General features: G+C 34.0%; 1 pseudogene; it reads right to left on the bottom strand.

Annotated features, from left to right (window-relative positions):
• Positions 1–31977: 31977 nt before the first annotated feature.
• On the bottom strand, positions 31978–52517 carry LOC131808405 (large ribosomal subunit protein uL11-like; annotated as a pseudogene).
• Positions 52518–72089: the final 19572 nt, after the last annotated feature.

The following is a 72089-nucleotide window of genomic DNA, read 5'->3' as shown; positions in this document are numbered from 1 at the left end:
AAAACAAGCATAGGGAAAAAAAGAGGGAGAGGCAAACCAAGAAACAGGCTCTTAACTACAAAAAACAAACTGATGGTTACTAGATAAGAAGTGGGTGAATGAATTAAAGAGGGCATTTGAGATGATGAGCAATGGGTATTGTATAGAAATACTTAATCACTAAATTGTACACCTGAAGCTAATATTACACTGTATGCCAACTAAAAATAAATAAATAAATAATAAAATAAAATAATAAAATAAAATAATAAAATCAAAATCAGTAAAAATATCTGTAAAAATTATAAACAATATGGAAATTAAGCCACTCACTTTTAAACAACTCATTAATTGAAGAAAATCACAATGACATGTAGAAAATATTTCAAACTGAATGAGATTTTAAAATGTCATATTAAAATATGCATGGTGTGTATTTCTTCTATGTACTTATCACCATTTAAAATATCATCAATTTTATTTATTGTCTTAACTTTTTCATTGGCTGTCTCTTTTCCTTGAGAGTAATATTCTTCAATGCAGTTTTTTTTTTTTTTTTTCTATTTTGTTCACTGCAGAGGCTAGGACATTGATACAGAATTGGTGTTTAGAAAATATTTCTTGACTAATGAAAGAATACTGAGACCCTTGATTATTATGTCACATGCTCAATTTCACAGATTTAATTGGATTTTATTTCCTTTATTTCATTGTTCAGATGAATGAGAATTAATAAAGAGCATTTATTGTCTACTTTGATCAGGCGCTGGTCTAAGCTCTTTGTATGCATATTTTAGTTTTTTTACTGAAAATAACTTAATGTGAGAGGTACTATTATTATTCAAAAGCAAAAACACTGGTAGAGTTTATAAATTGTTCAAAGTAAAGAAACCAAGAATTATGGAACCAGCAATCCATCACAGGTCATTTGACTTCAGAGTTCATGTACTTTCCTATGTTATTTATCTATTATTGTGTAGCAAATGAAACCTAAACTCAGCACTTTATTGTTTCACAGTCTGTCTGAGTCAGGAATTCAGATACCACACAGAGATGCATATGATTCAGGATCTCTTATGAGGCTACAATCAAGGTCTCGGCCAGTATTGTTATTATCTCAGGGCTTCATTGGGGAAAATTGACTTCAAAGGTCATTCAGTTAGCTGTTCGCTACTTTCAGACTGTCACTGGCCTTTGGCCAGAAACATCAGCTCCTTGGCACATAAGCCTCACAAAAGGGCTATTTATACCATGCTAGCATGTGTCTTTCAGAGTAAGGGGCTCAGAGAGAGAGAAGGAATGAGACAGAGTTTATTGGAAAGGGTCACAATCCTTTTGTAATTAATCTCTGAAGTGACATCACTTTTGCTACATTCTATTCATTGGAAGTGAGTCACTTGGTCTAGTCCATACTCCAGGAGGGGATCTCACAAGGGGATGAATTCTAAGATGTGATGCTTATTTGGGAACCACTTAGAGGCTATTTACCTCAATTACCATTCTGGGTGGATAGATGTATTATTGAATCAATGAGTGAGTAAATGAATGAACAAATGAAAAAACATTTGCAAAACCAGTGGAACAATGTCACATGTATCAAGGTGCATTCCTAAAGTAATGTTTAAAGTTTACTTATGAGTACATATGGAGCTTGAGTCCTGAATTCCTCGTAAGAGTTGCAAGGGTGTGTTTTTTGTTGCCTGTAGATAAAACAAAGCTCATCACGTTATTGATCACTTAGCTCTTAAGGCCTGTGGACCTCTAGGTATCTTCTTGTGAATACATTTTAAGTGATTGAAAGTCAACTAATTGAAAACAGTTCATGTATGGGATTCTCATGGCAACAGATTCTAAGAGTTTTTTGGTTTTGTTTTGTTTTAAAGAAGGGGTGGGTAAAGATAAAGGGAGAGAGAAAATCTTAAGTAGGCTCCACTCCCAGTGTGGCCAGCAGGGGCCTCAATCTCACAACCCTGAAATCATGACCTGAGCCAAAATTAAGAGTTGGTTACTTAACTGACTGAACCACTGAGGTGCCCCTAAGAGTTTTTTTATCCTAAATGTGTTATTGGTTCTAAATTATTTGTCATTAATTTGATCAAATAATCTCTTATTTCCAAATGATGAGGCAGTAATCTTTTTACAACTATGTTTATGTTAATTACAAGGTAGATGCAGCAATGAAAACCTACTATAGAGAGATTTAATCTCAGTGGGAGGAATATTTTCACTGTTAACTCCCAGGCAGTAATCTGCACCTTTACCTTTATATCCAGGCTTCAAGGAGCTCCTTAGCTACCTAATGATTAGGTATTTTTGAACAGAAATTTTTCCCAGTAGTTATTTGAATGACTCAAATTCAATTTTCATCATTGAAGGAACTTAAAATTTCTCCACTACTATCTTAATAAATACCTGTTTTTAAATTTTAATTATATTTTTAGTATGGAGGAAAGAATGGAAGAAGTCTGTAGTGTATGCATGCAGTAGACTGAATGTTTATGTCCCTTGTAAATTCATATGCTGAAACGTAATCCTCAATGTGATGGTATGCAATTTAGTAGGTGATTAGGTCATGAGAGCAGGGGTCCCCATGAATGGGATTAGTGCCCTTACAAAAGTGACTGTGGAGAATTCCTTTATTCCTTTTGCTTTGTGAGGACAAAGAAGGAACATGTCTGTCTGTGAATCAGGAAAAGGGCTCATACCAGATACCAAATCTGTCAGCTCCTTGATCTTTGTCTTTCTGGCCCCCAGAACTGTGAGAAATAAATTTCTGTTGTTTATAACCCACACAGTATATAGTGAACTGTTATAGCAGCCTGAATGGACAAAAACAATGTGTCATTAAAGAAAATTGCAAAAATATGATTTATCCTCACCCTTCTGAAGAGTAATTAGCATAAATCAAGGTTTGCAGGACTAGAATGAAAGGAAAAACACAGATTATATTGTAATTCATCTTCCTGAGACCACAGAAAAGACTAATTAGCAGTATGTAGAAAACACAGCAGTGTTAGCCTGAGAGATAAGAATTGACTATAAAATATATTAAAATTAGCTCACTTTTATACAGATGGATTGTTGGCATATGAAGACAACCATGGTGAAGGTTTTGTATAGATAATGGAAGGACTAAGATACAAGGCCAGTAACAAGCCCAGTGGAAATAATTTTGAAGATACCAAATTTCAGGTTGACTGAAATAAGTTTTTTCCTTGAGTCCCTGGTGATAAGCTTATATATTTAAGAAATTCTGATTCTCCTCAAACATCACTTTTAAAATATTATATGCTATAAAACAATGGAGTTTTACAGAGAAAGATATATTTGATCATAAGAACAAAGTATTTGATAGTTGTTATATTGTGATTCAAATGTAAAGGTTTCAAAAACTTTCTCAGACATGCCAATGTCTGAGAATATGATCTCTTTCTGAATTATAAAACTGTAATAAATATGTACAAACAATGACAAAGAAAGATACATCCCACTTGGAAGTGGATCATAATGAATAACTCATTAAGGGGAAAGTCATAACACTGAAGCATTTAATAACAAATTATTAAGTTTGATCTTACACTGAGAGAGCTTGGAGTAGACATGCAAAGCCATTTCCTAAAAAGAAGTTTGTGATTATAAAATTCTAGTGAGTTTGGCATAAGAAAAATAGCTCTGAGGCAAAGTGAAATTATTAATTTGTGTGTGTAATTTCCCTTTCAACCAATATAAAACTGAAAGGCAAGTTCTGTGATTCTTCCTCCTATGCTATAGTAGAGTTGAAAAATTGACAATTGGAAGTAATGAGGCTTTTATGAACCTTTAGGCACACTGAGATCATGTGGTGTGTCCCAAATTACAAAGTCCAGGTAGAATTTTTTAATAATTTTAGGAAAGAATGTTTCCTTTGTTTGGAAAGGGCAGAGAGATCAGTGGGACTTGAGAACAAAGTGTGGTGTGAGGACATTCACCATATTTACTAGCAATGCCCCTGAAAAGTGGGAAGACATCAGGAGGGATGAGTGATTTTGTGTCTAGGGAGGTGTATACATTTAGGAAGTTGCCTCAGGAAAGATACAGAGAAGAGATGGACAAGAGGTCAAGTGGGGATTTGCACCTGAGCAAAGAGTGCAAGAGATAAACCTTATAAACCAAGAAAGAAAAGTCTGTATTAGTTATCTATTACTGCTTGACAAATTATCCCAAATGTTTGCATCTTAAAGCAATAAGCATTTATTACATCACAGTTTCTGTGGGTCAGGAATGTAGGCATGGCTTAGTTGAGTGCATTTTGGCTCAAGATCTCTCCTGAATTTTTTGTCAAGTTGTCAGATGGAGCTGTGGTCATATCTGAAGGCTTGTCTCAAACAGATGATGGAGGGAACTTCTAAGCTCCCTCCTGTGGGTTTCGGGAAGCCTTGGTATCACCACCCTGTGCATTACTCCACAGGACTACTTCATGTCATGGAAGCTGGTTTCCCCCAGAATGATCCATTAAAAACAGAGTGTGTGAGAGAAATTACTGAAGGTAGTAACCACCATCTTTTTATAACAATTTTGAAAGTGAAATATTTCTTTAGAATTCTTTAGAAGCAAGTCAAAGGTCTAGTCCACACTTATGGGGAAGGAGGGAGTACCTAAGGATATGGATAATGGGATGTGGAGCTCATCAGGGGCTGTCTTCGAGCGTACCTATTGTGGAGTACTTTTAACATTTCCCAGGTACTTTACTAGTGAAATAGCAACTAGGATGGACATTTCTATTTGTCCATAAAGATGGAAGATTGTAGACCCATGCGATTTAGAGGAAAGAAGAAAATGTTATTTCTTTAACATTGTAGTTTTGGGGCTACCATTCACAACATTACAAAAAAAGGCATCAGTGTCAATGGTTATCAGTAAGGCCTCAACTATCTTCAGTGGTTTGGGCAAGCTTAAGAGAACCAACAAAAGATGGTGAAGCTGCAAGAATCAGGAAAAATATAAAGCCATTTATATCTCATCTCTAAAAAGGCAAAGGGATGACACAGTGACGTGACAACTAAGGAAAAGTGGTAGATGGGGGACAGAAGAAATGCTGCAGAATTTGTTAAGTTAGCTTGGAAAGACCATGGGAAAGAGGTTCCCATGGCCTACATCAGACCTCATTCCCTCCACAGTTGTGCACTTGCCTTTCAATGGTAAGGCAGCCTAAGTAAGGGAGTCAAAAGGGACCATCTTCTCATGGAAAAGAATAGACATCAAAGCTGGAGACAGCATCTGTATGGGAAAATTAATAATAACCAGTATGGCATATTATTAGGCCATTTAGTTTCTATTATTGTAATTTGTTTAAATCAATGGTTCTTTATGTGCGGTACAGAGGACATAAAGAAGATATTATTTCATTTTACTATTCTCTCCCTCACTTTCTCACTCCCTCCCACTCTCCCTATCTGTTTTCTCTCTCTACCTTACTACATATAAAGTAAGTGGAGTTTTTTAGAGACTAGGCAATATGTGATATCACAACACACTGAAAGCAAAAGTAGACATGAGAATCCATCTGTCTTACATTAAACAGGCAAACAGGCATTAAAGAAACTGAAAAATAATGTCAGTTTCTGTCACCCTACCATGGATGTTGCCAATGAACAGGATGGTTTTTCAAATATAACATCCAGCATGAAATCAAAGATAACCAAACACAGGAGACAAAACAACATGAATGAAAATGATTACAAACAACTAACAACAGAACAGACCTAGAGTTAATTCAGCTAGCAGAATTATTCCAGGCATTAAAATTACTGTGGAGATAGAAATGAAAACATAAACATATCATTGAATAATTTGAATTTTAAATTGGCATTTCCTGTGTGAAAAATAAACAGAAAACATAGTGGAAAGATTTGAGAATACACATGCTAAAAAAAGGATTAATCCCACAGATAAGTCAGAATAAAATATACATAATCAAGCATGGTGACATGAAAATATAGAAATTATACTGGAAAGGGTAGGAAACAATGAAAAATCTGACACATATAATTAGGGGATGAAGAAAGGAGACAAGAACAGGGATGGTGTTTCCACTAGGCATTAAATTATCCAATTGCAAGACAACAATGAACTCAAAGCATAAAAAGCAGAAAGCGATTCATAGCCCAACAACAGAAGAATTGTAGATACCTGGAGTTAACGAGAGAAACTTTAAGAACAGTCAGCAGAATAAACATAGCACTTTTCAAAGAAAGAGTCTTTGGATTCAGAGCTATCTTTTGAAAGTGAGGGTGGCAGTCAGAAGACAGTGAAATATCTTCGATGTACTAAAAGGAAATAATTTCTAATCTATAATCTCATATGCAGTGAATCTTTTTTCACAAAATTGATATTTCACACTATTGAAATTTAAGTAACTCACCAATAGAAAACCCACAGTCAAGGTTATTTTTTAAGCAGAAGTAAAATGATACTAGGTGATATTTTAGAGGTTAATGAAATAATGAGGAATAGCAAAATAGTATATATATGGGTAAGTTAAAATGAGTATCTACTATATAAAACAACAGTAATAATAATAATATAATAATAATGATAGTTTGGGCAGTCAGAACATACATTAAATTTATTAGAAAATTAGAAGTTGGAAGGGAGGATAAATTATGATTTTTGGATGTCCTTCCTTTATAATCAGTTAGCAGAAAATATCAATATTATAATTTAAGAAGTAAAGAAAGCAGAAAATATCAATATTATAGTTTAAGAAGTAGAGAAAGTCATGCTTTCTTATTATTTACTAAATAAATTATTTATTTAGTAAATATTTAGTAAATAAGTTATTTACTAAATATCTTATTATTTACTAAATAAACAATCCTATTTAGATTAATAGCAAAAAAAAAAAAAAAAGCTGGTCAGCTATGTTAACAGGCAATTCAAAAATGAAAACTGAAAATGGTCAATAAAGTTAAAGATTTAAAAATTGAATGGATATTGCATGGTTTAATTAAACTTCAGAATTTTTTTTCTTTTTTCTAAGTAAGGTCATGTGAATTTCATGAAAGAGGGTCTCCCAGACAACCCTTATAGAAGTTTAAACTTTTAGCAACACATATCAGAAATCTTAAAACTAATCACATATTTATACTCAGTAATGTCCCTTTTAGGAATCCACCCTGAAGAAGCAAGAGGTTAATAAATGCAAGGAATTCTGTATGAGAATGTTCCTTAACTTACTATGTTCTAATTTTGAAACAACTCTAAATGTAGATATTATTCAACTATAGAGAATAGATTTAATTTATTATATCGATAGAATATAACTTCAAGGCAGGATGCATTTTTAAGGAATAATTAATTATTGTTGTAAATCCTAATATATAATCTATTGAATGGTCAGAACACAAAAATGAAATAAATGATTTTCAATTTTATAACAAATATACATGTAGATATCTTAATAAAAATTCACAAGAAATAAAATGATAAAATATTCCCAAAGTTAGATACAGATACATAATGACGTTTCCTTGGATGTTAGATTTATAACAAATTTTGTCTTCATCTTACCTGCATTTTCCACATTTTATAATTGAAAACATATAGTACATTATACAAAGAATGTTCATTGACAATTATGATACATTTTCAAAACAAAATGGTGCTCTAGCTTACTAAATCAGTGGTGTGTTGGAAATGTCTTCTACTGGCCGGCAAGACCCATCTGTGCACCTTTCCCTAACTATATGCTCACAAATGTCATGTTGGTTGCTTGAAATTGACCATAGTGAATGTTTACACTGGGGTTATCTGAAAATGCTGCAAATCTGGCTTTTTTATCACAGAAAGCTAGTTGTTAAACATTTACAATCATACCACAGTGCTAAGAAAAACCAAATAAAGGTATTTCAAACAGTATATTTAGTGAACATAATTCTCCTGAAAGAGATAATTAGATGTCCATATATTTATTTCTTCAAAAATAATAACATTCAAATTTATTAGCAGCTAGCAAACATATTCTTTTCATGACTTTTATTTTCTTATTCTTGTCATTTTCCTTGCCATTTAAGACAGTTTATTATTTTTATTTATTCTTAAGTCATTTTTGTTTAATGTTTACTCTCACGTAGTTATGCAAAGACCCTAGCAAGATTCACACCTTCAGCCATCAATATTTATGAAGTAAACAGGTCCTAGAGCAATAACTATACATTTGGTTGCACATAATAACATCATAAAATGAGAGATATATAAATATAACACATATTAATAAAACCACATCTTGCTGGGAGAAACTTGGGCTTTTTAAATCACAGGTGCTAATGAGACCTTACCTGCTGAGAAGAGAGAAACTGAACATTTTAGGTAGATACATGGGTACAAGAGACACTGTCAGCTTTGTACCAATGTTAGCCAATCTAATCCATGAAGATTAAAAAATCATACAGAAAAAAAATGCTATAATACTTGCCACTTTTAATATGGTTTAAAAACATCTGTGTAGATTTCTGTCTTCATTTGGTAGCTCCTTATAAAAAAGAAAGCTTAGTTTTTCGAATTGTAAATAATTAGTCCTACAATTCATGGTTACTCAAAATGTAGTCCATGGATGTGTACCATCAGTATCACCTACACTTGTTAGAAATGTAGCTCCAGACCTAATAAAGTTAAATCTGCACTTTAACAAGATGCCTATGAAATGCATATAGAAGTTTGAGAAGCAGCATTTTAATCCATTCTCATTGACCTCTTAACAGAGAAGTCCTTTTTTCTTGTTTTAACATCAAATATGTCTAGTTAGTATAAATCAACTATTTTAGGGCGCCTGGGTGGCTCAGCGGGTTAAGCCGCTACCTTCGGCTCAGGTCATGATCTCAGGGTCCTGGGATCGAGTCCCGCATCGGGTTCTCTGCTCAGCAGGGAGCCTGCTTCCCTCTCTCTCTCTCTCTGCCTGCCTCTCCATCTACTTGTAATTTCTCTCTGTCAAATAAATAAATAAAATCTTTAAAAAAAAAAAAAAAAATCAACTATTTTAGTTGAGTATAATTTATGTTACATTATTTGGGTTTTTTTTTTTTTTTAGATTTTTATTTATTTGTTTGAGAGAGAGTACAAGCAGCAGGAAAGGGAGAGAGACAAGCAAACTCCCTGCTGAGCAGGGTGCCTGACATGGGGCTGGATGCCAGGTCCCTGAGATCATGTCCTGACGCAAAGTCAGACACTTAACCAACTGAGACAGCCAGGTGCCTTGTGGTTCTTTTTTATATGACTATAAACTTGTAAGGAAGTATATATGTAGCATATGTTGCATGTAATGCTATTATGAAGCTATTTGTGAAAATAGAAAAGATCCATGTCCTTAAGGGTCAGATTTTATTTGTATTATAGTACTAATGCTACCTAGGCATCACTTTCTCTCTCACAGTTTTTTTGGTTTATAAATTATAAGGACACTTATATAATTATAATTATAAGGACTGGTTCAAACTTGGGGAAGTTAGATGAATTTGTAGGTAAAAGCAACTGGCATATATTAGTTAATAGATACGTGTGCATTCAACATGAATTTTCTCCAGATATATGAACTGGTCCTTATAATTTTTAAGCCAAAAAACTATGAGAGAAAGAGATACTGTGAGAATGGCTAAAATTAACAACACAGGAAACAAAGGATATTAATAAGGATAGAGAAAGGGGAACCCTCTTACACTGTTACTGGGAATGCAAACTGGTGCAGCCACTCTGGAAGAGTATGGAGGTCCCTCTACAAGTGAAAAATAGAACTACCTTATGACCCAGCAATTGCATTGTTACGTAGTTACCCAAAGGATATAAAAATACTGACTTGAGGGCACATGGGTGGCTCAATTGATTGAGCAACTGCCTTAGCTCAGGTGATCCTGGAGTTCCATGATCTAGTCCCACATCAGGCTCCCTGCTTGGTGGAGAGTCCACGTCTCTCTCTCTGCCCCTCACCCTCATGCTCATGCTCTTTCTCTCTCTCTCTCTCAAATAAATAAAATGTTTAAAAAAAAATACTGATTTGAAGGTATATATGCACCCCAATATTTATAGTAGCATTATCAGCAATAGCCAAATTATGGACGGAGTCCAAATGTCTATCGACTGATGAATGGATAAAGAAGAGGTGTTATATATATATATATATATATATATATATATATATATATATATATATACACACACACACACACACACACACACACAGGAATATTACTCAGCCACCAAAAAGAATGAAATCTTGTCATTTGCAATGACATGAACGGAGCTAGAGAATATTATGCTAAGCAAAATAGTCAGCAAAAGATAAATGCCACATGATTTCACACATATGTGGAATTTAAGAAGCAAAACAGGTTAACTAGGGGAAAAAATAAGAGAGGCAGACCAGAAAACAGACTCTTAACTGTAGAGAACAAACTAAGGGTTACTAGAGGGGAGAATGGGGGGTAACAGGTTAAACGGGTGAAGTGTATTGAGGAAGGCACTTGTGATAAGCACTGGGTGTTGTATGTAAGTAATGAATCACTAGACTCTATACCTGAAGCTAATGTTATATCATATGTTAACTAACTTATTTATTTATTTTATTATTATACATTATATTATTATTATATATAATTATTATATAATATATAAATAATATTTATTACTTTATTATGTTATTGGCTTATTTATTTATTTTAAAGATTTTATTTGTTTATTTGACAGAGAGTACACGTACACAAGCAGAGGAATAGTGGCCATCAGAAGGAGAAGTAGGCTTTCTGCTAAGCATGGAGCTGGATATGGGGCTGGATCCCAAGACCCTGGGATCATGACCTGAGATGAAGGCAGATGCTTCGCCGACTGAGCCACCCAGTCACCCCAACTAACTTGAATTTAAACAAAAACTTGATAAAGAAAGAAAAAAAAAATGTGTTCATTCAAATCCATTAGTATCTAAATTTGTAATGTCTGAAATATCTGCCCTTCTTAATTCTCTAAGTCAACACGTCAGATGCATATAATTTATTTTAAACATCAAGAATCTGAGGCACTATAGAAAAGTTAATTAAAATCACTATATAAGTGATGAATCACTGAATTCTACTCCTGAAACCAATATTGCGCTGTATGTTAACTCACTAGAATTTAAGTAAAAATTTTTAAAAATGAAAAACACGTTATAAATATTGAGTTGTTTCACCCATACACTAAACAAAAATCTTATTCTACTAGACTTGATACTAAGAATGCTCATTTTGTCAGCTCACATTGGTAGTCTGAGATTCCATAAGGAATCTTGCTAGATCTTAAGTTGCTTTGAATGGGATCTAAGGAGAGATTGCTATATATCTTGAATCTAATTTCAAGCAAATGACTGTAGTGTAATCCCATTATTTTTATGACCTTAAAAATATCAGTATCAGGAGTTATTGGATCTGGTATGTAAATAATCTTGCAGGAAAGAAGGTCTTATGAATTCTTTCTATGTTCCTAAATAATCTGTCTGTAGGCTCTTGGGAATGGCATAAATTCCATAGGTCTTGATTGAGTCTCATACACTCTAAAAGTAGAGAATAATTCCTTTTAGTCTTTATTAACTTTAAGCCATCTTTAACAATGTCCATCTCTGGGATATCTGCGTGGCTCAGTCAGTTAATTGTCTGCCTTGGGCTAAGGTCATGAATCCAGGGTCCTGGGATCCAGCCCCACATCCAGCTCCTTGCTTGGCAGGGAGCCCGTTTCTCCCTCTGCCTGCTGCTCCCTTTGCTCTTTCTCTCTCTCAGACAAATAAATAAAATCTTAAAAAACAAAACAAAACCAAAATAATCTCCAGGTATCTCAGACCTGATAAATCAAATATCATGCATTCATATGTAGAAATAACTGTGAAAGTGTAGACTAGTATTTGTTGACAAAACAACTTATTTATATATTTCATATGTTCCATCTGGAAGAAAACAAATCAAAAGTGTCAAGCTCTGATGAAAATGTGGATGATTATTTTTCACTTTTTACTTTATTTTCCAATAAATTATTAAAAACAAATATGTCATCATGGACCAATCTCACAAAAGGTTATTTATTTTTTTAAAAGATTTTATTTATTTATTTGACAGAGAGAGAGATTACAAGTAGGCAGAGAGGCAGGCAGGGAGAGAAGGGGAAGCAGGCCCCCTGCTGAGCAGAGAGCCTGATGTGGGGCTCAATCCCAGGACCCTGAGATCATGACCTGAGCTGAAGGCAGAGACTTAACCCATGGAGCCACCCAGGCACCCATAAAAGGTTATTTTTAAAATAAATCTCAAATTCAAGCTTAGAATTCCTTGAAAGTTTTGTGTAAAATATCACCATAATTTTAATATGTTTATATATATTTTTCTGTGCTGAGCATAGGAAATGTTATTTTTTCCACTAGTTAATAAAAGATAATAGTTACTTCAAAGCATTAGGAGTTAATTCAGCCTTCCATTTTAATATGAATAAAAAACTTAATCCATCAATATTTCTGTGGAAGAAATGGCATTGTATTCTCTAAGAGGAAAAAAAATGTTCCTTTTTTTTGTTGGAGTTCATCTCTTCGAACATCAATAACTTAGTTATGTTTGCCAATAGAAAAATAATGAAACAATAAATCAAAGTAATGATTAATACACTGTATAAAAGTCAGTTTAAGTTTTCACAAATGTGGTTTTCTTAAACATAGGTTCAGAAGTTAACAAAATACATAATTGAACAGAAAATAAAAGTGAATATTAAAATTCAATCATCACTTTATTCAATATTTTCTATAAGTGACATGTCTAACGATATTTTCCCCTGATTTGCACAACTTACACAACAGTAATTGATTTGAGCATTTAAAAAGGGTTTTTCATTTTTAAATAACTTCCGTAAAGCAAACCACATTACTTGAACAGAAGTACCAAATCACTAGAAGTATATTTGTATAGTCATGAGTTTCCCCAATTTCATGTAAATTATACAAAAAGTACATAGTTTAAGATTTATTCTTACTTTACAGTTGTATAATTTTCCAATGTTTACAGGGTCATGCACTTACTATCTCTGATAGATCTCAAACTCAGACCTCTTCTGTCAAGTATCATGCATGCTGCTATATATCATCATTTCTTTCTTAGTCTTAATCTTCCTTCTGTGAACTTTCAGACATTCTAACATAATTTACCATTTAATGGCATAGCTAGCCATTTTAATGAATTGATTGCCTGTGTGATTCCCATTGGACTTACAGTGGCAAAAAAACCCAATTGGCATGGCTATTATTTTCCGTATGAGAAATAAGAATGACAACAATTAGACAGAGGTAATATTAAACACAAAGGCACCATATTATTAGTTCTCCTTCTTTAAAAAAATTTAGATCATACTTTAGTACTCATGGGACAATTTTATTAACAGTACAAAGAATAAATGCTGCAATAAAACTAGTACAAGACTATTCAATCACACAATTTTCATCCTTTAAATATGTGGACTGAGTGCTAACCATGTGCACAGCATTGTGATTCTCAGTATGCGGGCTATCAGGAATAATACTGTTATATCTCACAGAATATTCACAGGGAAGATAAGACCAAAAGCAATTATAATGATGAAGATTTTAAAATTTTAGTATAATAAAAAAGACATAAAATTAGCATGATGGGCATTTGGAAGGGAAGGAAAGTTTTTCCCCTATGGAGAAGGGATAAAAATTATAATAATAAAACATCTCTTAAATGTGCAGGAAGGCTTCCCACAAGAAGAGGAAATGAAAGTTGGTTTTAAAGAAGAGATAAGATATAAGAAATCTCACTGTTATATAATGAATCCAGTGACTTTTGCATTAGTTTGTCAGGAGCTACTACAGCTTTTTTAACCAGGGGATAGAAGTATTTGTTACATGGCTTTATTTTTACATTCTGAATTCTAGGTCTTATATATCCCACTTTTGATGTTTGTCAGGTAAGCGCTCATAGCAACTCCATGTTGTGCAATTAATTAGAAATCCTAATGTAAAGGGAACAAAATATGGCTTTCTCAGAAATGAAATGCACTTCTGACATGATGAGGAACAGTTCAGTACATGAGGTTAAGTCTGATATTAACTTTTTCACAGAGCAGGTTAACTGGGTTAATTGTCAAGACTGTGAGTGACACTTTCATTTAAAGTGAATTGTAACAGCACTTTCTGAGGCAAGAGAGATCTCAAGTGATTCAAATCTACAATCAAGCAAAGTCATAAAATAAGTGATTTTAAAAATAGTGATTCATAAGAATACAGTTTGAGTTCACAAACATTACCTATTTTAAACTTTATTTGCTAACTGAGAGGTGGTCAAGAAAAGACAGTTAAATTTAGCTAAGTTTTTTTAGAGTCAGAAAAATCCAAATAAATGTTTGATGTTATCTCATGCAACCAATGGAAGGTCACAAATATCATTATAAGAAATAGCATGTTTTGTGGAACATAAAGAAAACAGTATGCTGGTTACAGAATTATATATTAATTTTCCAATGCTGCTTGTTTCTTTGCCCTTTTCGCCCAGACAATGCCAGAACACATTTATGTTCATTTGACTTTAGAAATTCCTCAATGAAAACACTTGAGAAATTCTAAGTCCATATTGTCATCAACAATTAAATAATAAATCATTTTACTAAATATCACAAATAATTATTGCTATTAAACAATCACAAGAGAGTTTATTAGAAATGAGTTTTGGCATGCCATTTGCATAACCATACAAAAATAAATGGTGGTCAAGACCTAATCTAACTTTTTGCATATTAAAATTACTTAGTTCTGTTATTACCAAGAATTAGGTTCTTAGCAGTCTCTCAAAGGAAATAAGATGATTCAAATAATAAGGACACAAATGAGAATGTAGCTAGGGTAACCTAAAGTTATACTCTTTTTTTTAAAAGATTTTATTTATTTGACAGAGAGAGAGAAATCACAAGTAGACAGAGCAGCAGGCAGAAAGGGAGAGGGGAGGAAGCAGGCTCCTTGCGGAGCAGAGAGCCCTATGCAGGGCTGGATCCCAGGACCTTGGGATCATGACCTGAGCCCAAGGCAGAGGCTTTAACCCACTGAGCCACCCAGGCGTCCCAAGTTATACTCTTTATTCAGCTGTAAATTCACTGAGGGGAAGAATTGTATTTTAGAACTTCTTGTATCCTAGAAAATTATTCTCTAATTATTGTCATGGATTATATATTTAATATTTGGTGCACCTAATTAATTATCTAATTAAGAAAGAGTAAGAAAAGTCTAATATTAAGCTAGGTACTAGAGGTAGCAGGATTCAAATGAGATAGAGAAAAGAAAAAGGGGCCTTTACCTTTACCTTGGTTAAACCAACAAAATTTAAGGCATATATTAAAAAAAAAAAATCAGAGTGAGAAATTGGTCAAAAGAAAACATCCTTCCATTTTTGTGGCAATGGATATTATTACTGGTATTTCTTATAAGAATCGGGATTTCATTCTTAATAGTTTTCCTTAATCCATATTTCTTACACTTCATAGATATTTTAGTTTTCACATGGTTGGTTTTTTTCTTTCCTATTATACAAGGTTCATTGTAACAAACACAAAAAGAAGAAAATAAAAAGTCATCAATCAGATAAAGCCACAGTTAATCTTGTGTTAATAACCTCCAGATTTTCATGTTAGTATGAAATATCAGTGTTCACACGTACTCACACAAACCTGTACACACACACACATACACACACATCCCTTATGGGAGAACACTTTTCCGATTTTCTAGCTATTTTTATACTTCCATGTATATTAGTGAACATGACCTATTCCATCACATTTTAAGGGTCTTATAGCTCTCCACATTACGGAAGTAATGTGACTATAAATTAAAAAAAATTTTTTTTAAATATAATTCAGTGTGTTTGAGAGAGAGAGAGACAGGAGAGAAGAGGGGAAGGGCAGAGAATCTTTAACCAGGCTTCATGCTCAGAGCAGGAACCCACTGGGGATTGGATGTGGGGCTCCGTCTCAGGTCCCTGAGATCATGATCTGAGCCAAAATCAAGAGTCAGATGCTTAACTGCTAAGCCATCCAGATGCCTGGAAGCAATACGAATTTAAATGTAGATTAACATCTAATATGGTTTCAATTTTTACTTCTGTGAACACAGGTTCTTTGAAAATTTTGTTACACTTTTATTATTTATTGAATAAATTCACCAAAAAGGAATGGTTTAGTCTAGAAATACTTTTATCTAGTCTTTTTTTTTTTTTTTTTTTTTTTAAGGAAGTAAGCTCTGTGCCCAACATGGGGCTTGAATTCACAACCTCAAGATCAGGAGCTGTGTGCTCTATGGACTGAGGCAGCCAGCCAGGCATGCTGTCAAGAAACACATTTAAAAAAAAAAATTTAAATTTATTTTCAGTGTAACAGTATTCATTGTTTTTGCACCACACCCAGTGCTCCATGCAATCCGTGCCCTCTCCAATACCCACCACCTGGTTCCCCCAACCTCCCACCCCCTGCCCCTTCCAAACCCTCAGATTATTTTTCAGAGGCCATAGTCTCTCATGGTTCACCTCCCCTTCCAATTTACCTCAACTCCCTTCTCCTCTCTAACTCCCCTTGTCGTCCATGCTATTTGTTATGCTCCACAAATAAGTGAAATCATATAATTGACTCTCTCTGCTTGACTTATTTCACTCAGCATAATCTCCTCCAGTCCCATCCATGTTGCAACAAAAGTTGGGTATTAATCCTTTCTGATGGAGGCATAATACTCCACAGTGTATATGGACCACATCTTCCTTATCCATTCGTCCATTGAAGGGCATCTTGGTTCTTTCCACAGTTTGGCGACCGTGGCCATTGGTGCTATAAACATTGGGGTACAGATGGCCCTTCTTTTCACTACATCTGTATCTTTGGGGTAAATACCCAAAAGTGCAATGGTAGGGTCATAGGGAAGCTCTATTTTTAATTTCTTGAGGAATCTCCACACTGTTTTCCAAAGTGGCTGCACCAACTTGCATTCCCACCAACAGTGGAAGAGTGTTCCTCTTTCTCCACATCCTCTCCAACATATGTTGTTTCCTGTCTTGCTAATTTTGGCCATTCTAACTGTGTAAGGTGGTATCTCAATGTGGTTTTAATTTGAATCTCCCTGATGGCTAGTGATGATAAACATTTTTCATGTGTCTGATAGCCATTTGTATGTTTTCTTTGGAGAAGTGTCTGTTCATTTCTTCTGCCCATTTTTTGGTATGATTGTCTGTTTTGTGTGTGTTGAGTTTGAGGAGTTCTTTATAGATCCTGGATATCAACCTTTTGTCTGTACTGTCATTTGCAAATATCTTCTCCCATTCCGTGGGTTGCCTCTTTGTTTTGTTGACTGTAAGAAACACATTTTTAAAACACTATTTCTAGGGGTGCCTGGGTGGCTCAGTTGGTTAAGCATCTGCCTTTGGCTCAGGTCATGATCCTGGAGGGGGTCCTCAGATTAAGCCCTGTTGTGGAGTCCTGGAATCAATTGTAGGAGGCAAATTCCTCCCTGCTCAGTGGGGAGTCTGCCTCTGCCCCTTCCAGAAAACAACAACAACAAAACCCAATTACTTGAAAAGTAGACATCTGAAAGGATTATCAGTTTTTATTCCATTTAAATATATATGACAGTATCCACATCAGTTCATTTCAGTAAGCAATGAATATTGCAACCTATTTTTAGTTTTGATTATTAAACAGAAAATATGATATCTAGTCATTTTAAAAATTCCATTAAATTGATAACTTACCAAAGTGCAATACTTCTTTAAATGCTTATTAGTCATTTATATGATTTCTTTAATAAATTATCTTAAGTGTGCTTATTCCATTATTCTACTAGTTAAGATTTTATTGATTTACAAGCACTTGTAATGAAATAGTAATACTGACCTTTTATCTGTCTTATATATTGCAAATATTTCTGAAATTCTTTCTTACTTTTTAATAATTGCTACATATTTAAATATGTCCCACAGTTGTCATCACCTTGTATCATTAGCTCTTCCCTAGCCAAAATTTCTATATATCCTCACATACTGCACTCTAATGTTTTAATAATTCTATTACGTTAAATATTTACTCATCAGTAAATATAAATATGTTTCTCTTCTTTCAATAACCATAACACTTATCTTTGTTTTCTTATCTAATTGAAGCCTCTAGAAATTCCAGAAAAAATGTTAAGCCATCTTTATGCTTGCAAGAATTGTGATCCTAATTTAAATATTAATAAGAATGCCTCATCATTAAGTGAATTCAATGCTTGTGTGAAGCATGCATATGTTTATACAAATGTTTATATAAATTTTATCAGATGCTTTTAAATTACAACCCAGAAAATAATTAAAATTTCTCTCTCTACTATTTATAGCATTAATTGAATTAAATTTTCTACAAATTAAAATGTTCATAAAATAAATCCATCTTAAGAAGAGTTAATTAAATACTTAATGTAAAACTAATTCAATTGTCTAGTTGCATATGTGCACTACCCCAACTTTTTTCTCATGATATTGTTGCTTTCTGTACCATCATATTATAGAATAAAGGTAATTGAAATGCAATAAGATGCTTTATATGTTCCAGGAAACATTAAATATCAGAAATTAGCTAATACTAAAATATTTGAATAAAAGAAGTTCTTACATAACTAAGCCTTGGTATTTTGGGAAAAGAAAATCTCTTTAAATGTATTTTTAAAAATTTCTTCTGAAGTTAATGGTATTATTCAATATTTTTGTATATTGTTAGACTCTCTATTTTCCTAGCGAACTATCCAGTTGAGTGTTCTTAGCTTAAGTTGAACACAACAGTCTTTGATTTTAAAATAATAATTCTAATGTTTCTGAATGTTTGTGCTATGTACATTCCATTTTTTTGATTAGAAATTTAAAGAGTTGTAGCTTATCAGTATTTTAAAATAAATAGCTTTAAAAACTTTAAAAAAGAGCTTTAAAGGATAACATAAATACCATAAAATTCACCCATTATAAGCTTTAAACTGGTTTTCAGTAACTTTATGGAATTATACAATGATAACCATAATCTAGCTTTAGAATATTTCCATCATCCACAAATTTCCCTGATTCTTGCCTTTTCTAGAAATTTCATATGAACAATATCATCCAGTGTGTAATCCATTATGTATGGCTTCACATACTGTTGAATGAATGAATCACATAAATTAAATATATTTCAACATTTATGTATGTACTGATGTATTCCTAAGTCTTAGTATTTATTCTTCCTATTATTCATAGGACCCTTATTTCCTTATTGGAAAAAATCCTCATTGCCTACAAACCCTATCAGATGAGACAACTAATCATGGATTTTTATTCTTGAGGATTTTTTTGTCTTTTGTTTTGTATCAAATACTTTTTCTTTTCTTTTTTTTTTTTTTTAAGTCAGAGTTAACTTGGAGAAAGCAGAAACAACCCTAGTGTCTTTAAGTCAGGAAATGATTAATACAGAACATTAGTTTTTATACAATCTTTAGAAGAGTTGGAGAAATACTCTGTAAATGGAATTTCTGGGAACAACTTTTAGATTAACATTGCCAATCCAGCCTAATAAAGATGGTGTCAGCTCTGTACAAATTACAAAGATGAGAAATAAGGAAGCTACTTCTGGAACTATTGGCCCCAGAACACACAATTTTATCTGTGATGTAGACATCAAAAATCTGTTACTATCATAAGTGAATGAACCACCATTTAGATCCAAGGAGGATATTATTGTCTGACTTCTGCTACCCAATAATTCCTCAATTATGCTGGAGAAGAGAGACATCAGAAGCAGACAAGGCAAAGCCTCCTCTTTAAATCACACCCAAAATCCTGCTGTAAGAATGTCCAGGAAAAAAAAAATTTTTTTAGCTGGCCTGCTGCTTTAGTACAGATGGACACTAGGAGGAGGATAGAACAGGTGCTGACCTATGCAACTATATACCTCATTCTGGGTATTTCTAGGTAGACCTATGATAGAATTAATTTTTATATCAACTCAGGGAGACCCATGGATCTGAGCATATAGACCATTTAGCAGCTCCAGATTTCTATTACCATTGTTGTGACTGCTGCTATTATTGCTTTCTTTCCTTTGCCTCTCCACTCACTTGTTAAATACCTTAATTCTGCTTCAGAATAACTGTGAGTCAATTCATTTACCTCTCCTATTGCCTAATAAATGATTACTGAGATACAAATAAACCCAAGGCATCACTGAAGCACTTGGAAGGATGCTATTGAAGAATAAGGACATTTGAGAAGTTTCTTGATCTAAAAGAAATGCCATTAAGTTAACAGCTGATAAAACTGCAATCCCATACAGCATACACATTACAGTGAGTTTTCCCAACATAATAGCCAATTTCAGTTTGTCTGCTTCAGAAAAAGCCCAGAGTGAGGGAAAGTCATGGAGCAGCCAGAAGGGTAATTAATTACACAGTTTGGGGAAATTGCCTCCTCCTTTTAAGCTTGTGACTTTTGAACTCAGATAAAATCCAGAAAATTTTCTGTTCTTGTAATGAGGATAAAACATCACAATCTTCCACTGATGAGAGACAAACACAGGAATACCTGTAGGTGATTTCCGGCTTCGTGAATGGATGCAAATTAAAGCTCTCCCTGGAGATCTATGCGGTAGTGTTTACATCAGCACAGTTCCTTACTGCTCCAAACTGGAAATAGCCTAAAAGCCCATGATCCGGGAATTAATGGATAAATACAGGGTGATAAACTCATAAAATGGATCATTATGCAGCAACGTAAATAAACGAAATGATGCAACATGGAATAACATGAATGAATATTGGAAACATTCAGGGAAAGGTGGCATACAGTCACCCACACTACATGATTTCATTTACTTTAAGTTCAAAGAACAAACCTAAGTGGTGATGTTTAAATGTTTAGGGATGCCTCTTTCTTTCTTTCTTTCTTTCTCTCTTTCTCTCCTTTTTTTTTTTTTAATTTCGGAGGAGAAATCATGTGGGCGTCAAAGGGCCTTCCTCCTAGACTCCTTAAGGAGCTCTGTTCCGCAACATCTGTAATGCAATCCTCAATGCTTCCGCAGTCCTCAAAACCATTCTCCCGCAACTGGAACCCCAATGCTGAAAGTATCTTAACAAAGGTGCCGTGTTAGGTACCTGCATACATTGTGACCCAAACGGGACCCAAACGCGAACCTCCCGGGAGCCAGACTGAGGGCATGAATGGCGCATGCGCGGGCTGCAAGTTTACAGCCTTCGGGGAGTCTGAAGAGTGTGGGGGGCTTCGCAGGCTTCTGAGGGGGAACCCTGGGTGGCTTTTCTACCTCTGCCGAGGTCCGAGGTCCAAGGCTGCAGCACCCCAGCATCCCGTTCGGCTAGGCTCCCCATCCTGGATGCTGCTATCCTTTGGGCCATCGTTTAGGTTTGTTCTTTAAAATGAATATAAATTAGTGTATATTCCTGTATTTGACCATGAATTAATGTAACGTAGGAATAGTAATTACTTTGGTTTGGATAGAGTGGAGTGAGGTTTAGAGAAAGCCTGAGGGGCACTTGTGGGTTCTGTTTCTTAACCTGAACGGTGACATAAATATTCACGTTGTAGTAATTCATAGGACGGTGCTGTTGGTTTTGTGCATTTTTTGTTTAGGTGTCTTACTTTACATTAGAAACACAGAGATTTTTAACTATTGACGTGAAGCCTCTTCAAAACAGAAGGCCGGCTTCTTCCCCCGCCCCCTCCCCGCACAGGTTTAAAATGGCCTGACTTCACATCCTTACGATGCTAGCCAGGGCTTCCACAATTAGCATCAGCAGTCTGTGACTTTCATTATACGTATGAAAAATCATAACCCAGTTACATGTCTGTGTTATATGTATATCCAAGAAATAAGATTATAAAGCTTTTGATGAACATCAACGGAATTGGGACTATCATCAAGGCAAGAAAGAAGAGAAAAAAAAATTAAAGGAAAAGAAAAGGGGCACCTGGGTGGCTCAGTCGGTTATGTGTCTGCTGGCTCAGATCAGGATCTTTGCTTAGTCGGGAGTCTGCTTCTCCCTCTTCCTCTGTGATCTCTCTCACTCTCTCTGAAATAAATATCTTAAAAAAAAAAAAAAAAAAGGAAAAGAAAATCATCTTTGAATTAGTAGCCTTAGGAAGAAAAAACCCAAGGGATTCTGTGCATTTGAAACAAAAGAACCAATAGTGAGAGACAAAGACAGGGAAGGAGAGAGAGAGAGAGGAGGACTCTCTTTAAAACGGCAAGCTCATTATGTAAATGTTAAGTAGTATTTAGGATAGGGATTGAGAAATACAGGAGGAAAAATATAGTTACCATGTTAATCATATGAAAAATCTGAGGCGTTCCCACATAAAATAGTCCAATACAATGAAAAGATAAAATTTATGAAAGAAAAATTGAGTGTTTTCAATATCCATATCCACTTACTAGTTATTAGAAAATCCAAAGGGAGAGAGAAGAGACAAGACACATGCACAAGTACAGAAGTATAATTGAAGAAAATAGGTCAAAATTTCAGAAAAAATCATGGAAAGGGACCAAGTGTCTTTCAAAATGTTCATTAATGTGAGACAAGCACATTAATATACTCAAGTAAATACTGAAGTCAAAGATAAGTAGAAGTACTATTGTCCTACAACTTGACAAAAAAGGAAAATATTTATAGAGGAATTATGTCGTGGTCGTTTTCGGACTATTCATTTGAGATACACGATGCTGAAAGCAGTGGATCACTACCTTCAAATTCCAAGAATAAATATTTGAACTTAGCATCCTTTGGTTGGGCAAACTTTGATCAAAAGATAGGCAAAATAAATATATTCTTGACAAGGGGGGGTTCATAGAATAAGTATACCATACATCTTCTCTGGGGGAAAAAAAAAAAAAAACGGTCCTTAAATCTAAGGAAAGAGAAGACATGAATAAAGAAAATGAGAATCCATTAAGCACAAAACATGTAATTATGTCTAAATACTAAATAATTGCATATGATTCAGCTGGAAAATTTAAAGCAAATGTAAATAAGAATTCCAAAAATAGAGGAATCATAATGTTTGAATGAATGAATTTTCTTTTTTTCTCCCTAAAATATGTAAACAGAAGAAAGAAAAATGGTTAAAGGAATTTTAATAAAAATAGTGAACAAGGATATTTTAGACAAAAGCAGGATCTATCATATTAATATTAAAAAATGCACATAATAATATCAAACTAAAATTGTAATTATATTTTAATAAGATTAAAGATACAATCAGACAAGATTAACTATAGAAACCTCTATGTACCCTAAAGTATTATGATAAACTATTAGATATAAAAGGAAAATGAATAATTTCAGTGGACACATTTAGCAAACCCCCCTTTTGAAATAGGTAGGTCAAATCAACAAAACAAAGTCAGAATACCTATAGAAGTTAAGAAAGGTATAAGCATATCTGGACTTACTTAAATGTATTTAGAGTTTTGTGATTGAATCTGGCAATGAAGTAATGTATTTAGCATATATTTAGCATATATTATTGTATTTTGCTTACTTAAGACTGATTCTTGTTTCATATTATTCTGATATTGATCTGAACATTTCTGAGACAGTATCAAGTTGATTTAAATATAACTTTTAGAGTGGTTTCATATTGGCCAATGCAAATTCACCATTATTATTTTTCTCAATACAAACGTTATAGTTAGCCTTGCATGGTTCTCATATAGTCGAATTCCAAAGGTGATCAAATTGGGGATAATGACTGGGATATTTTTAACCTTTACAAATGAAAATAAGGAAATGTTTTTGATGATAATATTGAGTTTTCCCATCATCTATATAACTTGTATTCTGCCTCTCACTAAACTTTGTAATTCGCTTCTTGGTTTTTTCCCTATATTATGGAGGAGTTTCTGTCTCAGCTGCAGTCTGGAGCTTCCTCTACTCAGTGCCATTAAATACCATCCTTTCATCTGCCTCTTCTTTCCTAGAAGCACCCTGTCCATTATTGCTCACCTCCACTGTTCTTGTTGCTCTTTTGAGTCATTTCCTTTCGTATTTCTTTACAGAAAATTAAAGTGTTCATCAGAAGGAGTCAAGGCATGAGTCTAGTTCCCCATCTTGAATTAAAAGCTACTAAGTGTGTTTAATTTGTATTTTGCATTAGGAATCCAGTCACAGGAATCTTTTTGGTAGGAAAGTAAGGCCAGCAAACTCAAGTCAATTTTTGTCTGGGTATATGTGTTTGGAACTGTAAGCGGGAACATGATTAGTTACTATATAAAGAATATAAAGTGTTTTGCATAGATTTCTTTTACTAACTGTTTTCATTCAAATCATGTGATTTTGAGATGCATACAAAAGCTAACAAAAAATTGGATTTAAGGGGCGCCTGGGTGGCTCAGTGGGTTAAAGCTTCTGCATTGGCTCAGGTCATGATCCCAGGGTCCTGGGATTGAGCCCTGCATCGGGCTCTCTGCTCAGCAGGGAGCCTGCTTCCTCATCTCTCTCTGCCTGCTTCTCTGCCTACTTGTGGTCTCTGTCTGTCAAATAAATAAATAAAATCTTTTAAAAAATTGGATTTGAAATTATTCTTTCTAGCCAATATTGTCAAGAATGATTATAAAAATCTGAGAATGTTTCTTTCCAATAAAGGTAAAATTTATTTAGAAAATTCCCTATTACCAATTACCTAGTAATTGACCAAATGATCACAAATATTTTTAGTTTTAATGCTATAATTGTACATCATTTTAACTTTACTTATCAAAGATTCTAAGATTCTTAAGAAACATCTATTATTTACTTAAGGAGAAAAATAATAGTCTCACTTAAGCAGATATCTCAACTTCTTCTACTTATTTCAGTAATTTAAACAGTTTTGGAAAAGGAGAGTCTGAAGTAGAGAGAGCTTAAAAATAATTAGCTGGTCAGTACTTGCATAGGATATAAAAACAGATCAGTCTCACTAAAAGCCTGCAGACAATTCATCTTTGTTCCATTTCACAAGCCGGTGAGAAGATCTAGAGTTTACCAGAACAATGCAGTTGGTCAAAGTTGGGATTCTAGTGCAGAAGTACTCTGGATTTTCCTAAGTTAGAAATAACAATTAATTTTCATGTACATGAAAATTGACCTAGGTTAAAGGATATCTTATAAAAGTTATTTATTTATGGACATAATATTCAATTATTTATTTTAATGCATCGATATCCTAAAGATTTGGGAAAATTGTTTCAATGAACCCTCTTGTACTGATGGATTTGTAAAGAAAAGGCATTATTTTAACTGACTCTTCCTCTTGACTTTGTGGTTGTTACTTATTAATATAAATATGATACAAGGTGGAATAATTTGATTGGTCCAGTTTATTGGGGAATGCTACAGAGTTCTTTGTGCTGAGAAAAATCAGAAACCTTTTGAGTGGCTGCTGCCTGACACTGTCTCCACACAGACTGCACTTCTATTTTCTGGCCTGTCTATGTCTTTGTCTTTGTCTATGTCTGTGTCTGGCCTGTGTTCTTTCCCGGTCTAAAAATATTCCATCTCCTGCAGAATATTTACAAGCCTTGATAGACTACATGTTTCCCATACTTGTTTGTGTTATTGCTTCTACATTATAGAATACATTATTACCACTCCCTAGTTCCAGCCAAATTCATCTCTCTCTGAAGGCTTTCCTGGTCATTGCTAGTCTTTCTTTCAGTTCTCAGAAGTTTACTTGCATTTTTCTTCTGCAACCCTTATTAGATGCAATTCATACTACCTTATATTTTGTATTTCCATTGAATCATAGCTTTCCAGGCAAAAAATCTAAAAAAGAGAGAGAGAGGGAGAGACTGTGATTTGTACTTTCATTCCATCATGATACCTAGCAAAATTCTTTTGCTCATAAAATACGAAACAAAATCCCAAAACGTACCTTAGTAACATTTAGAAAAAGGATTTCGCATTTACTGTGTCACCCTGAATTTGGCTTACTTTTTAACTTCCGATATAGTTACGGCTTTAAACAAGTCACATATACAAATGTCATTTATAATGTATATTTATATATCTGCAAAAATAAAATAGGTAATATAGAATATAATATATTAGATTATATGTATAATCTATATATAAGGTACTTTGTATCTAATGTATAGTATTGTATGGATAATAGTAATTAAATTTGATAAATTCTTTTATTTATCCATACAACTATTTATTCATTGATCTATTCAATTAATGTCTATTGATTTTATACTTTATGTATTATAGGAAAGTGGAAATATCTGGGTAAAGACTCAGAATCAATCAAGAGTCTTGGAACCTTCATGAAAATAAAAATATTTCAGAATGTCTGCAGTGTAGTACGTGAAGGATGCCGAGGTATGCTGGAGAAAAATCTTTGTAAGCCATGTTAAGGTATTTAGATATTATTCAGAAAGAGGTCATCATTGAACAGTCCAGATTGGAGGTATTTTTATGATTAAATTGAAAGTATGGCATTTTGATTCTGCCTTGATTCCACTCTCAGCCCTGCCACTAGGATTTATTAATTTGTGGCAAGGAATCTCTATGCTTCTTTTGCTCCTTTTAAAATTGGGGTAGTATTAATACCTATCTTACAGAATCAGATGGAGGCTAAAATGAGTTAATATCTAATGCTTAGAAAAGTACCTAGCACATAGTCAGTGCTAATAAATGTTGAATATTTTTATTCTTCTTTGAAATACTTATTTTTACTGAAGATTGGAGAGTAGGAGACTTAGGAAACCCAGAGAGAGAGAAGGATCAACTAAAATCATGTTACAGTGAATGAAACAAAAAAATGTTGGTAGATTCTGATTCCACCATGAATATCACATCACTTCCACTCAATTGGAAGTTGAATCTGTCTCTGGTCACTTTAATTTCCTATGCAATGCTAGAACAGGCAACAAAGAGGAGCCCTGTGCTGCCTGGTGGATTTGATTTTCACTCTTAAGGGCAAAAATTATCACTCTATCAAAAAGAAGGCAGAAAGGACTGTTAGTGGGACCCTATAAACCCCTGAGATACTTCCTAACAGTATCATATCTAGTAGTAAAAGTTACTGGAGGTCTATAGTAAAATAGTATCACCAAGTATTCAGATCTCTAAAGACTGAAGATTCACTTATCTATACCAGATAAAGAATCCCAGTGAAAAAATTCCCTGAATGGGAAGGAAATATAAAATGCATAGTAGAGGAAGGAAATCATAAAGCCCAATAATGGCTCCATGAATAATTGCAGGAATATGGACTGAAGAATTTACCTCCATGAGTTTCCTTTCTCTATCATGTGTATAAATAAATACATATGTGTGTATATATGTGTATATACACATACACCATAATTCATCTAAAACATATTAAACATGGTTTCATATTTATATTATAATTATGCGTTATAAATATGTCTTTAAATTTTTTCCTCTTATATTTTTCTGTGATTTTATTTAAGCATTGTAGTCATAGTTAAAATTACAGTTCACTTTTTAATTACAAAATATCAAGTAAATATAGTCATTTTATAAGGGAGTGAACAACACTCAAGTGATTTAGGACTTTGAGATGGATGCAGTAACTGTTGAGACCTCCAATTGCTCCGTTTTTCAAAGGCGGTGAGAGAATTATTTGTCTGAAGGTTAGTAACAATTTACTGGAAAGTGTTGGTGGTGGAAGTAATGGTGTTTGGAGGCCTGTTTTTGGAAAAAGAGGTATTTTGTATGGCATAATCAAATCGTGGACTCCAGGAAAGACACATGATTTGAGTCCATTTTGAACAATTGCTATGTCTTTTTAAAATTTGTTAATATGAGTTTACCTTACCTAGATAGGGCTAACCGAATGTTCATCCTCACTCAAATTCTCCTGCAACACTGGTTCAACCTGTACATGAGTTCTGTCAATCTGGCATGCATTTTTAAGGCTTGGGTTCAAAGCAATGTGAGTGATAATTGAGAATTGATTTTGAGAAGTGTTAGCCATGATGCTTGGCAGTTGTTTAAGTCTAACATATGGAAAAGAGAAGGTTGACATCAGATTTGCACTTTGTAAATATTGTTTAGGCTGCAATTTGAATGAAAGATTGGAGGAGGGGGTGGAGAAGAGTACATGAAAATGGGGCATTTAGAAAAATTATTGGGGTAAGCTAGTCAAGAGACGGTGGTGATTTGCACTTGGGTTGGGATGATGACTGCACAGAAGCATGCTGACTGGATAGGTACTTGCAGATAAAGTTGGAAAAGCTTCTTTGTGAAAATATAGGAATGATGAAGGAGAGGGACTTAGAAATGCTTAATTCAAAGCATAGGATTAACTAGATGGATGTCACGTGGAGTGATCATATGCTGTGAGCACATTTTACAATGCATTTTTTAAAATAGTATGTTGGCATGATTATTTCTGCTATGAATAAAAAATATGTAAGAAACCCTTATAAAAATAATCCATTGACAAAAGTAGAGAAAAGATGGTCAAAATATGCTGAGATTCTCCCCACCCCAAAACCAACAATATAGTTTTTGTCTACAAACTCTTCATTGTGATAGATTCCTTTGAACCAAGATTTCCTTAAGAATTGCTTTTATAGAGGTGCCTGGGTGGCTCAGTCAGTTTTGCAACTGCCTTTGGCTCAGGTCCTGATCCTAGAGTCCCTGCTCGGGAGTCTACTTCTCCCACTGACCTCTCTCCTCTCATGCTGTCTCTCTCATTCTCTCTCTTTCAAATAAATAAATAAAATCTTTTTAAAAAATTGCTTTTATACCTGGAGGCATGTGCAAATAGAAATAAAATACTATATATCAGTTGTTCCTCTGAACTTTTTCATGGGTAATTTTTGTCCTTGAATGAATTGCTTTCCTCTGAAATGAATTATTTTCAAGTAAAATGTTAATTTTACAATTAATAAATTAGCTAATTAACCATATTTTTCAATGTCAGTAAGAATGCAGGTTTCTCTTCTCAACCTGATAGGCATAAACTAATTATAAAGAGAGAATATTAGAGTGGGTTTTGGCTCAGGAAAAGTCAACTCATCTACTCTCCTTATGAATTTAAAAATTACTAATGTTTATTTCTCTAATTTTTGACAAGTTTTTTCATGATTCAATGTATGGAAAATTTTTTTTTTGTTTGTAGAGAAGATGAATGTGGCTTTAACAGAGTACTCTGATTTCCATAGTACTTTGCTTTTAAACTTTTTTTTGTCAGAGAGAGTGAGCACAGGCAGACAGAGTGGCAAGCAGAGGCAGAGGGAGAAGCAGGCTTCCTTCTGAGCAAGGAGCCCAATGTGGGACTAGATCCCAGGACGCTGGGATCATGACCTGAGCTGGAGGCAGCCGCTTAACCAACTGAGCCACCCAGGCGTCCCATATAGTACTCTGCTTTTACATGATCTCCTGTGAAGTGATTTTATTAACTGTGTGCTAAAATAAACTAAATATAAGAGAAAATTCAAGTTGTAAAATAGAGATTTCTCCACAAAATAGAGCATTAACTATTCACACAAAATATGTGTATCCATGCTTAAATCTGAAGATTGATATTGGTTATCAAACACAAATATTATTATCAGCATCATCAGGATCATTACCAAAAATATCAGTGACAATATGATCAATTTTGTCTTAAAAGATTACATTAGTATGTTCTTCATGTGCATCTGTTTAAATATTCGAAACCTCATTACATTTTGCTTTGTTACAGCTTTAACATAATTAAATTAACTATAAGTATGTATTATAAATTAAAATTGTATTTAAAATTTAAACTGTTTATAGTACAGGCTTTTATTTTCATTTTGGTTTTCCAAATGAATTTTTTTTTACCTTTTTTATAATTGTCTAATTTTAGTTTAGAGCCTCTTTGCCCTACTTTGTGAAAGCTAATTTCTATAATCTTCATATTAAAATGTATAGAGGAGATTTGCATACCCTCTTCAAATGGTTTATAATTCATAGGATGTCCACATTTAATGATAATTTTATAGATATTGGCAATAAAATAATTTAATTATTAATTTTAAAAAGACATAAAACTAAAATCATGTGAATAGTGAGCTCAAGAGAAGATATATTATACATTAATGACATAGACCCTTAGGCAAGGTTTTATCAGTTGTGAAAAATTATTTTATATACCTCATCTATTAATTTTCCTTCCCATTTTCCTATGTCTTCCTATCTGCTGGATAAACTATTTCAAGTTGAGTACTGTTAGCATTGAAATCAACCCAAATATGAACTTGCTAAAATGTCTTAGGCTTTTAATATCTATTCACTTATTTATTGACCTTTCTTACAAACTGGTATCACTATGGCCTGATATAGTTATCTTTCCGTCTTGTCCTGAAGCAGAACACATTTATTATGGGTGACTAGATATCACATCTACATGATTTCAAGTCAGTAGGGCCAACAGCTCATATGCTGGCTTTTGCTCTAAGTCATGCTATTTAATGGAGAAATGATATGGTGCTTTTATAATACCAACCGTGGTCTGGACTGAGGTGATCTTTTCAAATTCACAATAGATTTTTCCATTAGATATTTTAGTAGTTGATTTTAAGTCGTGATAGACTTAACCCAGCTAATCTTGGCTTTGCTGCTCCGAGGACGCTGTAGTCATGTTTTCTGTCTTTAGCCTTCTGAGTATTTGAGAGAAAAACAAAACAAAACAAAACAAAACAACTTTTTGAAGAATCATATATTAACTCACATAGACAAGAAAAATTCCAAATGTCAGTGTTCAACATTTAAGAATAGTGTTAAGTTGGATTATAGGGTAGGGAGAAATGAGGTAAGAAAGGAAGCAGGGAAATCATTAAGTCTAAGTAAAATGCAATTTGGAAGATACCTGAGTATTGACTCAGCAAATCTGAGAGCTGTCAGAAAAAAGTATGCCTAATACAGTAAGTGTGTCAGCCTCCTCAGGAACAGTAGCCCAGTCAGAGTCTGACTCTAGGAGCCAGGCTGTCTGACCCTGTCACGTAATTGCTGTGCATTTTGGGGGGTAATTAACATGACTCCTCTATATTTTATTCCTGTTATCTATACAATGGAGGAAAATACCATATAAAACTTTTGTGAGGAAGAAGTGAATTAAGACCTATGAAGTGCTTAGGGGTGCCTGGGTGGCTCAATGGGTTAAAGCCTCTGCCTTCGGCTCATGATCCCAGGGTCCTGGAATCGAGCCCCACATCAGGCTCTCTGCTCAGCAGGGAGTCTGCTTCCACCCATCTCTCTGCCTGCTTCTCTGCTTACTTGTGATCTGTCAAATAAATAAATAAAATCTTAAAAAAAAAAAAGAGCTATGAAGTGCTTAAAAATATGCCGAGCACTGATAATGATAATGATGATGATGATGATGATTTCCCTGAGTCTAGATTAACATCCAGAACTACAAGGTCTGCCATATAATTAGATTATTCTCGCTCAGGTGATCTAAACATCCAGGTGCAAGACAGGCACACCAAACACCAAATTTGGTTGTATTGGAAGTGAGTGAGCATGGGTAGATTAGAGTGTAAGGGAAAAGATAGGAATATAAGACTAGATGGCTTACTCAGTATTACTTCTGATGGCTTGCTTTATGCATCTGGCAAAAATACAACAAACAAATCTCCCTGATATTTCATTGTGCTACTGAAGCCATTCTCAGATTCAGCTTGTACTTTATCTGGATTGCTCTAATAACCTTCTGAACTATACTAGTTTTTTCCTATTCTTTCCCACCTAATTCATTAATATTCTAATGCGACTAGAGACTAACAGTTAAGTATTAAGTTTTACAGTATTTAAAATGCTTACACATTATCTAACTACATTTAATTTGTCTTATGTGGATGGACAACTTCATTGTTCTTAAGTGCAGCTCCAACAGAATCAATACCCAACTTTTCCATTATTCCCATATTTATGAAGTTTATTACTATTAAATTTTGTTTTGTTTTTTTTTTTGGTCAAATCCTTTATTGGAATATTTTCCTATGTATTTCTAAACTAGCTGAGCAGTCTAATGCAGTCTATTGATGTCATCAATGATGTCATGAGGGTAGCTGCAGTCAAGGTAACAGTCCCACAGATTGGGTGGTCCTTAGGATCTCTTTAATGGTTCCAGAGAGTTTTGTGGCTAAAAATGACTAAAGACTGGGGCTGATTTTAACAATCTCATTAAAAGTGGTTTTTCCACTGTGCTTAATGTTTTTGTGCTTCTTTCTGTCTCTTGGTGGTTCATTGAGGGCTTTGATAACCAGGGCAGAGACAGAAGGTTGCACTTCAATCTGGGCTTGTCTGTTCTGAATGGTTAGTTTCACTGTCATCCTCAGACCCTTCCAATTGCTGTTGCCTTAGCAGTATCATCAATAATCTCTTCTGGAGATAGACCCAGTACATAGATCTTCACAGCCAGGTCACAGGAAGCACTAACTTCCTTACCGGTGCACGTCAGGTATTTGACTTTGATCTACCTGGGGTTGAATTTAGGTGTCTGGTATTCACATGAACCTGTATTTGGACAACTGAAGACAGTTGCACCTTTGTCTTCTCTGAGCCAAAAACCAAAAGCTACTATAAAATTAAAAAAAATAAATAAATTTGACAGTAACTTAAGTTTTCATTAAAAATTTAGGAAATAAAAATATAACTTAAAAAATACCCATAAAAGCATCATTAAGCAATTAGTTCTCATTTTTATATTTTCTATCTTCGCATTTCATCCATTTTGAAATTAAGTTTTTACAAGGTGTGAAGCAGCCATTTTTGTTAATGGTTAGACAGGTGAAGCAATGCCACTTACTGAATAATCTGACATTTGCCACCCATTTTAAAACTTTAACACTATCACTGTCTGCATTTGGATGATTTCCTGGCTCTCTATTTCTGAAAATTTTTCCATTCATAAATTTCACTTTTAGTCTGAGTACCAGATGTTAATTATTAAAGCTTAATAACATATTTAAATAACTTAAAGAACACATGTTTCCCCATGATTCATCTACTTCACAATCTTCCTGGCTATTCCCCACATAAATATATTTTCATTGTTAAAGAGGGAGCTAATGAACAGATATGAATATGTCTGTATATATATATATGTGTTTGTGTTAACCTTGATATAAAGTTAAATCCATGTTTCAATTAGTATTTATATGTTAGGAATTAAATGTTTTCTTTGTGATTAGTTTTTCTTACATAAATATTTAATTTTTTCTAAAATCACATTTATATAACAAGGTCTCTCCCCTTCTAGAATCTATCTAAAGTGTATACTAACAAATTTTCTATTTTTCTGTCTATCCAGCCATCTATCCATCTAATATTGTATATGAGTGCAAGGCTATTAATTGTAGCATTATTTGTAAAAAATTGTAGTAGAGCCCTAGGAAGTGTCCATTATGAACAGAACTGGTGAGAATAGCAGCTATGCAGGAGGAAGAAACTCCACCTGGCTCTTTCTCTCCTGTATCTCCTCCAGAACATGTAAGTGGGCAAAATTTGCCACTGCAAAATGTGTCTCTTTGGCGGGTGGATTATTTTAGACTGATTATTTTTAAGAAACAGAAGACTGAGGCAGAACCTTTGACCCTCTCCCTAACTACCTTAAAGTATTTAGGTAGAATATTTGTTCTAGGAAGGGAGTTACCACTATAAATAGCTATAGTATAATAGAAGTAGGTATGGTAGACAGGGAGGAACCTCAAAAGGCCTGTCTGATCAAAGTCTTCTCTATCTCCCATTGTTTCTGGGTGGCTCAGCGAACATTGGTTTACCAAACATTTACTCTTTCCATTCTCCTATGAATTGTTTCCCTTCCCTTTATAGCCCTAAAACCCTACTTCCCCCCTCTTAGTTCAGAATGACATATATACCTCATTTTGCTAATTGTGTCATGTCAAATTGGTTCTCAGACCATCCAGAAGAACCATGAAGGGTTCTTGTTGTCCTCCCCAACAAACAGAAGTTTTAATCTTTGTTGAGAAAGGCAACAATCACTGCTTTTCTCTACCCTTTTTTTAAGGATACAAAATTTCTACTGTACATAAAATTTTAGAAGTGGGTAAGAAGACAGAGTGCAAATGTGCTCAATTAATTCATGTCCGTGTGGGCAGGTGGAAAACAAGTAGACCAAAGGAACTGCTGGAATGTATTAGGAAACACATATGGGAGCTGGGAGAAGAGAACAGGGAGGGGAAAACTGGGCAGGAGTAATTGCTGAATCTGGAGCTCTAGATAGAGGCAGGGCAGGAGAACAGAAATGTCCACACTCATTGGCACCCAGGGGGAATACCTTATCTAAGACTTATCCTTAATCAGAATAGCTAAAACCACAATCCACCACCAAGTTAAGAAACCACAAATAACAAGTAACAGCACAATACAACTGCGAGACAGGAGAACTGAGCAAGCATGTAGTTTATTGTGGCACTATTTGTCTACACTGTGCAACAGTCATCACATTCCTGGAGGGATACCTTTTACGGAGAGAGGGCTGGTTTAACAGAACAATACCTGTTCTTTTCTGAGTTTTAGGTCTTTTCTTTGCACTGTGCCTCAGAGGAGTCTCTTTGCCTAAGCTTCTTATATGAATGGGATTTTTTCTATAATATTTTTATGGAATAACTTTGACATATAGAAAATTCAATTTTTATATAGTTTGTCTTATAGTTTAATGTATTGTCTTGATAGTTTAATGATTTGTAAATTCATTTTCCATGATTTTCTTCAGGATTATTATCAGAGTTTATATCCTGAAATGCCAATTGAGTAAAATGAGCCTTAACAGTTCATAAAAACTCATAATAAAGCGGAGCTTAGAATTACAGTATCTTAATTTGGAAGACAGTTGACATAATATTTATTTTTCTAGTAGTCTCACTAAAGTGGCCAGAGAACATGAGGACAGACATCTATTAATACCCACTCCTCAGTGGTAGCACTAGAGTGCGCTGTCATTTACAAATCACATACATGATAAAAGGTGTGTACTCGGTCACATGATTATTTTAAGGTTAAAGCTTTGAGCCGGTGTCCTTTGTGTTAATAGGAGAATGAATTCAGCTCTGTTAAATGCTGCCAGATGGATGGCCAGTTAGTTGCTGATTTGAGGATTTTTTAAAGTTTCTGTGTTTCAACCCAGGGAAAAAAATATCTGCTCTCACAAAATCTCCACAAAGCCACTGCTTTCTGTCACACATTCCATTTGGTGATAGCCTCTGGATACATTAAGATGCATCATTGCAGCTTTAGCTCCAGAGTTTATCATATGTATCAGTTGCAGCAGAGGGATGTATTCAGTTTTTCACACTATTTGAACAAGTTTTGAATATTAAAGAACAGAGACAAAGAAAGACCACACTACCGGAACTGCTGACAGGGCTTTGGGTCCAGTTAATTGCTGTAAACAGAACGGTTTCTAATGCTCTTTTTAGTTATGTGTTTGTGGCTGCCAGTAGGGCTCAATGGGGCCTTTATAAATTCCCTCTTTATCTCTGACTCCAGTTGATTGACATGTGAACCATGCTGGTGGTGTTTGAAGAAGTACACTGGATTTCTCTAAAGCTATGAATATTTCCTGAATTTTATGCAACCAAATCTAAATACTACAATTTCAGCTATGATTCTTTAAGGCCTGGAAATCATTGGGCTGAAAAGCCAGTGAGATATTTTCATATTGAGTTCATTACTTAAGTCATTGAAAATGCATCCAACGGGTAGAAGTTTGGTGGTAGGGAATGCTTATTGCAACATTTACGAACACACCTTTTAACTACTTCTTTACATTTTTGCTTGTTAAAACATAAAATGATGTTTCTATTTTGATTTGCATTCTGATTTTTAGTTAGTAATGTTAAAAATATCCACATAATATATTTTAAGTGTGTTTTTTAATTGATTATAGTATTTAAACTGTAAGTAAGCTGGTTACTATTGATTTTGAGGAGATACTATCATTGTGATTTTTCCATTGAGATGACATAAAACACTTGCATTTGAAAATAGTAAATGATCTCTTGTTGCTCTCCTGGTCTTGCTCCTTCTTTCTCTTTGTTTTTGTTGTTGTTCTGTTTTTTGTTTTTTGGGTTTTTTTTTCTCTTTTGTCCTTTACCTCTGTGGTAGCTAATTCTAATTTAAAAAGGAAGAAATTTTATCCATGGATAGTTCTGTGAAATATTGGAATCATAACTACTTATAGGAATAGAACTAAAACAAGCTGTATTATGCATTTTGACCCGAAATTATCTGTTTAAACAGAGTAGAAATCTCTTATGTGAGAGATAGTAATTAAGACCTTTTTCCCCTGTTATACAAATCCTTTTAAAATCTTTCAAAAGAACACTGTGACAAGGTGTAATCCAATGTGGATTGCAAAGGAAAAAAAAAAATAAGTTAGATGTGTGATACCAAAGACTTTATGCTGCAGATTGCACAATTCTGTAGCTTATCTTCTTTTTGAAAAGCAACTTCAGAATGCTTCTTAAATGCAGCTGTACCTTTATTTTTTCCCCATTCCCTTGCAGAAGTGTACTTTTTTTTTCCATCTGTGGCATTTAATTTTTTTATAAACTGATTTAACATGAAGTGGTATTAGGTGTTGGAGCAAATGTGGTCAACAAAGTTGATGAGTAGTTCTCTCCATCAAAAATCAGCATTTTCTCTTCTGAAAATAACATAGCTGTGTGAGAGATCTCACTTCTTGGTAAGGGAATAGTTTGCTTCCTTATAAACAGCACTTTATATTTTCTACATATTATTTGGGGATCTAGGGTTCATTTTGGGTTTTCCTTCTGTCTTTGAGCTGAACAGAAAGTATCAATTCTCAGAACTCAAACTACCTGTCTATATGAAATTAACTTGAAAGTGTAAGACAGAAAACACAATGTGAATCATCACCTTCTTTAAGGATACAAAGTTTTTCCTTGCTCACTACATGAATTTAGGATTTTCTGATAATCTCAAGGTCTCAGATTCATCATATGTAAAATAAGGAGTTTAGAGACTTAATTGGCTTTGTAGTCTAGAACTATGTGTTTGTTTTCTAGTAAAGATGTGATGTGTTATCTTTCTAAATGATATCATTATTTCCATGCATACATAGAATTTTGGATAATAATGTATGCTTATTTACCTCCTGTTCTAATAGAATGACAAGGGTGTTTTACAGTGTTATTTTATAAAACTATTAATTTTAAGAGCATTCACAACACAGTGAGTGTCCAGTTAACTATAAGACAGTGAAAGAAAAAGTAATGCATGCTAAAACATTAAGGTTCTAGTCATGCTTTGGCAAAACCAGTGATTTAAAGTCAGACTAAATATTTATATGAATACATTAATAGTAGTGGATCTTAACATGCCACTCTCAGTAATAGATCATCCAAGCGGAAAATCAATAACCAGGATTGAATGACACATTGGACCAGATGGACCTCATAGATACATACAGAACAGTCCACTTTAAAACAACAGAATACTCATTCTTCTCGAGCACACATAGAACTTTCTCCAGAATAGACCACATACTCAGTACATCACAAATCAGGGCTCAACCCATATCAAAAGACTGAGATTATTCCCTGTGTATTCTCAGACCACAATGCTTTGAAACTGGAACTCAACCACAAGAAAAAGTTTGGAAGCTAAAGACCACCCTACTTAAGAATGTTTGGGTAGACCGGGAAATCAAAAGAACTTAAACAATTCATGCCGCCAATGAGAATGAAGACACCTTGATCCAAACCTGTGGGATATGGCAAAGGCGGTCCTAAGGGGGAAATACAAAGACATCCAAGCCCTCAAAAAAATTGAAAAATCCAGAATACACCAGCTCTCTTTACACCTTAAAGAACTGGAGAATCAACAACAAATTAAGCCAACGCCACACATAAGAAGGGAAGTAATAAACATTAGAGCAGAGATCAATAAGATAGAAACTAGAGATACAGTAGAACGCATCAAAGAAACTAGAAGCTGGTTTTTTGAAAGAATCAATAAGATCGATAAATCATTGGCCAACCTAATCCAAAAGAAAAGAGAGAGGACCCAAATTAATATAATTATGAATGAAAAGGGAGAGATCACTACTAACACCAAGGAAACAGAAACAGTCATCAGAAATGATTATCAACAGTTACATGCCAATAAGTTAAGCCACCTAGATGAAATGGATGCATTCCCAGAAACCTATAAACTGCCAAAACTGAATCAGGAATAAATTGACAACCTGAAGAGACCAATATCTAGTAATGAGATTGAAGCAGAGATCAAAAACCTCCCAAAAAACAAGATCCCAGAACCTGACAGATTCCCTGGAGAGTTCCACCAAACATTCAAAGAAAAAATAATACCTATTCTCCTAAGCTGTTTCAAAAAATAGAAACAGAAGGAAAACTTCAAGAGTCTTTTTATGAAGCCAGGATTACCCTGATTCCCAAACCAGGCAAAGACCTCCACCAAAAAGAGGAATTTCAGACGAATATTCCTGATGAATATGGATGCCAAGATTCTCAACAAGATCCTAGCTAATAGGATCTAACAGTACATTAAAAAGATTATCTACCATTACCAGGTGGGATTTATCCATGAGATGCAAGGGTGGTTCAACATATACAAATCAATCACTGATAGAAAAAATCAATAAGGAAAGAAAGAAGGACCACTTGGTCCTCTCAACTGATGCAGAAAAAGCATTTGGCAAGATACAGCATCCTTCCCTGATTAAAATGATTGAAAGTAAAAGGATAGAAGGAACATTCCTCAAACTTCATAAAATCAATCTATGCAAAAACCGCAGTGAATATCTTCCTCAATCTCAAAGGTGACAGCCTTCCCTTTGAGATCAGGAGCAAGACAAGTATGCCCATTCTCACTAATGGTGTTTAACATAGTACTAAAAGTCCTAGCAACAGCAATCAAACAACAAAAAGAAATAAAGTTATTCAGATTGGCATTGAAGAAGTCAAACTCTCTCTCTCTTCACAGATGACATGATACTTTATATGAAAAACCCAAATACTCCACCCCTAAACTACTGGAACTCATACAGCATTTCAATAATGTCACAGGATACAAAATCAATGTACAGCAATTGGTCGCTTTCTTATACACTAACAATAAAATATAGAAGGGGAAATTAGAGAATCAATTCCATTTACTATAGCACCAAGAACCATAAGATAACTGGGAATAAAGCTAACCAAAGAGGTAAATGATCTGTACTCAAGGAACTACAGAGCACTCATGAAAGAAATTGAAGAAGACACAAAAAAAATGGAATAGGATTCCATGCTCATGGATCAGAAGAATAAACATTGTTAAAATGTCTATACTGCCTAGAGCAATATATACTTTCAGTGCCACCCTCATCAAAATTCCACCGGCATTTTTCAAAGAGGTAGAATAAACAATCCTAAAATTTGTATGGAACCAGAAGAGACCCTGAACTGCTAAGGAAATGTTGAAAAAGGAAAAAAAAAACTGGGATCATCACGTTGCCTGATTTCAAGCTTCACTACAAAGCTGTGGCAGCATGGTACTGGCACAAAAACAGACACATAGACCAGTGGAACAGAATAGAGAGTCCAGATATGACCCTCAACTCTATGGTCAAATAATTTTTGACAAAGCAGGAAAAAATATGCAGTGGAAAAAACAGTCTCTTCAGCGGTGCTGGGAAAATTGGGCAGCTATGTGTAGAAGAATGAAACTCGACCATTCATTTACACCATACACAAAGATAAACTCGAAATGGATAAAAGACCTCAACGTGAGGCAGCAATCTATCAAAATCCTAGAGGAGAACATAGGCAGTAACCTCTTCAACATCTGCCACAACAACTTCTTTCATGATACGTTCTCCAAAAGCAAAGGAAACAAAAGCAAAAATGAACTTTTGGGACTTCATCTAGATCAAAAGCTTCTGCACAGCAAAGGAAACAGTCAACAAAATGAAGAGGCAACCCACGGAATGGAAGAAGATATTCACAAATGACACTACAGATAAAGGGCTGATATCTAAGATCTATAAAAAACTCCTCAAACTCAACACACACAAAACAGATAATCACGTCAAAAAATGGGCAGAAGACATAAACAGACACTTCTCCAAAGAGACATACAAATGGCTAACAGACATATGAAAAAATATTCATCATCATTAGCCATCAGGGAGATTCAAATCAAAACCACATTGAGATACCACCTTACACCAGTTAGAATGGCCCAAATCAACAAGACAGTAAACAACATATGTTGGAGAGGATATGGAGAAAGGGGAACCCTCTTACACCATTGGTGGGAATGCAAGTTGGTGCAGCCACTTTTGAAAACAGTGTGGAGATTCCTAAAAAGAATTATAAGTAGAGCTACCCTATGACCCTGCGATTGCACTACTGGGTATTTACCCTAAAGATACAGATGTAGTGAATAGGACCATCTGTACCCCAATGTTCATAGCAGCAATGGCCACAGTCACCAAACTGGAAAGAACTAAGATGCCCTTCAACAGACAAATGGAAAAAGAAGATATGGTCCATGTATACAATGGGGTATTATGCCTCCATCAGAAAGGATGAATACCCAACCTTTGTATCAACATGGATAGGACTGGAAGAGATTATGCTGAGTAAAATAAGTCAAGCAGAAAGAGTCAATTATCATATGGCTTCACTTACTCTTATGGAGCATAAGGAATAACATGGAGGACACTGGGAAATGGAGAGGAGAAATGAGTTGGGGAAAATCAGGGGGGAAGACAAACCATGAGAGACTGTAGACTCTGAGAAACAAACTGAGGGTTTTGGAGGGGAGGTGGATGGGGGTTGGGTGAGCCTGGTGGTGGTTATTAAGGAGGGCACGTATTGCAGGGAGCACTAGGTGTGGTGTATAAACAATTAATTTTGAAACACTGAAAAAAAGTAAAATAAAAAATAAAGTCAGACTAAATGACACTTGAGCTATAGCTCAATGAGGCTCTCTAACCAAAAAATATTATGTGGTAGCTACATCCTGGTGTTGTTAGAAACAGAATATCAGAGAATTAGCCATTTCAGAAAAAAGGAAAGGGATACAGTTCTGCAAAAGAGAAACTTTCTTTACAAGTGGCCTATATATCCAACTGTTAGGTTATATACCTTAAACTTACATACAAACTTTGGAAAAGGCAATTGATTAAAAAAAGAGAGAGAGAGAAGGAGAAAGAATAGATAAGATTCTTTCTTACAGCCTTTTTAAGAACCTCTAGGGAGGGTATTCTTGACCATATGATGAATGTAAGCAAAGAGACAAAGACCAAATAATGCTTTCCTATTATGTTATTTTTTGTTTAAGATTTCATTTATTCATTTGACAGACAGAGATCACAAGTAGGCAGAGAGGCAGGCAGAGAGAGAAAGGAAAGTAGGCTCCCTGCTGAGCAGAGAGCCTGATGCTGGGTTTGATCCCAGGACTCTGAGATCATGACCTGAGCTGAAGGCAGAGGCTTAACCCACTGAGGCACCCAGGCACTCCTATCATTTTATGGTTTTGTCCAAGTTTTATTTCACTTTCTCTGTCAAGCTTATAGTTTCAGTCGGCTGAAGCAGAGAGGGGGGAAAAGGCCAAGAATGGGGACTTTTAAATAATAAGAATTCAGCTTTAAATATAATGAGATGTTTTAAGCTGTACTTATTTTCCAGTGGAATTAACTGAAAGCAAATCAACTGGATGCCTTCTAAGTTTTAGCAGAAAATTTCCTATGTGGTAATCTATAATATTGGCCAAAGGCCAAAGAATAGTTGTGAAAATGCAGCCTATACTCTGACCCCCCCCCCCAAATTTAAGCCAGTAGGAAGCTTTTGGGTGGAAGCTTTTATTATAGTGTATTGCTTTCAGTTCACATCATAAAAATAAGCCAAGAAGTAAACGAAGTAGAAATTCCATGTACATAGGGTGATTTATATATATATATATATATATATATATATATATATATTATAGATAATTATTAAACAATATTTGAAATGATTTAGAAATGAACATTGGGAAAAAACAAAGTTTTTCTTTGTTTTCTCATACACACAAAAATATCTCAGATGAATGAAAGATCTTCACAGAAGAATACAAAACACAGACATATATGTATATATATATAGCTATATACACTTATAGGTAAGGATATAAATGTATTATAGATATCTGAATAATATTTTTGACCTTGATAAGCAAAAAGACAAGTCATTAAGAAACCATTAAAGCAAACCAATAAAGCAAAGATTGAGGGATTTGGCCATATGAAAATTTAGTAAGTTTTGGGTGGCAAAAACAATATGGACATTCTAAAAAATATGACATTATGAAAAATAAGAAAGAAGACTAGAAACATTTATTTGCAATATATATCACAGTTTATAAGTTAGAACATAATTATATAAATAGTTCTTTCAAAGCAGTAATTAAGGAATCACCCCCAAATCAACACAGGGGCCAAGTTTCTGAACTGTCATTAACTATAGACATGAGTTGGTTAACATAAGTGAAACAAATGAGCCATAAGATAAATGAACACATTAAAGGTATTAAATATCTTAAATAATCTATACAATTTGAATTAAAAAGATTTTGTGGAATACCATTAAGATAAGTTAAATTAAAAATATACAAATTGATAATTGGCATGATTATGGGAAAGCACTCATTCTGTGCTCAACTATTGGAAGCTTAAACTGGAATAACTCTTCAGATGATTTGATGAACAAATAAAAAATGTATACCATTTGATCTGCCAGTTACATTTTTTCTATTTATCATAAATACTGGCACCAGAATACAAAATTATGTGTTCAAGGACATCCATTGCTACATTTTATATAATACAGAAAATTTGGAACAGAGTAATGTCCATTATTAGGGAATATTTTAGACAATATTCTGCTTACTTAAAGGAAAATGATAGGCCTGTTTTTCAAACATGGAAAGATTTCCAAAATATACTTTCATTTATAAAATCAATGTGCAAAAAAATACATAAATATGTGGCACACAGAATGAAGATACCCTGTGAAATTGAATAGTGCTCTCTGAGATGTGTCATGCTATTGGTTAGGGAGCTTGTGGGTGCACCTTAACTTTGGAATCTCTAAATGTTGATACTATTTGAGCATTTTATAACGATTATAATATTTTCATAAATAGTAAAAAAAAAAAACAAACACCTCCTTCTTTTGTGGATTTTGCTATCGTGGACTATTACATAGTTTGAGTTTTAATATGCACCAGCAGGAGTTATGAGGGATATTTATTTAATGTTTCTATAAATAACCCTAAAACCATAAATTCACATATGATCTATTTAGCTGCCCGAGGCAAAGTCTTTATCTCTTCATCATGTTCCTTACAATAAAATGACTCCGCATGTATGCATTCTGAGGAGCTAAAACTTTGAAAGAACCAAAGATTTCTTAAACTGTGGAACAAATTGCATGATTATATTCCATGAATAACAAAACACTGCAGAATAAAATGAATAATGCCTGCAGAATAGCACAAATAATGTCTACAGAATAATACAAATAACCAAAAGCTCCATTACTGGAATAGCCAACAGAATATGATACTCTACTTCTATCTTCATAAAATTGGCTATATGATTAGAAATAAATATTTAACCTTGTCATATCTCAATTTTCAATCCTCAAATAAAAGGATAGACTAGACAACACCTACATTTAATATCAGCCTGTGTTTTATATTTGTTAAATTTTGTTTTCTAAAAGCCCAATTAGAAACTTAGCAGTTTCCCCAAAATTTCAGTAACATTTCTTTCATGTATAGTGCAAAAAAGAAAAAAAAATTCTAGCAAGAGATTGATACATAGAAGAGAGTATAAATACGTAGAAGTGCAAAGGCTGAATCAAAGGGTAAGCATATTTTAAATGTAAATTTTAGTGCCAAATTGTCCTCAAAAATAATGTGTTGAACTGTAGTAGCTTCAACATTATATAATATCAAATACTTAAGATTATACATATACATATATTCACAAAGAAAAATAATTTCTTTGCTACTGTAAAATACTTCCTTAAGCCATTTAGAACATATTCTTTAAGGTAGTATAAGTTAAAGTTTTTTCTTTTTTTCCCAAAAAATTCCCTTATGGTACATGTAGTGTGTTGGATGTTCTATCTTTTCCTCATTTATGTCAAATAACATTGCCTACTAATTCTTACAGCTAATGGATCTGTATTCAGTTTCTATAAATGAAAAAAAAAAAAAGGCATCATTGTCTTGGGCAAAAATAAGTATTTATAATTTGAGTCAGTTTATACTTTTAGTTTCAGGATGGATAATGTCATTTACATTGTATTGTGGAGCTTAACTTAATCCATATAACTGCACTGAAATATCAACTGTTGGCTTTATTTCACTGAAAATTTTACTACCATGCTTTCTCATTGGAGGGAAGTTATTATAGATACAACTACAACTACAGTTGTATGCATTTTAATGGACAGCAAAAATTTAAACGGTAATCTTAATTATATACTAAGAGATTTTTTAAGTTATGTATTAAGTTTGGGAAATACTTTATAATTTACTCCCCATTGTCCTTAGGTTAAATATTAGGGGGGAATTGAGTCACTCATTTAACCTTGCCTGTCAGGAGTTTTTCCAAGTAGATTCAACTAGCCATCTTTTATATCATACTGTTTTCCATATAGTATAGTTTAGAATTAAAAAGTAAGTATCTTTATCATCTTTTTTTTCAAGTACTAACTCAAGGAGCCTATTGTGAAAACAAAGAGTGTTAACAGTTTTCCTGCTGAAACCTCATATAACCTTCATGACAAATAATTATTCAACCATATCATCCAATTTATAACCTGATAGGAACAAAAGGGCATTCATTCTTACCTGTTAGGGTGAAAGAAATCTTTCTGAATGATTTCCAATATTATCTCACTCAGACAAAGAAATGAGTTTTGATATGTGGTTTTCACTCTATTTGTTTAGATACAGTCATTTAGAATCATAATCATATCATCAGGAAGATTCAAGTGCTAACTATATGAGTAATAGTATAGAGAGAATATTAATAACTCAAGAGTTGTATTGCTTAGATTTGAACATGGAATATACTGATTTTGAGGTAAATGACTTTGGGAAAATTGCTTAAATTTTATGGGCCTTAGTTACCTGATCTAAATAATCAGGACATTTAAAAAATCAAAAAATAATATAAGTGCACTTACAAGTTTTTGTGTGTAGATTGAGTGAGTTAATATATGCAAATTCTTTTGGAGAGTTTCTGACACATAATAAATGTTCAACAGAAAAAGTCACTTATTATCTTTTTGTACTAGCAGTTTTTATTTCCTTTTTATTTATCTTCTTTTGTACTAGCAGTTTTTATTTCCTTCTTTTAAAGCCAATATCATTGTTTACTTTATTCTATCTTTATATATTGTTTGTTAAAGGACTGTATTTTCTTTTTCTACCTAACAATGTGGTGTTTCTTCTGTTTGTATTAAATCAGCTTTATTTTTTAGAGCAGTTTTATGTTTACAGCAAAATTGTGTGGAAGGGACAGAAATTTCCCATATACTCCCTCCCCCAACTCATGCATAGGCTCCCACATTATCCATATCCCTCACCAGAGTGCTGTATTTGTTAAACCTGATGAACCTGTACTGACACATCTTAATCACCCAAAGTCCATAGTTTACATAAGGGTTCTCTCTTGGTGTTGCAATTCTGTGGGTTTAGACTAATGTATAAGTATGTATCCACTTTTAGTATTATACATAGTAGTTTCACAGCCCTCCAAATTCTCTGTGCTTTACCTCTTTATCTCTCCCTCCCCCTTAAACTCTAGCAACCATGAGCTTTTTACTGTCCTGTAGATTTTTTTTTTTAATTTTCAGAATGTCACATAGAAGAATCATACAGTATGTAACTTTTTCAGATTGGTTTCTTTCACTTACTAATATGAATTTAAGTTTTCTCTATGCCTTTTAATGGCTTTATAGCACATTTTTTTTTAAAGATTTTTATTTATTTGAGAGAGAGAAAGCCCCCAAGCACAAGTTTGGAGAAGGGGCAGAGGGATAGAGAAGCAGATTCCTGCTGAACAGGGAGCCCAGGGCAGAGCTGGATCCCAGAACCCTGGGATCATGACCTGCATGGAAGGCAGACACTTAACTGACTAAGCCACGCAGGCACCCCACAGCACATTTCTTTTTAATCCTAGAGAGAATATTCCATCACCTGAATATACTACAGTTTAACCATTCTTATTATCAAAGGCTGTTTCCAAGTTTGGACAATTATGAATAAAGCTGCTATAAACATACATGTGCAGGTTTTCTGTGGACGTTAAGTTTTCAGCTCTTTTGGGTAAACAGCAAGGAGTGAAATTGCTGGATCGTATGGAAGACCATGTTTGGTTTTCCAAGACAGTATTCCCACCAACAATAAGTGAGAATCCTTATTGCTTCACATCTCCATCAGCAGTTGATTATCAGTGTTCTGGGTTTTCGTCATTCTAATAGATACTATTTCTTTTCTGACTTTGGGGATGTTTTCCCCCCAGGAGATAGATTCATTTTAAATATTTGATTATGCACTCTGTGTCTTATTTTAACTAATATGAATATGGAACAGAAAACATAATCTTGGAAAGTATCCCTATGGAAATCCTAGAATTATGAAATTGGGCATTTTATCTCTTTTCTCTCATATCCTTTATATTTGAGGGGGAAAAAAAGTCTATTTGCTTATTCTCTAAACCATGACTCCTAGAAAAAAAGCAGGTGTATATATCTAATTTATTACTTATATTTATTTTAATATCTAAATATATTTTGCACTTCTGTAAACGCACACATATATGTGTGCAATGAAGTAATACATTTTTATATATATATGTAAATATGTGTATGTCTTTATGTTTGTATACCTTTGTTGCATATACTATTGCCTATATTACCTTGATTCTCTGTGGTTTATTGTCTTTCAGACTAGCTCTCTCCCACTGCTTCATTTAATATTTTACCCCTGTCTAAACTTATTGCAGAATGTATTTTTCTTGGTGATTCAGTATGTTAAATCATACAATCATACATATGACCACTTATTTTTTGTCACTTCTTAGAAATATTTTTTTTTCTTCAAGTCAGCCACCCATTCTTAAGTGACTATGTACTTTTTCATCAATAAAAATGACAATTTTTAATTCCAATCATTAGTCTTCAATTCTTATCCCTCCAGTTTTAATAGTTTACTGCCACAGTTTCTTTACTTATTCATGGAGTAATAAATTATCATAATCTCCACACCCTTTGACTCATATTTGATTAAAACTGTAGCTGAAATCAGAAGCCATATATTTCATTGGCACTTAATGAAAAATGATAAGAAAAGAAGCAATTATTTATTTTTATTTGAGCATCCCTGTATGTGTATGCTTTTTCCCCCCCACTAGATAACGAGTTCCTGGACAACAGGTACCTTATCAAATTCATTGTTATGCCTCATACATAGTAGGTGCTCTATAAATGTTTTTGTGTTGAAACTGCATACATTGTTTCCTTAAGAAAAAAATGAAGGGATTTGAAACAAATGCAATGTTTAAAAATTCGTCTCCTTGAAGATGATTCATGGACTTCCTAATCAACATCACCACTCGTAATTTTGATATTTTAAAATTAATGTATCTGGAAATAAGTTTTATTTGCTAAGCTCCACCTCCAAAACATGATCTTTTTTCATTCTTTCTCACTTTTGCAAATGAGATCTTTATTCTTTATATATCTTTGCTCAAAGATAGTGAAATTATCCTTAACTCTCATCTTTCACACACTACATCTGACACATCAGTGAACCCTGTCAACACTTCCTTTCAGTATATCCACAAACAGATTATCTCAGACCATTTATACTACTACCACTCTAGCCACACAATCCTTCTCTTTCTCCAGAACTACTACAAGAACCTTATATTTGGTCTTCACATTTCAGCAACATTCCTCTACAAACTATAGGAACTATCTAGCACAATCCATTTTAAAACTTAAGATTTCTCCTTATGCTAAGATTTAGTGAGCTGAGAAAGTATGTTCCTCCTACCTAATAATGATAAGTAATATGCATAAATTATAAAATGGTCACTTTTTTGAGCCCAACAGAGAACTGAAATCATAAAACAACTAGTAGTCAAATATTTGAAGACTGAAAAAGAGGCACAAGAAATGAAGATAGGGACAGCACAGGAAGAAGTGGCTGCTGAAAAAGTGAGAAAAAAATAAATTTCATTTAATGAATTACTGAAGAACTCCAACTATAGACACAAGAAGGACTCTCACTTACTCATGGGCCATTTTTTGTTTTTTTTTTTTTTAATGGATAGAGGACAGGGAGAGAGAGCCTTTCTCAGTAATATAAGAATGGTAGGTATCAGATATCACTGCAGAAAAGGCAGAAATTCCTGTCCCTTTGTGTATTTCTTTTGGATAGAGAAAATCCTTTAAGCTCTGGAAGAAAAGCTGCAAATCCTACCAACTAGCAGGGGGATAAGGATAGGCTATTTGTTTCTGAGGAAAGCATAGTCTTTAAAAAAAAAAAAAAAATCGAAAAAAGCCCAAAACATGTTTCAGTCCTATAAGATAATCAGAAAGTAATACTGGACCTAACAGCATTAGAACCTTCTACTTCTAGCCAGGAGCATGAAACTCCCTCCCATGCAAGACCTGCCTGGATACAAGACAGAATTTGTTTGCCACAGAGAAGAGGAGTAGGAATAATGACAAAATCCTAACCTGAGGCCCGGGAGCTCATGGCTTACTTAAAGCTGAGGCTAGTCCAGAGTAATAGAGATCACCTCCTGCTTTCCACCTGGACATAAGCAAATACCAAGTAGCAACCAATAGCACTTACTCAATGAGGGAGGGGTATGTCAGGAACCTGGGGAGTAACCGTCTCTGAGTTTCAGGCCCAGAAGGGATACTAAAAGCTGAATGGTTAGCTAGAAGAAAGCCCTGCAACATCTCATTTCTTTCTTCTTCTTTTTTAAGATTTTATTTATTTATTTGATAGAGAGATCACAAGTAAGCAGAGAGGCAGGCAGAGAGAGAGGGGGAAGCAGTCTCCCTGCTGAGCAGAGAGCCGGATGCAGGGCTCAATCCCAGGACCCTAGAATCATGACCTGAGCTGAAGGCAGAGGCTTAACCCACTGAGCCACCCAGGTGCCCCGACATCTCAGTTCTTATCGTAAGAACAAAATATTAGACAAATTTGAATATTGTGGTACAAATTAGGTTAACTATAGGAAAAACAAAATTCAGATCCAACTCATCCCCTGATTAGAATAACTCAACTACTATACTAAAAACATGACAGGAGAGACATGCCCATTTCTGGATGTAACTCTTCCTCAGTCTCTGTTGTTCTATATGTGATGTCCAGCATTTATTCGAAAATAAGGAAATACACATGATAGGAAGAAAAAGATGCTTTAATTTATAAACAAAACAACCAAAATACACAAATTCAAATGTCTCATGTTAGAACTGTCACACTATGATATTTATTATGATTAAAATGCTCAGAAAAACAGTGGTAAAGGTGTACAACATGCTTGAAAAGATTGGGAATTTCAGCAAATGATGGAAAATATAAAAGTTAGATGAAATGCCAGAAATAACTTTTTAAGTGGTATCCAAGAATTCCTCAGTGGACTCATCTGTAAACTCAACAAAGCTGAAGAATCAGCAAATTTAAAAAATAGATCCATAGAAATTACATAAACTGCATCACACAAAAAGAAGTGGGGGAAAAAACAGAGCATTTAAAAGTTATAGGGCAATATGAAATGGTTTAACATTGTGCAGTTGGAGTCCAGAAAAGTACAGAGGAGAAGCAAAATAATTATATGAGGAGATAATTGCCAAGAAATTTCATCAAATAATAAAAGACCTCAAACCATATATCCAGGAATATCAGCTTACTTCAAGCATGATAAATATCAAATAAAGCCTACATAGACACATCGTGTTTAAACTATTGTGAATTAAAAATACAGGAAGTTTTTGAAGGAGGCCAGAGAGACATCTGTAGAGGGACAATAATAATGATTATATCACACTTGTTGTCAGAAGTTCTGAAAGGCAGAAAACAATGGTGTAAGATCTTTAAAGTACTGGGAATAAAAAGGAAACAAACAAATAAAGCCCTGTCAATGCAGACTTTTATGCATAGTAAAAATATTCATAGAAAGTGAATGGGAACTTGTTTAAACAAACAAAAGTTTAGAGAATTACTTCCAGCAGACCTGTGCTACAAGAAATGACAAAGGATCTTCTTAAGACAAGGAATGTGTTAACAGAAAGAAACTTGTCTCTGTACAAAGAAATGAAGACCTATGGCAATGGAAAAAATAGGAGTAAATATATGAAATGTTTCTCTATTCATTTAAGTATTTTTAAAGGGTAATTTCTTCAACTTTCATGAGTCCAGTAGGAAGTCATTAAAATTTTAAAATATTTGATTTGGATTAAAACTGAAACACTACAGATTCACATGTATGAGCTATGGATAAAGCTGTGTTTAGAGGGAAATTAATAGCACCAGATGTTTATACTAGCTAATATAAAAGTCTCAAACCAAAGAAACCTCTCTCTATTCTCTATTCTCTTCTCTATTACCCTCCATTCTCATGCTAATGCCTGTCTGTGACCAAATCCAACTAAAAGTGGGTAAAAGAGCCTAATTTACAGTTGATAGAGATCATAGAGCTATTCAGAGAATGTAGCCTTCCAGGTAAGCAGTAAACGTGACTTGGATTAGGGAAGTCAAGATAGAAGTTGTAATACGTGGTTAAACTCTGAACATATTTGAAGGTCCAGCTGATTTGATTAAGCATTGAATGTGGATACAAGGAGAGCACAGAAATTAATAATGACTGTATGGTTTTATGCATTGAAACTTAATGAAAACTGGTACCAATTATAGAAATGGGGGAATCTGGGAAAGGAATTTGTGGTTAAAGGGGTGCATGTGGGAATCAGTTTTGTTTTGAACTTTTTTTTTTTTTTAAGATTTTATTTATGTATTTGACAGAGATCACAAGTAGGCAGAGAGGCAGGCAGAGAGAGGGCGGGGGAAGCAGACACCCTGCTGAGCAGAGAGTCCTAAGTGGAGCTCTATCCTAGCTAGCACCCTGAGGTCATGACCTGAGCTGAAGGCAGAGACATAACCCACTAAGTCACCCAGGTGCCCCTGTTTTGAACTTTTTAAGTTTACAAAGCCTGTTATACGTCCAACTCAGAATGATTAGTTCAGCAGTCAGAAATACTAAGTGGCAAATTCAGCTTCTCTGGTAAGGTGTACTCATGCCAATAAATTGAGCTATGTGTAACAACTTTAATACATCTTTCACAACTTTAATACATCTTTCATCATGCCCATTCTCTTTCCAGTCCCACAAATGAGTCCACATTTTTTGTAATATAGTTGTTTCTTAATTTATTTGAGAACTTTAAGTATAATATTTCCTTTGGCTCATCTTTGCATTTTATAGCTAGTGCATGTTGAATTCAAAAACCACTTTTTATGGGGCACCTGGGTGGCTCAGTTGTTAAGTGCCTGCCTTTGACTCAGGTCATGATCTCAGGGTCCTGGGATTGAGCCCCACATCAGGGTCTCTGCTCAGCGGGGAGCCTGCTTCCTCCTCTCTCTCTCTCTGCCTGCCTCTCTGCCTGCTTGTGATCTCTGTCTGTCAAATAAATAAATAAAATCTTTTTTAAAAAAATCACTTTTTAAGCAGGAAAATAAGAGTACATAAAGTATTCTTTTTATAGTTTTTGGTTTTGTGTGTGGTTTGGCTTTTTTTTTTTTTTTTTTTTTTCCTTAAAGCTTCCTCAGGCAAAGGAGATTTAGAGAGGAGGATTTTTCTATAAGTTTTGGAGGTTTAAGATTGTTTGGACTCTCAGTTCTCAGGGATATCACTGTTATTGTTAAGATCCTGATCTTCCACCATGTATATCATAGGTTTCTCAAAAAACACTTTGAAAGATTTTGTGTATAACTACTGTTGTATATCCCCAATTGTGTGAAATCAGTCGCTGAGTTTAATATTTAGTAAAGTTCTGTATACAAGTTTAAGCACTAAACCTTTGTGCTTAAAATCGTTGTGTTTTATTCCATACCTTGAGGCAAGAATTTCAAGTGTATGCTTGTCACTTTCTCACTTTCAATGTCACTATGAACAACCTCCATTTGTGTAATAGGAAGGATAATGATCAAGTTTCATAACAAAAGCCGAAATAGCAGTTCCTGAACAAGGCAGAATTATAATGTTCTCTCACAGTGCAGTTCAAATAGAAGTAGCCCAGGTTGCTATGAATATTTCTCAGTGCAGCTCTGACATCCTAAACCCATCGACTCCATATTGTGGCCTAAAATCGCTGCTCCACTCACCAAGCTTGTTTTCTAGTCCGTGGACAGGTTGGCAGAAGAACTTGCCGCTTTGGTTTAATGGCATGATCCGAATTTTCACAATTTGCTTAAATCCCATTGGCTGGACCTCCGGCACATGGTCATACCTAACTACAGCTAAGCAGACATATATAACCTTTGGTAGCCATAGACCAGAAAAATATTGCAGTTCTTACTCTAAAAGAGTAAGAGCAAAATGGGAAAGGGGGAGCAAAAGTAGTCTATCTGTAATTGACATTATTAGTCTTCTTTAAATTGACCTATCTCCATACTGACCCATTATTCCTGGTCTTCATTCTCAGGGAGTCTGTTGGTGATTTCTTCAATATCTACTTCTGTAATACATCCCACATAATGCTATCCCACACAGAATATATATACAAATCTTGCTGTATTTCACCCCATTTCTTTCTAGCAGTTAATTACAAATTCTCTCATAATTCACCTGCAGTCTTTTGCTTAACTCCCTCTTTCTTTAGTGTTTTCTCATCGAATAGATTTTTTCCTTTGTAAGCAACAAAACCCAGATCTAGTTAACTGAGAAAAAATAAAGTATGCTACTGAAACTACACTAAGTGTCTCATATCATCAAAGGAACAAGTTAAAATTTTGTACTATGCTCAGAAACATTTCAACGTTTCATACATTTCAGAAACTGAATTCATGAAACTTCCCCAGGGCTGCCAACAGACAACTCAGTTCCAACAGCCTTCAGTGCCTGGGCCTCAAGATTCAGATGGCTTCATAAGAGGATCTCAATGGGCGCCTGGGTGGCTCAGTGGGTTGAGCCGCTGCCTTCGGCTCAGGTCATGATCTCAGGTTCCTGGGATCGAGTCCCGCATCGGGCTCTCTGCTCAGCGGGGGGCCTGCTTCCCTTCCTCTCTATCTGACTGCCTCTGTCTACTTGTGTTCTCTGTCTGTCAAATAAATAAATAAAATCTTTAAAAAAAAAAAAAAATAAGAGGATCTCATTGACCTTACTTTGGCCAAAATTTCAAGCCTTGTTTCCTGGGATACAAGTCAAAGAAAAAAGAAGGGGAGGACTCGGATCTGGGATCTCATAAACACAGTTCCCTGAAGGAAGGGATGATGAGTAACAAACACAAAAGATGATAACCCCTCTTCCTTGGATGCTGCTCGTCATTCTTACCTTTCTGTCTGAATACTTTTATTGACCTTTATTTGGAGATGTCCAAATCACCATTTTGTCCCTTAGCTTCTTGGTTAAGTATTTTATGCTCTTTGAGCATTCATTTTATTATTTTAAAAGTTAGAGTATTATTTTTGGTAAGTTCCTATATCTATTTACATTAAAAAATTCCTAAGATGCCAGTTATGTTTTAAGACTTAAAAATATTAGTTTCTATATTTATTAATTTGATTAGTATTGCAGAATTTATTATTTAATTGCTAACCCTTGCATTTATGTTTATTTTTCATGTTAGCTAATGTATAAAATTGTAAATTTATTAAGAAATCACTTACTAAGTTTTTATCTTCTAAAAGGCTTACTTTAGAGCTTACCATTTATTTAGCATTGCATAAATACTACTTCATTAACTTATAGTTGCATCTACATTTTTCAACTGCCATAGTTTTACTAATTCTTCAAATTGAAAAGATAAGAAGATAGAAACTAACTTTATGAAATAAATCTATATCTCTCCATATTTCAACTTTTATTGATCAATCAAAGCTAGGCGGAGTTGGATAGTGAAAAAGGTTTTGAATTTTGATTGAGTGAGATTCAGTGGAAAAGGTTGCCTTGTTTATTAATGATTCCTGCCTCAGGTGCACATGAGGGTCTGGTGATATGTATGACTCCTTAACAAGAGCCTGATGTTTCAAACTGCCCTGTGCAAAATGAAGCACATCAGCAACTCGAAATGCAGATTCCGTTTTCTTAAGATCTGGGGTGGGACACAAATTTTTAACAACTTATCAACTGATATGGATGCTGCTAGTCCACAGGTTTCACTTTGAGTATGAAGGCCATAAATGTTTATTAATCAATTAGAACATTTCTTACTGAGTTTTTTTGACTTATGTAAATGAAAATTCATGCACGCATGCATACACAAATGTAACAAATATTTATTGACTCTTCACTGTGTATTGGGCAACTTTCTCAGTGTAGAAATACAGTGTAGAAATACAGAATAAAGTAAGTCCCTGATATCACAGGGGTGTGTGTATGTGTTTAAGGGAAGGAGGAAATGGATCTGGAAGGAAGCAAAACAGCAAAAGTTAAACAAATACAATAATAAATAAGTACCCAAACAAAGGGTATCTTGCCTTGGGGATATTTACTTGAAGCCCCTTTTTTCTGTTTAGCAGCTTAAATACCCAGTTGTTCTTAAGCAAATAAACAAGCTTAATCCATTCTGTAGCAAATAAAATAGGACGGACTGAGTAAAAACTACTAGACATTGCCTGGATATTTCCATGCCACTTAGCTTTAGTTCTTGGGCCTTCCATAAGTCATAATAAGACAATAAATGCCAGTGTCTGGTGCAGAACTTTATGCTCAATGACCAAATGAATCAGTTGTGCTAAAATCCTCACTAGTCCACAAAACAGTCTACTCTCCACTGAAGGGACAAGCTGGCAGATGCAGGTAATATTCAGTCCCCGCTTGTTATCCCTTTTAACCATTACAATGAAGATACCAGAAGTCCCTCACCCACAGAGCCACCATTCAAAATAGGAGAACCTCCGGAGAGGTGGGTGGTCAGATGTAAGGGAGAATTTAACTTTGGAAAACATCTAGATATAAATCATCACAAAGGATTGTTTAACAGTCCTGAAGAGATGGACTTGGGTGGAATTAATATTTAAGCTGGAATAACACTCCTTAGGAGCAAAGGAGATGATACTGTTCATTGGTAAGTTTAGGTATGTTTCTTACTAAACAGAGTGGAAGCTCAAAAGAATATGAAGAAATGACAAAGGAAATGTTTTCAGTTTTCTTTTGCACATTTGACTGTTGTGAGGGCAAATTAATGACCATGTTATATATGCTACAGAACTGGCTCTTTAGACCTTTCTTTTTTGGCCTTTGTGCTATTGTCGCTTAACTGGGCACTGATGCTGTGGTCTGGTGACAAAAAAAAAACAACAAAAACAAAAACACCATGACCCAACTAAGATCTTAAGGTCTTACTAAGTCACTGCACAAAAAGAAATTCAATAAAATTATTGGAGGTGGCCACAGTCCTTGGAGGTAGTTTCAGTAGGAGAAACCAGCTCTAGTCGGAGCTCATCATCCCTTCCTCAACCAGTTTAAATCCTCACATCTCACCTAACAACAGAGGCACAAAAGAAACAATGATTTTTACCCACATGACCAACTAATGGGAAAAAAGTATATTCTCAGGGAGCACAGTATTATACCCAATTATAAAATTTTCTTATTAGAAATAAAGGTAACTTGTAGCCTGAGGTAACTTGTCTTGGTTTACCTCACTATTCACAGCTGCAGCAAGGACAGAGATGGGTAGGTTTCATTATAAGTCCTCATGCTTAAAAGGTCTACCCTACCATTGTCTGTCCCAGAACAAAGTAAGAATGTTTCTGCAAAGTGAGTTTCAGTCTCCAAATTGGAAACTAGAAACTCTTTCAATACTAACATAATCAATTTTACAGCTGAAAATACAGTTAAAATTTAGACCTTGCTAGATTCTACTTCCATCCAGGGCCTGATTTCCCCTCCCTTCCTTTCTCCCTATTTTCTAACTGCCCTCTGTCCTACTTTTGATCCCCCTCCCCATCTCCTTGATTGAATTCTTTCTCTCTCTCTCTCTCTCTTGCTTGTTTGCTTTCTTCTATGTACAGTTTAGTTTAAAAACTAAGAATTGTTTTAAAGACTTCGGGTATAAATAAAATAATGAATATAAAACTAATATTTTAAAGGATTATAAGTACACTGGCAATAAGGAAAATGAAAAGAAAAAAAAAACCTCCCTCTTTTTCTCTCTGCCTTATCTGCTCTTTTCTTGTACAGCTCTGAAAGAAACTGTATTTTATACATTATTTATTTTGCTGGGAGGAATAGCATGTAAGAGTCCCTTTGGCGCAGATTGTTTAGAAATGGTGGTCAAGGCTAAACACTGTTCTACATAAAGTAGAATTCTTGACATGTTAAAAAAGGTAAGAATACATATTCTATTATTGATGTGAAATAGATTTTTTTTTATTTGAAGAAAAAAGGGAATTAGCCCTTAGGGCTTAAAAGAAGTGTTAAACTACAAAAGTCAAATGAATGTTTCTTCTAAAGTTTAAATAATTATCACTCATAAAAACAATCATAAAATGCCCAACATTTTATATCCTGTTATACTTCCTAAATGCTTTCCCATATGTTTTGATATAATTTTGTTCTCATAAATATCCTTGTGAAGGAGGGTGGGGAGTTATTAATTTTCTCTCTTATTCTCAGAGGCAGCCCCAAATCCTCACTGAGTAGATTAAATATGCATAACTTCATTTTTCATTCCCTGACTGATTCCAGAGTCAATATCTTAATATTGCTAAAAGAAGTTGCCTTCCTTAAACTAAGGCCTCTGTGATACAGACAGAATATTTATAAGGTAATAAGTAAAGCATTTTTATGAAGGAGAGCCCAGGTATTATGAAGAAAACATATTTCACATTTATTATATAATTTTAATTATTGGAGAGGAAATGTTTCATCCAGGTACCCAGGAATTTTGTCTATAAAAATAGTGATATATACTGTCATTAAAATGCATTTTCTTTGAAAGTAAATTTTTGTGTATTCTAAGATTTAACTCTTACTCATGAGTTAGGATTCTGAGTCTCTCATAGATTCAGTTTCCCTCACAATTTAAGAACTTGTAAAAGAGAACACCAAAGCTGGTATCAGAAGTTAAGATTTCATGTTATGCAGCAAGGCCTGGCATAGAAGTCAGGGTATCTAAGGAACATAAGTAACTTCACAAATTCAAGCTCAGAATGAAGAGAATGGTATTAGTTCTACAGAAGTTTAAGTCAGAGAATGTTAAAATATACCATGGAAAAATGAAGATAGTGACAAATATACATAAATGTATATTTCATATATCTATATGGATAAATCTCTAAATATCTACTCTATCATACATATATCTGGGACAGAGCTATCCAACAGAAATATTCTGAGAACCATAAGTCGAAGGCCTATATACAATTTAAATTTCCTAGTGACCACATTCAAAACTAAAAGAAACAATTTCAAAAATACATTTACGCAGTGCAATGAGGTCAAAATATTATGATTTCAGTATATGTAATCAAGATGTAATGTGTGTAATACAAAAAGTTAAGATAATTTTACCTTACATTCTTGAGGGTGAAGAATGAGGAAAAATGGGCCAATTTGTAGCATTATTTATCTGTATGTCCATGACAATCTTAATATGCCTTTTGAGCCTGGGAATGAAGACATGTTAATTCCATCAGCCTTGCACACCTTCTAAAAAAAGGTGAACAGCCATTTCCCTTATCTTTATTCTTCTGAGTAACTCGGAAACACCTGAAACATAAGTCAAGAAATAGAAATCAGTTTTAATAGCCACACAGTGTTCTTTTGCAAATTTTAACAAATATCAGGTTAAATGGGTTATTTGATAAAAGTTCTTGCATTACAGGGGCTGATAATCATCTTTGTGTACTTATCTTTCCCTGAATGTGTATCAAAATCTTTGGAAATGCAAGTAATGTGAAAAGAGGGATTTATATAGAAATACTAGTAAAGTTTGGACTAAGATGGACTAAATTTTGCCATATTTTTATGTTCTCATTCAGCTACCTTTCCTCTTCAGTTATTTGAGGAAAAGACACACGTAGGAGATAGTAGTAGTACACAATGGACTTTGTAACCAGGCAAATTTGAACTGTAGGCCTATTGAAATTTTCTAGTGAGAAAGACTTCACCATGTGGAAATACAGCTTTGCATATGCTAAAGAGAAAGGTATAAAAATAAATCATACAATCTCTTCCTAGGCTAAATAGCCCTTATGAGGGCCACAGATACAACGTCATTTCTTTGTGAGAAATAAACAGTTTTTATGTGCATGCATTGTTACATAAAAAAGGAATGAAACTTACCCCCAACAGAATCCCCAGGGCTCTACTAAAGCCTCATCATTGACTTCTGGAGATAGCAAGTCTTTGGTTTAGCAAAGAAAGGGGGAACTTTCTGGATTATAACATGGAGGATAGCTAGTTAAAATATTTCATTTTCCCAAAGACAAAATTGTATGTATTCCATAATAGATAATAGAAGTAAGTTGTTAGTGAAGCAGTGATTTGGTCATTTTGTCATTCTGCAAAATTGAGGAACTGATTTTTCCAAATTACTTTGTTTTCGCAATAGAAAATGTCTGATTATAGCAAGACTGTTACTCATATGGACAGAGAGAATTCCAAGTTTAAGTTATGTACCATTTTTGGCAGTCCTTGACCCGCATTTATTTTGCCTTGTTCAAGTATGAGAAAACACAGACATTAGGCGGTGGTGGTGTATTAAAGTACTATAGAAATTAAGGAGCAGAAGAGATCGGTATCACAAAAGACTTAGAACAAAGAGTTTTAAATGAGCCATTTCGATTTCCAGAAGAAAACTCTGGTATAATTGATGGACTCTCTTACTGCAAAGTGAGACCTGCTCCATAAAAGTTGTTTGGAAAGCCAGCCAGGGGAAAGGCTGAAATAGAAAGGAAGAAAGATAAACTACCAAGACAAAGGAATGTTGTGCAAATGGAGAATGATGAGACACGGGAGGTTTTATAGACACCAAAATGTTCACAGTGGCTATTTGTTCTTTGTGCAGTTACAGTGATTTCTTTAAAAGTTTGTTTTTGCTTTTATATATTTTCCAAAATCTCTGCAGTGTATTACAAAAACTTTATGAGCTAGAATATAAATAAGTGGTATGAAATAGAAAATTTTAAATACGATGGAAAGAATTGAAGAGGGGCGCCTGAGTGGCTCAGTGGGTTAAGCCGCTGCCTTCAGCTCAGGTCATGATCTCAGGGTCCTGGGATCGAGTCCCGCATCGGGCTCTCTGCTCAACGGAGAGCCTGCTTCCTCCTCTCTCTCTCTCTCTGCCTGCCTCTCTGCCTACTTGTGATCTCTCTCTGTCAAATAAATAAATAAAATCTTTAAAAAAAAAAAAAAAAAGAAAGAATTGAAGACAGTTATAAAGACATTATCCATTAATGAAACTCCAGAGCTAGATATTTTCACTTATTTCATGCAAACTTTTAGAGAACAGATTATTTTGAGGCACCTTGGTGCCTCAGTCAGTTAAGCATCTGCCTTCAGCTCAGGTCATGATCCCAGGGTCTTGGGATTGAGTCCTGCATTGGGCTCCCTGCTTAGCAGAGAGCCTTCTACTCTGCCTGCCGCTCTGCCTACTTGTGCTCTCTCTCTATCTCTCTGTCAAATAAATAAATAAAATCTTTAAAAAACAAAAACAAAAAACTAGATTATTTCAGAATGCAGAAACTATTTAAAAATTATATAGCACAACCTAGGGTGTATTTTGAGCCATAATTATGCATATAAAAAGGATGCCTACAATAAAAGCTAGTGAAGAACAATTTTTATAAATCAATATGCACAAAATACTAAGTACAAGTTAAGAGAATTGAATAGCATTTCAGAATATCCATTATGTAAAACTAAATAGAATTTAATACATGGAGTAAAAATGTGTCTTAACATGAGAAACCCTTGTCTGTGTTACTCTAGATCCAAAATAGAAGCATAGCAAAAACAAAAAATAAATAACATTTTGCTTTATTAAAACTTATTAAATTTATTAAAATTTCTGAGTAACTATGACTTTCTGAGATATATGTATATCTCATTTGAATATCCTTATTGGCTCTTTGGCCTATCAATTTTAATAATCTTTTTTCTTTCTCATTGGATGGACTAGACCTTTTGGAATAATATAGCAACAATATAGACATTCTTTTTTTTTTAATATTTAATTTATCCATTTGAGAGAGTAAGAGAGATAATGTTTATCCATTTGAGAGAGTAAGAGAGATATTTTTCAAGTCTGATATCTCCTCTTCCAACTTCATCCTGTTGATGACTCTTGCTTTCTGTTTTGCTTTAAACATAATTGAAGCCAGGATAAGAGAAATCAGATTCTTCCCTTGGTCAAGTCTTTCTCACTAGAAAGGGAGAGGGTCAGAGGGAGAAGCAGACTCCCTGTTAAGCTGGGAGTTCAACACAGGACTAGATTCTGGGACTCCGGGATCATGACCTGAGCAGAAGGCAGTTGCTTTAACAATTGAGTCAGCCAGGCACCCCTAGACATTCTTTTTAAAAGATGCAAAACTTAGAGTGTTTTATTATTAGGGTATCAGTTTCCATTTTAAAAATAGATATCATTATCATAAAGTGCCTCTATGTCACTTTTCCACAAAAATATTAGTACTTGATTTTTATTGAATTAAATACTATTTCACATTTTAAGATGATTATATACATTTTTCAGGGTTTTTTTTTAACATATTTATATAATTACTTGTGTTTATGGATTTCTCAGCAATAATAGGAGGAACCACAATGATAAGTAAAGAACAATTTGTGTTAAACTACATACAATGTATTGTCCTTGAATGTACCGCTTTATTCCTTTCAGAAATACAGTACACTTGTAACTTTTAGTGTATTTGTTATACTCTTTAAGACAAGATAGACTTTCCTTTTGTGACACTTCAGTTGGGTAATTTGTCTTTATGTTTTTGCTTTCGCTTATGGGGATCTTTCTCTTGGGCATCTCTGCAGCCATGGCTGCCCAACCATTCTGCTACTTTGCATCTAGGAAACTGCAGGTCCTTCTTTCTTTGGGGCTCAATGCGCTAGTCTGTGTAGAAGGTAAAACACATGGAGTCAATCCAACGATGCTTTTATCACTCTAACAATGTAACTGCTAGAGAATTTCTGTTTGTAGGCAAGTCTTTCTTTAGAGTGCTCTTGGCAGTTCTTAATTTTTTTTCTCTTAAGCATGTTTATGAATTTTTTTATAAAGATTCATAGCTAAGACCATAACTGTGTAGCATTGTTAATATCTTTTTGTATATTTTTAGGCCAATTTTCATGCTTTCTGAATTTTTTACTTTATTTTTAAATAACTAATTTTTAGAGCAAAGATGCCTTCCAAATAACTTATGTAATTACTACTTTAATTATAAAAGCGCATAAATTAGCTGATTATAAAACAAATAATTATAAAATATTGTCTTAGATGGGAATAAATTGTTAATGCTGTTAAATTAGAAGGGAATAAATTGTTAATGCTGGAGGAAATACGTGGCACTATAATAAAAAGAAAAGGTAGATAATAATTTTAAAATGTCTCTTTATTTTATTCTACCTATCCTCCTCCTCATGAAAAACACACCCATACCCACATACACTGTTTTTCTGACTATGGATAATTTAATCTTCTATTGCTGAACTGAAAGAAAACTCACAAACACAATGATTAAACTGTATTCAAGTTTATGATCATGAACCGAGTTTCCTTAATGTCTCCAGACAGCTACATTGTAAGTCCGTAGGCTGCTCATACTTTTATGCTCTGTTCTTCTTTAGCCAGCTATTTCTGACCTTTTTTATCTATTTTTCAAGTCCAATATCTCCTCTTCCAACTTCATCCTGTTGATGACTCTTGCTTTCTGTTTTGCTTTAAACATAATTGAAGCCAGGATAAGAGAAATCAGATTCTTCCCTTGACATTGACCCATCTATCACATGGACTCCTGCAGAGGTATTCCTACCTCCTGACTCCTCTTGCCTTGTCCTTTCAAGTTGGTATATGGGTTACCAGTGAGACATGGTTTACTTTAGTAGGTATGCTAGCTTGTCTGTTAGGGGACTAACTTTGGTTCTATCTCAGGGCATACTCAATGGGAGAGCATAGCTCACTTGAAATTTCAGTTTGAGTAAAGCATGATAAGAGCTACTGGGTGTGTGGTTCAGAGGGGATCTAAGAAGGAAATGGGAAGAGAAGAGCAGATGCCCCTAGGGTGAGATGAAAGAAGCAAGCAGATACACAGACTATAACTTTATTTGTCCTTGGGAGTCTCATTTGGATCTTTATCTTCTCAGTGAGGGTTTGACAGTTTTTAATCAATGGCTGTGTAACTGTGAAGTTGTGGATGCGTCCAGGCTCCTAATATTTTGACAGTTGGGTGTGTGCCAGACCTGTATGTTTCTTCTCAAGCTATCTGGAAGCTATAAATCAAAATTCTAAATGTATACCTGCTGTGTAACATATAGATAAAAAATACTCCCATTTTTATATATCCAAATTACCAAGCCCACTATAAAACACAGGTCTTCTCCTGAGATAAGGAAGTGGGTACCCTGCAGAAGAAAATAGATTTTATCATAGCTGTTTTTTTATTTTTTTTTAATAAGATAAAGACTGTGATTTCTTAAACTGGTAATTCATACTAATTTTGTTTTTATATATCTTTGTACAAAAGCATAAAAGCATTTTAAGTCTACCAATGCCAGTTGCTTTGCTTTAAACTAAAACAACTAATAGACAGATCGTCATGTATTTCAAATATGATTAATATTGCCTTCATAAAATTGTATCAATGTAATTTACCACATGGTATATTTAAACTCTTGTGATTCAAATTGCTTTTTTATATGACATTATCAAGATGAGGCAGACTTTGAAAAAATAATAACTTAATTCTTTTTAGCCACAGTTTATGACAGAAGAAAAAGGAAATAGAGGCATTGATCATGTTTTAATTGGTTAGCACATTTCCTTTGATCACCATTTTTCAAGGTGATGAAAATGCCCTTTCATTTTTGCTGATCTGTCAATATACTTTTTGAATGTTCCAAATTGCTCAAAGGAATGTGACATCTAAGAAGATGATGAAAAATTATCTTTCATCTAGCTATAATGTTCTTAGAGTTCTGAAGAACCAAGCATTTAAAAAGTGTATTTAAATGTTTAAGCCTGGAATCTGCATCATAGCCATCTTTGAGACAGAAATACTCTGTTCTGGGCAAGACGGCCTTGGAAATTCTAGTCTTTTTTCCTTCGACTTTCCCTCCCTCCCCTCTTTTCTTCCCTTCCTCATTCCTTCCTTCTTTCCTGCCTTCCTTTTCTTCCTTCCCTCCCTTCTTTCTCTTTCTCTCCATCATTCTCTTCCCTCCCTCTCTCCTGCTCCTCTTCTGTCTCTTTCTTCCATTCTTTGTTGTTGTTATTGTTTTTGTTGTTGTTCTTCTACTACTTCTTCTTCTTCTTCACTTTTCACAACCAAAGGCTTATATCCCTTTGTAGCTTTCAAAAAATTCTCCATATCATTCTACCTGGAAGAACCCTGGGGAATGTACCTTCCATTGTTCTAGTGGCTCAAGGAACTTCTGTAGACTCTTTCATCACATCTCTTCTGGACCCTCTTTCTAGGGCTGTTCCTCAACCTTGAGATTTGTCTCTTCATCTTTATGGTTTGAATGTATGCTCTGTGTGAACTTGGTTTCCCTTCTAATCCTGCATTTTGTTTCATGGGCTAATTTTGGCTCCATGATCTGAAGCCTGTCCTTCCCTAGTATCACTTCTCTTATCTCCATGTTTATTATGCCTTTAAAGAAGAGAGTGTGGGGAAAAACAAAACAAAACAAAACAGAAAAGAAAAGAAACATAGTAATTGCTTCTTTCTTGATATATTTGGTATAGGAATGAAAGCAGAGACCTGATTGTAGAAGACCTTGATTACCCAGATATGTGTAACCAAAGGAGTTTATTGAGGCTTTTATGATTAGGGTGGGTAATATGTTGAAAGTGATGTTTCCTACAGTTTATTTTGACAGAGATTTACAAGAGGGATTAAAGAAAGAATGCTGAAAAGACAGAGCTCGGAGAGAAGAGAGTGTGTTGGGAAATAGTGTTTCATAGCCAAGTGGTATTAAGAAGATGGATTTCCCTTCTCTCTCTCTCTCTCTCTCTCTCTCTTTTTTTTTTTTTTTTTTTTTGAGAAAGCATGCTCAATACTCCAAATCCAGTGCATTAAAAAAAAAAAAAAAAAAAATTGTGCTCTTGATTTAATATTGGAGGCCCTTCTAGTTAATTTGTTTCTACTTATAGCTTATACTTATAAGCATATATATATATATATATATGCTTATAAGCATTTATATATATATATGCTTATAAACTTACATATATATTTATAAGACAGTGCTGATTTTTTTGAGAATTGCTTCCCAAGGATTCAGTTTGTACATATGTGTCCAAAGCAGCTTGAATATTCCAGCTTTTTAGTCCTATGACCATGATTACATGTTTTGATAAAGCAAATATAAGTAAATATTTTGTCTCTACTTTGAAATTATGAAATTATTTTATGAAGCTCCAATAATTAGAAAATAATTTTTTGTTGAACTTTTATACCCATGTTTCTTCTTTTGCTGTGAATTATTTATCTGCCTGATCTTTAGAAAGTTTAAAAACCACTACAGATCAAAGGAAGCAGTCAATTTGGTGGCAGAGTCTGCATGTGAAACATGATCAATCCTGTATCCTACATTTTTCCTCGAAGTGATAAAATAGGAAAATAAAATAGGAAAAAATCAAACCAGGGGAGAAAAGCCAATATTTTAGCTTTCTATACAATCACTAAATTCATTATGTTTCAGAAATGATAAAGGCCTTACCAATCAAAAACATAGTTTGCATACACATTATCTTAGAGAATAAGAAGGCAAAGATCCTTTTCATTGGTGAAAATATTTTAGAATTATAATGGCTTAATCTGGAAGTGTTGCATAGTCTTACCAGGTGCTAACTGTAGCTGTGGCTATGTAGATTGTTACATTGTAGAACTATTTTACAATGAAACATGTAATTCCCACATAGGAATATAGTGAAAAGGAAACTTAGAAAACTTTTCATACCAACATCTTATTCTGTAAGAGAGATAAATAAGAAAGAAGCGAAAGTGATTCACCCAGTGTTTCTTGGGCTTATCATGACTGAACCAGGGTTAGAATTAAGGTCTCCCATTTCAGTCTCCTTCAAATTTCACCAAAGCTGGTCTTCCTTTATTTCTAGATGTGTTTCCTGCAAAATAGCCAGCAAAAAATCAGATAATGTTTTTTACTGTTTAAACATATAACCAACATACAAGTTTGACAGTTCCTATGCACAAACATGGTCTTGAAAATAAAACACAAATATTTTCTTCTCCCAGACTGCTGACTTGTTCTCCTTAGATGCTTCCTACCATTATGTGCATGTGCAAATACTTCCATATTTCAAGTAGTATTTTTAAGTGCACGATTACATAACATATACAGTTTTGCCCTCCACATTAAACTCTAAATACTAAAAATTTTCTTTTTTTTCATAGCCAAAGTAAAGGAAATTAGAAAAAATGCATATATTTAATTTAAAAAAGAGCAAAGTCATGTTTACAACATCATTGTTTTTAAAAATAAGTTCATGGAGAAGTTTTACCTTACTACTTTTTTGAATGAGAAGATACCAACATGCTTTGGTTTTCATGTGACAAATATTCACTCTTCAAAAATGTTAACATATATTTTTGTAGCTTAGAAAAAATAATTTCTACTAGAAATAGATTTATATGCCTATCAGGTAGATCTCCTCATTTAGTCTTTGTAAGTGTGTATAGGCATATGAAAAGATGCAAGGAGGTTATAGGTAAGTTTAATAAAATTTGTTTAAAAACATGAATTTGACTTATTTTTTTAGCTGTCCATTACTTTTAGCTCATAGACTAATCCATTTCTTTCCAATAGAAATATATTGTGAACCCCAGAGTCATTAAAATTTCTAATTATTCATTTTAATATTTATATGGTAGATATACCCAAAATACCACTTAGAATTGGAATCAATATACAAATTATTAATGAGATATTTTAGTTTATTTTTACATTATATCTTTATAATCTATTGTATATTTTTCAGTATAATTATCTTAATTTTGACTATTCAAATTTTGAGTGCTCAGTAGCTACGTGAGGTTAGGTGGCTTCTGTACTAGATAACATATGTCTAGTCGTTTGAAACAGAAACAACACAGCTCTTGATTTTCCCTGTACATTTGATTTTCTCAATTCCTCAAATGCATATCTCTCATTTGCTTAAGCCCCAACATTAAGATATATTTTTCTTTTTCCTTTCTTACTAATCCATCATTGAGTCCTGCGGTTCTGCCTCCAAATAGAAATTTAGACTTATTCTATTTCTCTTGGCTCTCCTCCAGCCACTGCTACCATTTACCTAGACATTACAATGCCCAAGTTTCTAGTTCTGTTAGTTCTACTCATTTCCACTGTCATTCTGTTATTCAAATCTACATCATACCATGTGACTCTCCTAGTTTAAACTAGAAAGTAGCTCCCATTGCTCTTAAAATTCAATCTCTTTGTCATGGCATACAAGGTCATATATTATATAAACTCTCTGTCTCTCAATCTATGCCATAAGTTAATAAGGATCTCAAAGTATTATTGCAAGGATAAATTTATTTTAGTGAATTTATTTTAGTGAATTGGCAAAATTTTAAAAATTGGGTAGTGTGCATTAATATAAGTTCTTATTTATCCATAAATGAGGGGCCTTTCTTGCTTCTGGATTTTTGCTGAGGGCAAAGTTCTAGTGTATGTATGTTTAACAGAATCATGAGAGCTGATTAAAAAAATGAAAAAACTGACAAGAACATGGAATAATAATGTCCAATCCATATTTTCTGAGAGTGGAAACAATTGAGGAAAGCTTTGTCAATACATTATTTAATTATGAAGGTGAAACAAATCTCTCAATGTCTAAAAATTCCTGGTAGAGAATATCTGATTATTGATGGCACTAATTTTTTTCTTTGTTATTATTATTATTATTACTTTTAGATCTTGATACTATTTCAGTCCCAGAGACAATATGAGAGTAGAAGGGACCCAAATATGTTTTTCTTATAAATTTTCGAATAGCATTTTTGACATGGAAGGAAGGATTAAGTGGAATTACTTGAAATTTACATTCTACTTTACTGGATAACTTTGAGTAGTTTTTTACAAATAATAGTTTAGGATATTTATCATAAAAGTTAATATGCATATGAATACTTAAATACACTCTTAGCATCAACTTTCATAAATATAAAAACTCACAAAGTGCAATCTCTGTGTCACTCAAAATTATAAAGGAAATAACTTGGAATATTATATGTGTTTAAGCTTTTTTAAAATCTCTCAGATTTAGGTCAAAGATAGTTTATTACTATGTTACTTATCTAATTTGTGTATCCTTGTTAAAGTTTTCTGTCTCAATCACAAAGCTTGAAAAGTCAATAAATAGAGGTGGCTGGGCTTTCAGTTGGCTAAGTCTGCCTTCTGCTCAGATCCTTATCTCAGGGTCATAATTTCAGGGTCCTGGGATGGAGCTCCACATCAGACTACCTGCTCAGTGGGGAGTGTGATTCCTCTCCCTCTGCCCCTCCCCCTTGCTTGTGCTCACTCACTCTCTCTCCCCATCTCTCTCTCAAATAAATAGATAAAATATTTTTTAAAAAAATTAAAAGCCAGTTATTAACAAGTCTGTTCAAAGTCCTTGTTCTGCAAACAACTTATGCACTGCAAAGAATACGTAGCCTTTGGTTAAACTTTTTCTAAAGTTGTGGCAATTGTGCAGAACCATTTTGGTATGACTTAATTTTAAGACAGAATCAAAATAGACTTAAAATTTCAATATGTAATAGGATTTTGAAAGTGAGACTAATTTCTAAGATATAGGGAATAAATTTTGGTATACATTCTGGTGAAAAATTAAATTATAGTAGAAAATATCTCACTTGAATGTTTTAATTACAATAACCTACAATTTCATTATAGTTAGCCTTGCTTGGCAATGGTCTTATTCTCATAATAGCATCTCTGAAGCGCCCCACTACAGTATGCTCATGTCCTAATTCATTACCATGTAATCTTATGTGTTCTTTATTTCAGTAATAATTCGTTCTTTGATGATTATTTTACATGCTTAATTACTACTCACAATTTTGGAAGTAACAGGAAGAAGACATTAATCCTATGCAGTAAAAATATGATGCCTAAGAAGTTATGAGGGTAAAAGTTCACCTGTGGGTGATGAGGAGCAGTTATAAATGCAAAGGTAACAGTGAAGTGGAGTTTACTATTCTGCTTGAAATTCCACAAGTTAATACTACCATACTTGCATGCTTCTCCCACTAAGGAAAAGAAATAAAGATTATGTGAAATTGGTTCTGTAGACAATTCATGGCATGGTTACCAAATATTAAAGATGAAGCAATCTTGTGGAAAGATTTAGAAAAGACCAGTAAAGTCAGTAATTCTATGGAATGAATATTTGTTGAAATAATGTTATTGACATTAGAAGTCAACCCTATTCTATATATTTAATACATCTTTCACATTTCTATATACTGCTTTGCAGTTTAAAATTTGTCAACTTTTACAGAATAGGAATTGTGGCTTAGAAAAGTAGCTTAAACAAGATTATCTTGGCTTTAAGGGGGAGCATCTAAATATCTAAATATCCTTTTTACTACACAATATAATTCTGAATAATCATTCCTTTTAAAAGCTTTGGTCACTTTTTTGGTGGTGAGTTCTGATGCTACCTAGTTTTGAGTGTTACTGTCTCTAAGTATCTTCTCCTTTCATGAGTGCTAGTGGTAATTCTCATGCAATGGTTTAGCTTACTAATTGAACTAGAATATATTTCGTCTTCATAGTGCTCCTACCAAACTTAGATACAAGCCTACATTTTCAAGTTACAAAGGTGTGCTCTTATTTTTCTTCTCATCTATTCATTTTTTAAACTGCTGTTTCAGGATGTAATTCACATATCACACAATTCACCCATGTAAAGTATATGATTCAATGGACTTTCGTGTATTCAAATATATTTGATACTATCACCACAATCAAATTTAGAACATTTTTTTCATTTCAAAAGAAACCCTGTGTCCATTATAAACTCAAGATATCCCTTCACTTTCTCCCATCCTTCTTCCAGCTCTAAACAGCCACTATTTTTTCTGCCTCTATTGACTTAAATGACTAATCTAGACATTTCATATAGATAGAATAATATAGCATGTGGTCTTCTGTGACTGTCTTCTGCCTGGTTGCTTTTACTTAGTACAATTTTTTCACAATTTATTTATGTTGTATGCATTAGTATTTGTTTTTATGGTTGAATAATATTCGATAGTCGTAATATTCCATTATATTCGATATTCCATTCCAGTAGTATCTCATTATATATATATGATGTGATATAATTAGTGTATATTATATACATGTGCACACATGTGATAGTCCATAATAGTAGTATTACATTATATTCAATATTCCATTCCAATAATATACCTTATATATAAGTATCACACACACACACATACACGTATACACGCACACATATGTACTGCATTTTGACTGTTCTTTCATCAGTTGATGGATATTTGGGTTGTTTACACATTTTAGCACAATTAATGATACATGGACAATGCTATTATAAGCAATTGTGGACAAGTTTTTGTACGGATGTCTTTTTATTTCTTTGGGCTAACTACCTAGAAGTAGAATTGGTGGGTCGTATGGTAACTCTATTTATTTGAGAAACTTTCTGTTTTCAAAGAAGTTGTACCATTTTACATTGCTCCTACCAATGTATGAGGGTGGCAGTTTCTCATCAACACTTGTTATTCTCTGACTTAAAGATTAGCCATCCTAGTGGTTATGATAGTGATATCTCATTATGGTCTTGATTTGCATTTTTCTTTGAGTTAATGTTGAACATTTCTTTAGGTACTTATTGGACTTTTCTATATAGTCCCTGAAGATAAGTCTATTCATATATTTTGACCATTAAAAAAATTGAGTTGTAATAATTCTTGATGCAATTCACTTTATCAGACCTGTGATTTGCAAATATCTTCTTCCATTCTGAGTTGTTTTGCCTTTTCTTGACAGTATCCTTTGAAGTACAAGAGTTTTAATTTTGATAAAGTCCAAGGTTTTTTTGTTTTGTTTTGTTTTGTTTTTGTTTTTTTGGCCTGTGCTTTTGGTATCATGTCTAAGAATCCATTGCCAAATCCAAGATTGTGACAATTTGCATTTAAGTTTTCTTCTAAGAGTTTTACTGCTTTAGCACTTACAGTTAAGTCATTGGTCTATTTTTGGGTTAGTTTTTACATGTGGTATGAGACAAGGGTCAAACTTCATTTTTATGCATGTGGCTATCCAGTTATCCCAGAACCATTATTGAAAGACTATTCTATTGAATGACCTTGGCACCCTTGTTAAAAGTCAGTTGACTATATACACACATGGTTTTATTTCTGAAATTAATTTTTAATTTTATTTTTGTTTTTATGTGCAAGATCACGTTGTCTATAAATAGACAAAGATAGTTTCCTTTTATCTTTTCAGTCTGGATGCCTTTTATTTCTTTTTCTTGCCTAATTGTCCTGGACAGAATTTGCAGTCCAATCTTGAAGCTGCAATAGCAGCGATTCTTATCATGTTGCTGATCTAAGGAGAACGTATGTAGTCTTTCATTCATCAGTAAGTATGATGTAAGCTAAGTTTTTCACAGATGCTCTTATTCAGATTAAAGAGATTCCCTTCTATTCCCAGAATTTTTTCTGTATTTATTGAGATAATTATGCATTTTTCATGTCTTGTCTTCTACTGACATGACATATTACATTAATTGATTTTTGGATGATAATCTAATCTTGGATTACTGGGATGCATTTCACTTGATAATGGTGTATCTTTTTTTATATGTTACTGGATTTGGTTTTCTAGTATTGGTAATTTTTGCATCCATATTGGTAAGAGATATTGGTCTTTCTTTTGTCATAATATCTTTGTTTGATTTTGGTGTCAGGGTATAACAGGCTGCATAAAATTAGTTGGGCATTTTCCCTCCTCTTCTGTTTTTGTGAATAAATGGAGTACATGCTATAAATATTTGGTAAAAGCAGTAAAGCCACTGGGGAGTACTGTTCTTTATAGTTAGCTTTTTGATGACTAATCTCTTTACTTATAGGTCTATTCAGATTATCTACTTCTAATGTTGCTTTTGGTTAGTTGTGTTTATCTAGGAAGTTTTCAATTTCATTGAAGTTGTATAATTTGTTCATTTCAGATTCTAATAATTTGAGTCTTCTCTCTCTGTCTCTGCCCCTGTCGCTTGCTCTGTCTTTCTCTCTTTTTTTAAATTTTGTTTCATTGTCAGTCTCTCTAAAGGTTTGTCAACCTCATTGATCTTTCAAAGAACCAATTTTTGTTTTATTGATATTCTCTATTGTTTTACTCTTCTCTGTTTATTTGATTTCCTTTTTTTTTTTTTATTTTTCTTGCTTGTTTTGAGTTTAGTTTGTTGTTTTCCAGTATCTTAGAGTGGAAAGTTAGATTATTGACTTGAATAAGGTCTTGATTCTTTTTGAATCTATGCATAAAAAGCTATAAATTTATCACTATGTATTAGATCCCATGAGTTTTAGTATGCTTTTGTCTTCATTTCCATTCATTTTAGAGTATTTA

Source organism: Mustela lutreola, chromosome 9, assembly GCF_030435805.1.
Source record: "Mustela lutreola isolate mMusLut2 chromosome 9, mMusLut2.pri, whole genome shotgun sequence".
NCBI lineage: Eukaryota > Metazoa > Chordata > Mammalia > Carnivora > Mustelidae > Mustela > Mustela lutreola.
The sequence above is the reverse complement of the archived record's forward strand: the minus strand, read 5'-3'. Positions and strand labels throughout refer to the sequence as shown.